Here is a 72089-nt window from a genome sequence, read left to right as displayed (position 1 = left end):
GAGCTTCCAGAACATACCCTCAAACCTATGGGAAGGCTGTAGTCCTCATTTCTTCCTGGAAGCCGGTGCCTGGAACCAACAATACTACAGCACCACCTCCCAGGGCATACCCTCCTCCAAGACCTACCTGGAGCTAAGAGAATTAGACTAAAATATGGCACCGTTTAGTTATAGCATCCTAGGATCGTGGATTTGGAGGAAAGGGACTTAGAGATCACTGAGCCTCATTTGACTGATAAGAAAAGAATTTGCTTGTTTGTTTTCTTGTCTATAAAATTGGGGGAAATAACTCTGTTTCCATTTCTCAGAAGGACAGAAGTGAGATTAAATGAAACACATGAGTCCTTTTTTTCCTTTATTGGTCTTTCTGATCTTGTGGTAGGATCCCTGGGTCAAAGGGTAAGCACCATAATAATTTTTAAGCATAGTTTCAAATGGCTTTACAGAATCACTGAACCAATTCACAGCTTCACCAGTGGTCCATCAATGTGCGGGTTTTCTCACAACTCCTCTAACTTCTGCCATTTTTCTTTTTTGTCAACTTTGCCAATCTCCTGGGTGTGAGGTGGAACCTGAGATTTTCTTTAATTGTCATTTCTTTAATTATCAGTGACTGTAGAAGGAAATGGCAAACCACTCAACATATTTGCCAAGAATACTCCAAATGGATCATAAAGAGCCGGATGTGACTGAAAACAACTTAATAGCAACAAATTATTAGTGACTTGGAGAATGTTTCCATATAGCTATTGTTAGCTTATATTTTTTCCCTTGTGCATTGCTGGTTCATATCCTTTGATTCATTTCCATTTATCAATTAGTGAATGGAATTACTCATAGAATTTTGAATTAGTTTCTTATATATCTTGGAAATGATGTCTATCAGAGAAATTCACTGCAAAGATTTTCCTTCCTAGTTAACATTTCCTTTCTAATATTAGTTGCATTCATTTTGTTTGTACAAAAAACTTTTAGATTTTTTATTTAATTAAAATTATTCATTTTATCTTCTTTGGTTCTTCTTATCCCTTGATTAGTCATGAACTCTTCTCCTTTCCATAGATCCAAAAGGTATAAATACATGTTTGTTGATTTTTAAAGTCAAATTATCCTTTCCTATCTAGAGGCAGAGTAACTGAAGAGAGATTATAACAATAAATTTAATAGTTCAGATTTCTCTAGTCTTTTGAGGTTCAAAAAATGCTTTCTTCAGACCAGTCCTATGAGGTAGGTAGTATGATCCAATTTACAGGTGAGATTCCTGGGAATCAGAGAAGGGAGTGACTTTGTTCAAGATTATACAGTTACAGTCTTTTCAAATCCACAAATTCCAGTTTTCTGGGGTCCCTCCCATCCATCCCCTATGACTAGAGATGAGCTTAGCAGGATATGTTCCTTTACATCTCTCTTCAGTTAATCTAAATGTAAGCAAGATGAAATGGGTAGGAAGTGTGAAAAACCCTGGAGAGCACATTAAAAAAGGCAAGAAGTAGACAATGTACTTCAGAGTCTGGAACGGACTTTAGAAATAGTCCCTGATCTTTATGTATGGACAGATGAGAAAACAAGGCCTCAACTCTCCTCTATCAGTTTTCTAACTGCCAGCCAAGGGTTTTTAAAAGTAAAATTAAAAAAACAAAACAAAACCAGAGGCAGAGGAATTTAGTTTCTCTGACTCCCAAACCAGTGTACTTTCCACTGCACCAAACTGTTTCTCTATGCCCCCCCCCCCCATTTGATCCTCATCAGAACCCTGAGAGAAAACTGCTATTATTTTCCCCATTTCACAGATGAGGAAACTGAGACTGAGAGCATGCGATGTGCCCAAGGTCACACATCTAGTAAATTTCTGTGGAAGGATTAAAACTCAGATCATTTTGATTCCAAATTCAGTGGTCTATCCACTGAGTCACTGCCATTTTACAAATGTAAAAACTGAGGCCCAGATAAAACTCAGAGTGATGAAGTTATTACCCGTCAGAGAAGGGATCTTAATCTAGTTTTTCTTGAATGGCAAGGCCAAATCTCTGCCAAACTGCTCTTAATAACCAGGTGTTGTCTGCCTGTCCTACAGTTTTCTTTCAAGATTTTTTATCAACATCTTTCCCATGAACCTTTAACTTCCTTGGGATTTAGGATCTGCAGGACTGACAACATGGGATAGGTTTAGGAAGCTCTTTCTAGCAGGGCCATGGCAGGCTACAGTAATGTCTTCCTCTTTCCCAGACATCCTCAGCTGCTATAACAGCTGGGTCATGGCAATCCAGTCCACACTTGGCATCATGCCAGGCCATTGTCCAAAGGGGCTCAGGAGAGATGGCAGTCAAGATGGAATGAAGAAAGAGGAAAAATAACACAAGGCAATCTACATCTCAAAGAAAACTACCCGGGTGGATCTGCCACCCCTCTCCTATGCCATTGCCACCAGACCTCCCCTCTTCCAGTACAAATCATAAAACAATGAGCCCTCATGTTCTCTTGTCCAAAGCATGTCCTCATAAATTATTTCATTTGGCCCTCACAAGTGAGATTTATTGTCTCCATTTAACAGATGACCACGAGGATCTGAAAGGTTGAAGTGATTTGTCCAAAATCACAGTGGCAGGGCCTGGACTCATTAAATTCAATTCAATAAGTGTTTATTAAGCACCTACTATGAGTAAGGCAATGGACCAAATACAAAATGAAAAACAATTTAGTTCCTGCCCTCAAGGAGCTTACAGTCTCATAAAGAAGGTGTGGTGTATACATAAATAAATATATTACAAGATGGAGCATGATAAGACTAAGGGGAGTAGTGCTTTAAGAAAATTTGAGGAGAGACCACTGTGGGAGTGATCAGGGAAGAGGGGGAGACACCTGAGCCTCCCTTGGATGGAGAAACTTACAATGGGCAGAGGGAGAGGTGACTCTTGGAGTCGGGGATATCCAGTATGGATTCATGGAGATAGGAGAGGGTATGGCAAAGAGGAGTGATGCCGTATTGTCCAATTTAGTTGGAATTCAGAATGTTCATAGGGAAACAGTGAACCAAGTCTAGAAAAGTGGATTCTTCCTAGATTTTAGATTTTCTAGATATCTCTGAATAGTCACTTCTAAGGAATGATGGTCAAACATTTTTCTCAGCTCTGGACAAAAAGGTAGTGGACCACAATTGTGGAATGGAATATATACTGTCCAATAAGACCAATAGGATGATTTGTTTTGCTTACCTATTTAGTTACAAGGGAAGGATCTAAAGGCGGCTAGGTGGTGCAGTGGATAGAGCACCGGCCCTGGAGTCAGGAAGACCTGAGTTCAAATCCAGCCTCAGACACTTAATAATTACCTGACTGTGTGACCTTGAGCAAGCTACTTAATCCCATTTGTCTTGCAAAAAAAAAAAAACCCTAAAAAAAAACAAGGGAAGGATCTATTAGGGACTGGAAGGGGGGGGGGTGTCATTGGAAGATAACAGTGACATTTTAAAAAAGAGAGTATAAATAAAACATAATAGATAGGTTGGAAACCAGTTGTGAAAGACCTTCAATGCCACTAAGGGGTTTAAATTTTATACTGAAGGCAATAGGGAACCATGGGAGATTTGTGAAGAGGGCAATGACACATTAGGAAGAGCATTCTGGTTGCTGAGTGCACGATAGCTTGGTGGCAAGGTGACAACTGTTCCCAGTAGAGGGGACAATGAACACTTACCCCTCTCATTCCGTGACCTGCATTTCTCAATGCAGCTTAAACTCATGTTCACTTGGTTGTCTGGAATCTGCAGTCTAACCTTTGTTTTTTTTTCTTCTTTTCTAAATTAAGGACCCACATCCACTGAAGTGAGGAAGGAAAAATGAACGAGTGACTTCTCTTCCTGGATAGTCATATGGCAAGGCTTTATAGCAGTATGACCCATTGAATTGAAACCAAAGGACCTGAGTTCAAATCCCAACTCTATTTTTTAAGCCCCCATTTTCTTGTCTGTAAAATGATGACCATGGTGTTAATGTAGTGGTGTTGATGATTATGAGAGTGATCGTAATAGCTAGCATTTATTTAATCTTTTAATATTTGCAACAACATTTGCTTTATGTATGTTATATCATTTGATCAGTGATGAGATTGGGCTCAATTACTTCCATGGTCCTTTCCAGCTCTTGTTTTTTTAGGAACTGCAATCATCCTGTCATTTCCATAAGAAGGAGCAAGGAAAAGACTTTGGCTCCATCAGAAGGCATTTCCGTGTCAGAAACAAGACCATGGATCATAGTTCTAGAGCTGGAAGGGACTTAATAGGTTTTCTAGTCCAATCCTATCATTTTACTAATGGGGAAACTGAGTCCCAGAGAAGGGAAGTGACTTGTCTAAAGACAAACCAAGAGTTAGTGACAAAACTAGGTTGAAACTCATATCTCCTAATGAGCAGTTTATTTTTACGATGCCTTTTTATTCCACCAGAAGAAAGAAAGAAGTAATGGCATGTATACAGGTTAGAATCCAGAGTCCTTTAATAGCTAAATTAGCCATCCCTTTCCTCTTTCTCTTCTTTTTTAGGTCTTTAGGTCTGCCCTCTTTTTTCTTCCCAGTTTGACCCTTAAACTACCTGGAATATCCACTTGGGCAAATTTTAGCTCCCCCAAACTAGGAGCCATCAAGATGTGATGGAAAGATACTATGCATGACTATCAGAAGGCGCCCATCTCTAACAAACATCACCTTAGTTGAGGCTCTCAGCATTTCTCATTTGACTGGAATAATGCATTCAGTGTTAGTGACACAGTTTAGGAAGGTCATAGACAAGCTGGAAAAGATGAGGGGACTGGAAATTGTGGCTATATAAATCCATGCAAGGAAGTGCAGATGTTTACCCTGGAGAAGTGAAGACTTGGGTGAGACATGACAGCTGTCTTGGAGTATTTGAAGGGCTGTCACAAAGAAGAGGGATTCTTCATGTCCTGCCTGGCCCCAGGGAACAGAAATGAGAAGTCCTAGGTTTCAGGGTAAGGTTTCAGCTTAATACAAAGAAAATTTTCTTGTGGATTAGAGAGCACAGCTCTGTCTCTGGAGGTAGTGAGTTCCTCACTGATGGAGATCTTCCCCAAAACTTTGTGGGCTTGAGGGAGGGTGACTGTAAATAGGACCACAGCATTCAGATCTCCCTCATATTACAAATGAGGAAATTGAGGCTCAGAGTTATGTCTTGCATATAGACTCTCTGACTGTAAATAAATTTATTTTTCCACTACATGTTGTATATATCTGGAATATTGTAGAGGCAATTTTATGTTCTGGGAGGAGTTGGATGGATTAGGCTCTGGAGTCCATTGCAACTCTGAGATCAGTGAGTCTATGACTGGTGGTGTCTTTAGGGGCTGAATTGAGATCATATGCTGAAAGAGAACCCAGGAGCAATGAAATTCTCATGTATGGTCAAAGCCAAAGGTCTGCCCAGATTGGCTTCTTGCTGCCAACAGAATGCACTGAGGACCTGCTTGGAGAGGTCTTTATATAATCATGCCCAAGCAAATTGGGGAATCTTGAACTGGTGGTCTGGTTTCTTTGCTTAGTTTTATTACTAATCCGGTGTTTGACTTTGGGTAGGTCACTTCTTTTGGTTAGATCTCAGTTTACCTCTCTACAAGACAAGATGGTTGGACTAAAAGAGATTTAAGACTCCTGCCTTCTCTGATGGTCTCTATTCTATATATCAAGATCTCTTTCAGGTCTAACCTCCCACATGCTGCGTTTTAAGGCCCCCTCTAACTCTGCTAGTCTGTATTTCTTTATACTCCAGCTTTTCTCAGTAGCCATCTATGGCTCTGCCATTCATCAATGTGTCCAGATCTCTTTGGAATCCATTTATATTTTCTGCCTGTACCACCTCTAGGGGGTAATGAGTTCTCTAAGTTTATTATCCTCTGTGTGAAGTTGAATACTCTGTTGTTTGTCCTAAACTTACCTCAAAGAGGGTCCCTTAGATGAGTATTTAGGGATTTGATCAATAAGCCTCAGCCTTTTGCTGCTGAAGAGCTACAGTATTTGTTATCTGTCCCCATATGAAATCTCTTTCAAAAACTTCATGGCTCAAAGAGAGAGGCTTTGAGACTGTCATAGTCCCCGTTCTTTTGGAGTAGGGAAGATAGATCATCCAAGCTCCTCTGTCACTTTAGGTCTTCCAGTGGAAGCTGGTTGACCCTGTGCCAGTCATGTCACCTAAGACATTCCTGGTCATAAAGGTTTTTGGACTGGATGAACTCTGGGGATAAATTTCTAACTTTTAGTGACAGTGAATCTATCCAGCCTGGGGGGTCCTTGGAAGAAAGGGGTATTTCCCAACTGCCATCTCCATGAGAGCTCCCAGGTGAGAGCTGACCCCAGGACCACTTCTGGGTTGAAGCAACTGGTTCCTAAGGCTCCCAAAGACTTGGAAATACTTTCTCTTTCCCAGGAAGTTTCAAAGTCAAGCCTTGGAGGTAATGGAGTAACTATGGTGCTCCATATGCCTCAATGGCGTAATAAAACAGCTGAACCAACCCAATGTGAGCATAGGCTGAACTAAAAGGAAAATAATGATAACCCTACAATCCTCTGCCCTGGTCTAAGTAGGAAGACACAAAGAGAAACAATTTCAAACCAAAGAGAGAAGGGAGACTGTATAAAGAGACTGATATGATTACACCTATGTTTTATAAAATTGCATATTGACGCAAAGACCAATAACCAAGGATGAGACTAGAACAATGACAGAATCCTGTGAGAAACAGCAGGAGTTCCAATCATCAGAATGAGCTAAAGTTAGTGTGAGAAGGTTAGGATAGCAAAAAAAAAATCTATTTTTAAATTCTCTATTGGGTGAAAGAGTAGCATCAAAGAAGAGATGGGATCACGCCTCGAGATGGAAGGTATGATCAAAACAGATGATGGAGAGAAGGAAGATCTGTTCAACTCACTTTTGCTTCTGTGTTCTCTGCCAAGAAGAGAAGAGGCAGAGCAAATATGACTAATGAGATGATAAATGAGATGTCAGGAGGTGGCAAGAAAGCACTGAGTTACCCTTGATTAGTTCATCAGACCACTAGACCTAGACAGCCTTCATCCTTAGGTGCTGATATTGTTGAATAATTATCAGTGATTGTCGCAAGATTGTAAAGAATGGGAAACATACAACATGATTGGAGAAGGCAAATATTTCAGTTTTATTTAAAGGAAAAAAGGACAGAGTATATAGACAATAGGTCAGTGGACTTGAAATTGATTATTGTCAAAATTCTAGGTGGTGCTATTAAAGGGATGGCAAGTAAACTCTCAGAAAGGGAAGTGGTGATCACAAAGCGCCGACATTGCTTCATCAAGAATGAATAGATCGGGGTGGCTAGGTGGCACAGTGGATATAGCACCGACCCTGGAGTCAGGAGTACTTGAGTTCAAATCCGACCTCAGACACTTAATAATTACCTAGCTGTGTGGCCTTGGGCAAACCACTTAACCCCATTGCCTTGCAAAACAAAACAAAACAAAATAAAACAAGCAAAAAGAATGAACAGATCATCAAGACAATTCTGAAGGCCTTATCCTAAAGAATGCCACCTATCCCCAGACAGAGCTGATTGTGTATGAATATAGATTGAAGCACACTCTTTTTTTCCTTCCTTCTTCTTGAGCTTTTTTTTTTAAACTTTTTGCAAGTCGGGGTAGGAGGGGGAAAAATCTGTTTTCTTTTACAACATTACTATTTTGGAAATGTTTTATATGACTATATATTTTTAAGTTATATCAAATAGCTTGCTTTCTCAATGAGAGGGAGGAGTGGGAAGAAGGGAGAGAATTTGAAACTCAAAATTTTAAAAATGACTGTTAAAACTCCTTTTCACATGTAGCTGGGGAAAATGAAATAAAATAAAATTTCAAAAGAAATGAATGGATCTGCCAGAGTAACCTCATTTTACTAGAACAGGAGAATGTTATGATTTACCTCAGTTTTTACAAAATGTATTCTTTTGGTTAAAATGGAGGAATGTTGCTTTAGATGGCAGTACAGTTAGATGGATGAATGATTGAATGATTGGACTCAAAGACTAATCAATAATGTTTCAATGGATAGATTAGAAGGAGGTCTTCAATGGAATTTCTATGGGATCTATGTTTCACATCTTTTAACAATGACTTAAAATGACATGTCTATGTAGTTTTCAGAAAACATAAGGCTGGTCACTTAGTGGATGTCACTTAGAACACTGGGATTAATCTAACAAGATAAAATTTAATAGAGACAAAAGTAGTCTTAACTTTGAGTCCACAAGTATAAGATGGGTGAGATGGTTAAGCTGCAGTTAGTCTGAGGACTATTTGGTGTTGTCAATAGTATTATATGTTATCCTTTCCCCACCCATCTCACAAAAGAAAAAAAAATGCCTAATGCAATCATTGCTTAACAGTCATTAGTTTAACCTCATTGAAGCCATGGTGTCTAGATACAGGGAGGAGATAACACAATAATCCCCTACCCTGATCTCACTATATCACAAGTATTACATTCAGTTCTGAGCATTGCCTTTTGGGAATACCATTGAGAAGCTAGAAAATGTCCAGAAGAGGATGACTAGCATGATGAAGAATCTCAAGATCACATCATGTAAAGATGGGCTGAAGGAACTGGTCATGGTTATCTTGTAGAAAAGCAGATGGAAGGGGAACATGATATCTGTCTTTAAGTATCTGAAGGGTTCAGCCTCCATAGGGAGCAAAAAAAAGAATTAGATTTGTCTTTCTTGGTTTCAGGAGGTAGACTTAGGAGCAGTGGTAGAGAATTTGAGGAGGCAAGTTTCGATGTGATACAAAGGAAAAAGCTACCCAGTAACTGTTGCTAACCAAAATGGAACCAGCTAATTTTAGAGGAGTTGCCCTTTACTTTATGTTTTACAATAGATATTGGATGGACAATTATTGGATTTCTGGTAGAAGGATGATTGTCATTCATGTATGAACTGGAAAAGATGGCCTCTGAGATTCTACAATTCAAAAAAAAACCAAAAACGAACAGGACTGCATTTTGGCCCTACAGTCCCAAAGACAGAACTGATGGTGTCTAAATACAGATGGAGCACAATATTTTTCTTGAGGTCTCTTTTCTTTTTTGCAAGTGGAGGGTGGGGTAGGGACTCAACCTTTTGAAATTATGGCCAGCTTGGTGAAGCCCATGGATTCCTTCTCCAAATAATGTTTTGTTGTCTACATTCATAATTGAAGAAGTGCTATGTTTCAGCTAGGACTTGATAAAAATAAGTCTGTATTTTCACATGCAAGCTCATGGGTCCCCTGAAATCCATCCACAGACCCCAGATTAAGAAGCCCTAGACCAGAGAATGGTGATCCATCAAGCAAGGAGACTTGAAACCAAACTAAATGTTGATCTCTTGAGTAAAGTGGACATGTCTAGTTTAAATAGGAGGAGATTTAGGGAAGGCATGATTACTGTCTTCAGGTATTTTATGGGCTGTCACAAAGAAGAGCAATTAGTCTCATTCGACTTGGCCCCAGAAGGCAGAACTAGGTACAGAGAGTGGAAGTTAAAACGATGGAAGATTTCAAGCTTAATAAAAGAAAAAGAAAAATCAACTTCCCTCCCAATGAAAGCTGTGCAAAATAGACTGGATTCTCTTGGGCAATAGTGGGGTCCTCCATCTTGGGAGGTCTTCTGCCGTAAGACTCCTCCTGGGGAACACTAGGATCAAATTTGACTAGTTAACCTAATGTCAATTCTGACATTTTGTGAGTCAAGGATTCTCTTAGAAATGATATGTTCAGTTCCATGGTCTCTTTCTAGCTCTTGAGGCCTGGGGTAAAAAGGGAACAAATGGAATCTGTCTGTCCCTTTCTCCTTTTGCTACTCCACTCTTTTCCCTTACTTCATTTCCCTGAAAGGAGCTCCTCTCAGCATTGTCCCACATTGACCTGATTAAGTCATGCCCTGGGTATTTCACAGCCAGAGCCCAGCTGAGGGTTTTATACCAGTCCTTGGGTATCCTTGACCTAGGCTTTCCAAGGACCTCCAGGCCTCCTAAGTGAGGGAGAACCTGAGGAGAAGGAACCTGAGACAATAGCATCGGTGAGGCCTCTTTTCTGCTCTATCACCAACCTGACCTGAATCTTTTACAGAGATAAAAATCAGAGCATCTTCATGCAGAAGCCTCAGATGCTCTCTGAACAGTGTGTGGAAATGGGAACATTAGTGCCACCATAGGAGTGCAAAGAGCTGAGAGGAGGGAGCCAGGCACTATGCTGACTGAGTCCCTGTCAGATTTTTCAGATCTTTTCAAAAAAACGTTATCTTTTCTCCCTTGTTTATGCCTCTTAATTTTCCCAGCCCCCTGTGTCTGTCCAGATGCCTGAAGATATTCAGTCTTACTCAGCCTGTGTTCTCCCTACCACTGTTCTCTGCAATTCATCCCACAGAGCAGTCTCTATTCTTCAAATGGTGAACAATGTTTCAGGACCCAGTTGGGTCCTTAACACAGAAAAGTGGCATTTAATGTAGAGATCCCAGTTTGGGCTCTCAGAGATTGGGTAGGGGAAGGGGGAGGGTAGGAAAGACTGAGCCCACAGGGCCTGGTGTTTGGCTTGGTAAAGCCTTCTAGAGATAGTATGGCATAGTGAGATAACATTGCTAAGGTGCTTTGCTTAAGGAATGCTTGTTCCTTCCCATTCCACACTCTGCAATGGGAAGTGTTGGATTCAGTCAGAATGCAGGATTAATTACTGGTGCTGCCAATTACTAGCTGAGTGGCCTTGGACAAGTCACTTAATCTTGCCAAGTTTTTGTTTTCTTATTCATCAGGTGAATTAGAAGACCTTTCTGTTTTGAATGTAAGATCCTATCATTCAGAGTATGTATGACTCCTGGCTCTGGTCATATGACCTCTGTGACGCTCATCACAGAACAGAAAAACGACACCAACACCCAATGGACTTTTCAAGGAACAGGATCATACTAGTAAGAGGGAAGCAATATGAGAATCCATCAAGTTCAGCTCCCTCATGTCACAGATGAGGATGACCAGGAGAAATAACTTCAAAGTCATAGTGGTAGCAATGAGAAGAACTGGGATTTTGGCACCCAGAATTTCCACTATACTTTCTCATTACTGAGATGGTGTCATAATTCCATTTTCTATCTATAAAATGACACTGATCACTTCTGTCCTTTCTACATCAATAAAAAATGTAATAATCCTTGTCCTTCATTCTCAAAGAAGACCATGGCATCAGGGAGGTGATGCCATGACAAGCACATGACTTGGATTTGAGTGAGGGGGTCGATGCTAAGTCACCAACCTCCCTTTCTCCTCCAGAGTCATCTGGGTCCAGTGGCCAGATATAAAACAGGTTGACTGGAGAAGACTCTGGATGGGAGGCAATCAGGGTTAAGTAACTTGCCTGGGGTCACACAGCTAGTTGGTGTTAGTTATCTGAGGTCAGAGTTGAATCTGGTCCTCCTGACTTCAAGGTCAGTACTCTATCCACTGCACCGCCATCACAAGAATAGTCGAATGAGATAATCAATATGACAGGTCAAGCCATAACTAAGATAGGGCAAACAGAGCCTTGGGGTCCCAGAGTAAAGAAAATGTAGACTGCACTTTTACTCCAGAAGGAAGGACCAAGTGAACTTAGCAGCTAGGTAGTGAGAATAATTACTTTAGGAAGCTACTAGATGGTTGCTTATTTCTTTTTTTTAGGTTTTTTTTTAAGGCAATGGGGTTAAGTGACTTGCCCAAGGCCACATAGCTAGGAAATTATTAAGTGTCTGAGACTGGATTTGAACCCAGGTACTCCTGACTCCAGGACCACTGTGCCACCTAGCTGCCCCGGTTGCTTACTTCTTCTAGAAGCAGTTCCTTCTTTTTACATCTTGCCTTGTTCCCTCATTGGGCAATAGCATTTAGGGTCTCTGACCCAGTTGGTACCCTGAGGGCTCTGTCTCCCCATAAGTCCTTATGTTTTCTTCTCAACTGCTTCAAACCTGAATCACAGTGCTATTCATATAAAAGGTTGAAGAAAATGTAAGTGGCTGGTTATGGAGATGATGACAGGATTGAAATCAGAAAGACCTTGGTTCAAATTTCACTTCTGACACTCACTAGCATTGTGCTATGGATAAACCACATAACCTCCATAAGTCTCAGTTTCCTTACTTGTAAAATGAGGGAGTTTGCCTTGGTGGATTCCTAGGCTCCCTTCCATCTATGATACTATGAACCTGTCAAAGTTGCTACTCATTATCCTCAGTTAGAAATTTCCTGGGCAGCCCAGATGTCAACCCAATTGAACATAGATAAAGTCCCCTAAAAGTAAAGTTCAGGGAAGTTGTTAGTCCTGCTTCAGGGATGGAGAAGCTTGGGGAGGGGTGGGAAGAGGAAGAATCAAATGAGAAAATCCCTAGTCAAAATCAAATGTGCTTGTGTGATGATCAACTAAGATGGTGTTGCTCATCTCAGCGTAAAATAATCAAAGACAATCCTAAAGGATTTATGATGGAAATGCCATCCACACACAGAGAAGGACCTATGCAGTCTGAATGCAGACCAAAGCTTACTATTTTCAATTTTAAAAAATTGTTTTGTGTTTTTTGGTTTTTCCATCTCATGGCTTTTTCTTCACTTTTTGATTCTTTTTTTATACCATGATTAATATGGATATAGGTTTAACATACTTATACATGTGTAACCTATATAAGATTGGTCTCTGTCAGGGGAAAGGGGAGGGAAGGAGAAAAATGTGACACTCAAAATCTTACAAAAATGACTCTGGAAAACTACCTTTGCATGTAACTGGAAAAATAAAGAAATAAAATATTCAAAAACAATCAAATATGCTAGAGATGAGTCTGAGGTGAACCTCCTATCTCATCAGGAGATTGCTGTGTAATTCTTAGAAGATAAACCCTTGACTTTATTGATAAGGCCTGGACAAGGTCACACAGGGATGGGGTCTCTAGAATCTAGAGAAAGGGAAGTTAGAGAGCGAGACTATTCAGAGAACGTTTAACATAATAAGGAATTGTAGAGAAGTAGACTTGAACCCTCAGGTTGTGAGGAGTGGGACTGTGGAGTTACTGCAAAATATTCTCCAATTTGTATTTGGAGCTGGAAATAAGCAAGAAGACCTTTAGAAAGATGAATAAATAATATCTTACATACATGCATAATGACTTTTCAAGTGAATGTAGATGCTGTTGGGATTAATAAAATTAAAATTCATTTTAAAATATCACTGAATTCATAGCAGCTTTTTTTGCCCATCCTGTATTTTCTCAGTAAATTAGGCTTGATGTAATGAATGCTAATAGTGTTGCTACTATTGTGGTGGAAGGGGTCCAGTAAATTTTTTTGATGCTAAAAAAGTGTCTCTTATTCTCACAGATTGGGAATTCGTGTTATAAAAAACCATGGCATGACTAGGTTTTAGAATCAAAGAATTTGGTCCCTGAATCCTACTCTTACCACATTTAACAAGGGGTCAGTCATCCATCTTTGGCTCAAAGACTTCCACTGCAGATGGGAACCTGTTATCTCCTGAGGCAGTGGACTCTATTTTTGGTCAATACTGTTAGTAGTTTTTTCTGTATATAAGACACCATTAGGAATGAGGCCCAGAAACTCATTCTAATTCTAAATTCTCCATTTTTTTGCAGAAAAAGAAATGGATCCAAAGAGGGATCTTATAGTAAATGACGGGAGTCTGAATTTGAATTTCGGTTATCTGACTCCAAATCAACGCCTTTTTGAATCATACTATGCTGTAGCAAGGCATTTAACACTTAGCCTTTCCTCTTACTTGGTTTGTAGACAAAATGGGAGACAATTAGGTGAATTTGTGGTTGATTGAATAAATGGATCTAATCAGATGTAATTAATGTCAATTAGGAGGAAAGTCTCTACTGAAGGTCATAAGGCCCTATTCTCTAACATGCTCTCTTCAATATTTTTATCAGTGACTTGGATGAAGACAGAAATGAATTCTATATCATATTTATAAGTCCCCAAATTCTAAGAGATAAGGAATATATTGAACTTCAAACTTAGACTCCAAAAAGATCATGGTCAGTTGTAGTGATCAGCTGAGTTTTAGAAGATGAAAGCTAGGAAGAATCAATGTAAAGTCTTCTATAAAGGCCAAAAAAATCAATTGCACAAGTACATTCTTTGGTAACCATGTCATATTCTTTTGAAAATGACTTGGGAATTTAAGTGGACAGGTAGCTCAGTATGAATCAATGGTGTGACACAGCAGACATGTGATTGATTTGCATTCATAGAAGTCTACAAAAGGAGACTCGCAGGGAGGCTGATTGAAGGGTAAGCCATTATAGCTATCTTTGAGTATTATTAGGACTGTCCCTTGGAAGAGGAATTGATCTTGGCTCCAGAGATCAGAATCAGGAATAAATGAGTCTCTGTCAGGACCCACATGAATTTTCTTTTGTACTGCTCCAAAATGGGTTTCATGAATTCTAGTTGTGTAGATATCATGTTTCCCTCCTGGACTGTAAGATGCATAAGGGAATGGGCTATATTTACTATAGTGCTCTATATGCAGTAGATGTTTAAAAATATTTTTTCTAGGAGGCATATTTCATGATATCATAACTAATAGACCCATAACTCTTGAACTGAAAGAAATCTCGGAGGTCATCAAATCCAACTTTCTTGAACTGAAGCCTAGGGAGGGTCAGAGACTTTTCCAAGAGCACAAAGTGGCAAAGGTGGGATTTGAATTCAGATCCCCAGCTCATAATCTAGTACTCTTCCTTCTGGGCCTTAATGATTTTAGAATAATGAAGGAATGGCTTCTCAGGAATTAGAGTTGTTCGAAAGGAGACAGAATTCTCTTGGGAGGTAGTGAGTTTCCTGACAAATGGCAGCTAGAAGGCCACTCCCTAGGGATATTTTGGAGAAAATCCTAGAGCTAGACCAGGGGTGCTGTTCTTGGGATCCACCAGCTTTAAAAAAATATATCTATATCTATATCTATCTGTGTGAGTATGTACATACATTTCTGTATATATAAACAAGACTATTGCAATATAATTAGTTACCTTTGTAATCTTCTAGGTTTTATTTTATGTACCTGAAAACAGGACCTGAGAAGGGGCTGCTTGAGCACCATGTCACCAGAAAAGCTAAGATCCCCTGCAGGCCTCTGCCATTCTGACTCCTACATGCACGGAGAAGGGTTGGCAAGGTAACCATGGAGGTCTTCTCCTGCTCTGATGTTAATTTAAGGACATTGATTTTTCTAGTATATTACTGAGTCATCCAAAGGAAGCAGATTTGTAGACTTTGGGCAAAATAGTTCAATTCCCCCTCTGACCCTCAGTTTCTTCATTTGCAAAAGAAGATTCCTTCCCATTTTCAGATTTTAGTATTCTGTGACAGCTCCAAGGACTCCCATACTTACAAAGTTGCCTGGTATCACATGGAAGAGAGAAAAAAATAAACCATACTGTTCTCCACTTCCTTCAGTAAACACTTTAGGCTCTAATTCTGTTTACCCTGAGTCCTGGCAGGAGGACACCAAGTTAGGGGATGCCCAGTTTCTGAAAAGATATATCCATCTCCCTAGCCCCATTAAGGTAATGGATACTGAGATACCACCTACAAAAACTTCTTCATTTCACATATGTGGAAACTGAGACTCAGGGAGGTTCAGGAATTTTTCCAGTCTATAAACAGAAGCCCTCTGTAATTCTCCTCAGTGGAAACCAGGCCCCATATTTTCATTACTCTCAAGAAATATGTTTTGCTAGGGCCTGGCCCCTAGACTATAGTTATAGAAAGAACTGTACTATGGTGTTCAAAGAATACTGAATTTGGACTTGGAATCTGTCACTTGTTCTGGCAGGCATATATATATATATATATATATATATATATATATATATATATATATATTTCAATTGGACCTTCATTTTCCCATTTTTAAAATGTGGGAGTTAAACTTAAGGGTCTCCAGGGTTTCTTCTAGTCCCTAACCTCTAGTGCCAATGATCAGAAAACCCCAGAAGGCCCAACCTTCCTCCAGTCCCTGTATAGACTTCAGTTTCTGCCTGTGGTAAGATGGATGAAGAGACTAGGAACCCTAGGGCTAGTCAGGGAAGAGGGGGTGAGTGGACTGGAGTGTGAGCCACTGCTCTTAGCGCTCCCCACATCCTGACAGGGCTACAACACTCTTCCTCTCCTCCCACCCCCAACCTTTCCCCAGGCTGCTGACACCAGTCCTAGCTCAGAGGAGACATCACAGCTTTCATTCATTCCCTTCTCACCTCCCTCATCCCAAGTCAAGGCAGCTGTTAAAAGAGGGAGGAGGTTATTGATACATCCTCGTCATTCCCAAGAGTCCCAGTTTTCTTCCTTCCATCTCTTCTACCTTTCCTATCACCCCATTTGATGTCTAATCTGGCAAGTTTTGCCTCCTGTTACTCACTTAGGGGAGACCCAGTGAATAGTCTCCTAGGATTAAGTTTAGTCTATCTGGCTTCAGGGAGTCAAACTAGGATCCCAGGTATAAAGGACATTGAGGACCTCAAAGGTGATTGAATCCAAATGGCCTCATTTTGAAGACAAAGAAACTGAGGCCGAGAAGGAAAAAAAAGTAGTTGCCCAAGGTCAAAGAGATGGGAAATGGCCACGTCAGAATTTATACACAGATGTTTCCATTCCAAAATCAGCACTTTTCTCACAGCTTTAAATGGGGAGTTGCAGAGAGGCCGTTGGCTCTTTATAGGGCAGAGCAGAAATCCCAGAGGTTTGTAGGACAGTGGAATGGCCTACCTCCACAAGTAGTGAGCTCCCTATCACTGGAAATATTCAGGAGAGGATTCCTTCAGGAGATTCAAGGTCCCTTCCAGTTTTAGGGAAAGCCCTAAGGGCCTTCTGTTACCAAGAGCCACGGAACCATTGACACTGAAATTAGCTATTTTAATGACTATTCCAACTTTTGACCTTTCAGTATGATACAGAGCCATTGGTAACCTTTAGGAATCAAGAATTCTTGGTGTGATTCCAGACATACCTGGGTAACTTGTGACCCACCCCCAGGTATCCTCACCATTTAGACGGAATCATAAAGACAGATTGGTTGAGCTCTTCCCATCTTGTCCAGTGAGGAGCATCCCAGGACAGAAGCCACCCAGGACCAGGTAATGATAATAATAACCACCACAACAGTAAAATAATAATATAATAATAACGTCCATGATAATAACTCAAATTTATCTAGCTCCCTCTGATTTAGAGAAAGCATTTCCATTGGTTATCCAAATCTAAAAATAGTCCTGTGAGGTAGGAGGACAGGTTTCATTTATAGATAGTTAAACTGAGGCTCAGAAAGAGGGAATCAACTCACCCAAGTTTACACAGCAAGGCAGTGGCAGAATTGGGGCTTTAACCCAGGGCTTTTGCCTTCTGAGTTAACAAATACAAAGATTCAACATCCTTGGCTACACCCATGATTTCCCCCATACATTCTTGACTTTGGAGAAACCATAGGGCAACCACTCATCCCTAGCACTGAATGGTGGGCAACTTTTCCTCTCCACACCACTCTGAATCTCCACAGCAGGTATTGGGGGAACCCCCAAGTTGGAATCCAGCCTTATTTCCTAGGTGACCCTCAGACTCCATTCCAGCCTCTGGGATGGGGCTTGACTAGAGAAAAATTTTTTTCTGAGCAAAAGAACCAGACCTGGAGACTGAGGTAGGGATTGGGAGAACCCGAACAACTTTGATCACTTCTCCAGGGGAGGCCCTCTTCACAGGGTAAGAGAAGATGAAGGAGGAAGAGGAAAAAAAAGAGGAGGAAGAGAAGAGATCTGATTGGTCAGAGGGTCTGGACAGATCAGGAAGTCAAAAGTTTGCATTCCAACTATCTATAGGAAATAGTTTTTTTTATTATTTCAAGTTTTCATAAAAATCCATAATTATTGAAACCCAAGTTACAGAGGAAGTTCTTAACTTTTTTATTGATTTATTGAATTTTTTTGTGTTTGTTGGTTTGTTCATTTGTTCATTTGTTTTGTTTTGCAGTGGTCTCTGACCCCAGTCCGTCAGAGTAAGTCCCTACAAACACTGAGTCTGCACACCTGGCCAGATGTTGTCCTTGTATAAAGAGAGCAGATGGTGAAGGTTGGGGCCAGGCCAGGGCTGTGTAGTAGACAGGGGATGAGGGCAGAAGGGGTGAGATGGGGTGGTAAGGATGGGAGAAGTGGAAAGGGGGGAGAGAGAGAGAGGAGAGAGGGGGAGAGAGAGGGAGAAAATGAGAGAGAGAGAGAGAGAGAGAGAGAGAGAGAGAGAGAGAGAGAGAGAGAGAGAGAGATCGCTGTGTTAAGTCTCAAAGTTTCATGTCCTGTGGGTCCTGGGGTGGTCACTTCTTACACCCCTGGGCACCCTTGCCCCGCCCTGTCTCAGATCATTTTCATATTAAACTTGCGAGGTGCATCAGCAGAACTGATGCCAGCGTCCGACTTGCGGGGGACATATTCAATTTCAATGTTGTGCTTTGTGTTGCCTTTTCCTCGGCTCCAGAGAAACAGGAGGACAAGGCAGAAGAGGACCACGCCCAGGAAGGAGATGAAGCCCATGGTGGTGGCAATGATGAGAGTCTTGATGTCAAAAGGAAAAGGCACCGTGGCTCGCGTGCTATTGGCGTCACTCTCATTGGGCAAGTTGGAGATGAAGGCGAAGGTCTTGTTAGGCTGATGGGGCCAGTCGGGTGAGTAGCTCCGCACATGCAGGTGAGCCAGCATGGAGTCATTACCCCCAGCATTGGCTGCAATGCACAGGTAGGTACCGTTGTCCTGGATCTGGGCATAACGCACCTCCAAAGTCCCGTCAGGGAAGACTGTCAGTCGTCCATTGCTCTTGGCAGAGATGAGGTGCTTACGGGGTGATAGCCAAAGGATGGCGGGTGGTGGGTCCCCATCAGCCCGGCAGACAAACTGCACCGTGTGGCCCTCGTCCACAAACACCTGCTGGGGCTTGCGGTCCCGGATCCGAGCACGACGACAGGTGAAGTAATTAGGCAAGAGAACATCGGGGAAGTCTTTGAACTCTTTGCCCTGGACGAATTCTGGAGTGGCACACGTTGGCTGCTGTTTATTGAAGTTGAGCCTCCAACGACGCCGGAAGACCCAGAGGAGGCGGCAGTCACAAGCCAGAGGGTTGTTGTCCAGGATTAGCGTCTCTAGGTTGCCCACTGAGTGGAAAGCAGATTCTTCTAGTGTGGTCAGCTGGTTGCCGGAGACATTGAGGATGCGTAGGTAGTTGAGTCCTCGGAAGGCATAGGGCTCTACCATCATGAGCTGACCACCAACCAACTGGATCTCCTGCAACCGGAGCAAGTCATGGAGCATGGAACCCTCAATGGTGAGGATGGGATTATAGGATAGGTTGAGGAAGCGGAGATAGACCAGATGGCGCACTGAGATGTAGGGGATGGCGGTCAAGTTGCAGTGAGTAATGGACAGCGAGGTCAGATTGAGGCCATAGAGGCAGTTGGATGTCATGGTGTCCAGATATGGCCAATGGGAGATCTCCAGGATCTTGAGCCGGTACAACCTCTTGAATGAGTAATCCCGGATGGCATTGATGTTGAGATGGCGCAGCCTCAGCACGATCAAGCCATGCAGATGGGAGAGCGCCTCCGTGGGGATGGAGGTCAGGTTACATTTCTCCAGGGTGAGCTGTTCCAAGCTGTTGAGGCCACTGAAGGCTCGGTGGGAGATGTAGACGAGGTCATTGTCCCCCACCTCCAGGGACTTGAGGTTATATAGGTCTTGGAACATGTAGTCCAAGAGAATGACGATCTTGTTCTCGCTGATGTCCAGTTTGGTCAGGTTGCTAAGGCCCGTGAAGACACCCAAGGGAATGAGCTTGAGCCGGTTACTGCGGAGCCCCAGAGTCCTGAGGTTGAAGAGATTGTTGAAGGCGCCAGGCTCCACGGCACTGACGATGTTCTCATTGAGCTCCAGCTCTTCTAAGTGAGGGTAGCTGGCAAACTCGTCCTGGTTGAGTGTCTTAATGCGGTTTTTACCCAGGTCCAGGAGCCGAGTCTCTGTGGGGATGCCTTCTGGCACAGCAATGAACCGCTTACGGTGGCAAAGGACAGAGCGCTCCTGGGGCAAGCACTCACAGCGAGGTGGGCAGCCCGTGGCCGAGCCTGACAAGACAGAGCCCAGCACCAGCAGGAGGATTGGCTGCCAGCAGGCCAGGATCGGGGTGTGCATGCTAGCGTCCCCGGTGATCATCCTCTCTCTCACCTGCAGTAGAGGCAAACACAAGACATTGGGCAAAGCATTAGAAAGACTCTAGCAATGGACTGGAGAGACACAAGTTAGAGCAGAAGGGACCTTAGAGACCCTCAAGACCATCCCCCTCCTTTGACAAAGAAGTAAACTGAGGCTTAACAAGATACTGACTTGTCCAAGGTCATACTAGTAATGGGCAACAGTGTGGCACGTGAACCAACAACTTTGGATTCTAAACCAAGTGATATTTCTATTGAATCCCTCAAGGGGAACAAGAGGGAACCATTATAACAGAAGTAATGGATGTTTCTATCATGTTTTCAGGACAACAAAGACCTCATCCTTTGCTATTTTATTAAATTTTCCCAAGCCCTGAGAATGGTCAAACAGATCTGAGTATCCCCATCTTGTAGCTGAGGAAGTAGAAGCTCAGCAAGCAGTGTCTGGTATGTAGTCCTACAGGAACATGTTGTCTTCCTCAGTAGACTGGAAGCTCTTTGTAGGCAATGTGTCATTTATCATGATCCAAGAGGGCAGGGATGGACAAGAGGGAAGAAGAGGAGAGACTTTAAGAATACAGAATTTGGGGGTGGCTAGGTAGCACAGTGGATAGAGCACTGGAGTACCTGAGTTCAAATCCAGCCTCAGACACTTAATAATTAACTAGCTGTGTGACCTTGGGCAAGTCACTTAACCCATTGCCTTGCAAAAACCCTTAAAAAAAAGAATACAGAATTTTAGGGATTATTCAGCTCCCACTAAGAGTGTATTATGGTTCAATTTCCCATTGACTACTCCAATAAGTTTCCCCTGCAATGTGTCAGACACTCTGCTAATGCTGCAGATACAAAGTGAAAATGGAAATGAGCCCTGACCTCAAAGGGCTTCTGTTCTATTGAGGGGAATGTGTGTGAATGTGTATAAAAAAATTTATATATTATATATATGGACATTTATTATAGATGTATATGTGTATATTTGTATGTATATAGATGGATGTATGACATTTACGTATTTAGGAGTTCGAATCCAACTTCAGCCACTTGACACTAGCTGTGTGACCTTGGGCAAGTCACTTAGCTGTGATTGCCTCACATCCAGAGCCATCCCCAGTTGTCCTGATTCATATCTGATCCCTGGATCTAGATGACTCTGGAGGAGAAAGTGAGACTGGTGACCCAGCAAAGCACTTCCCTCACTCAAATCCAATTCATGATTGACATAGCATCACCAACTTGATGTCATGATCTTCTTTGAGAATGAAGGGCAAACATGATGATGATGATGATGATGAGATTTGTGAGATAAATTAGTGGTGAAGCTCCTGACTCCTCATTGGCTCTCATGCTATCCTGTCACAATCTATATTTGTATTCCCAACCACTAACACAATGTCTGACATTTTTAAATGACTATATAAAATTCTTGTTCATTAATTGATGACTAATTTTACCATCCTTCTCATTGGGTTAGGATTTTCTCCTGGATGTCTCAAGGCAGCCCCCATATACCCTACAGAATCACATAATATTGAGTTTTTTCCTCTCAATGGATTTAGAGACTTGATAGGGCATCTCATCCAACTTTATTTTTCACAGATGAGAAAATGGAACCAGAAGACTGGAAAGGACTTGGCCAAGGTCATACAGGTAGCCAATAGGAACTGCTTGAGTGGGAAGCACAGCCACTCCTTGTCCTTCTTTCCTTTGTCCTTTCCATCTTGGTTCCTTTTCCTTCCCCATCTGACTCTCCAATCCTTGGGGACCCTTTATTCTCCCTTTTGCCAGAGTCACACACGCTCCAGTGACCCACCAGCAAAGAAAACATCCTGACAGGCGATCGATAAGTAATTGGGAAAGCAGCTGGGGCCATCTCTGGTGTGAAGCCTGGAAATGGTGAGAGATAAATGGGCCTTTTAGCACTGGGTGGGCAGGCATATCACGCCTGGCCCAAATGAGCTCCAGAACTGGACAGATCCTCCGAGGTCATTCCATCCAATTTTCCCTTGTATAGATAAGGAAACCGAGGTAGAAAATGTGAGCTGATTTGTCCAAGGCAGTCCGGGTAGTAGTGGATTCTAGGATTCCATATCTAGTCTTTTCTGCCTTGAAATTCAGGTCACACTAACGGTGGAAAAATCCCATCCCCATCCCCATCCTCAGAAACATCCCCATCCTCCTCACTTGGCGATTCCTCACAGGTCTAATAACTCGCTTTATACTTTCTTCTGATTCCTGAACAATGTTCTTTTCACCAAACCATTACTGACCTAGGACCATGGAAGACCATCCTCTGTTATCTATACACACACACACACACACACACACACAGATGTATCCCCTCATATATTTTATATCTACATATATAACCTGTCACATATTTTATGTCTACATACATATATATCTTCTCTTATATATTATATATGTACACACATATCCTCTCTTATATATTTTATATGTACCTATATATCCCCTCATATATTTTATATTGACCTATATATCCTCTCATATATTTTCTATCTACACACATATCTTCTCATATATTTTATATGTACCTATATCTCTTCTCTTATATATTTTATATGTACCTATATATCCTCTCATATATTATATATTATATATATATGTAATTGGGAAAGCAGCTGGGGCCATCTCTGGTATCTCTCTCTCTCTCTCTCTCTCTCTCTCTCTCTCTCTTTATATATATATATATATATATATATATATATATATATATCCTCTCATATATTTTATATCTACATATATGCTCTCTTATAAATTTTATATGTACATATATATCCTCTCATATATTATACATACACATATACATGCATATATATAATTAGATAGTTAAATAATATTATTATATTAATGTAGACATATGTTATGATTTTTCATGTGTGTTCATTTATAAAATCCCATTTACATTTCACACAAGAAACACACATGTTTATATGAATGTGCTATATTAATATATATGAAACTGAAAATATTCCTGATAAAATTTCACTTAAAACATGTGTAACTATATAGAACATAAACCAATGTACTTATGTTGGTACATAGAATATGTTTCCTGTTTCAAATATGTAAAAGACACATGTAACTGTATAGTGATATATAAATATATTTTATAAATACATGGAACTATATGTATTCATGTTCCAATTTCCTATACAAAACCTATATGTAACTACATAGACTATGAAATCGTATATGAAAATACACATACAATTTACATATAGAAGGCATGTAACTGTATATAGTATATCAATACATGTAACTATAGATGCTATTCACATTTCATATGTGAAACCTATTTGTAATTGTATAGAGTATAAATATATAGAATTCTCTTCACATTTCATCTGTTTGAAACTTATGTGCATAACCATGCATAATATAACATATATTATATAATGCATATAATAAATGTTTTGTAAAATATGTATAAAGCTATCTATTCCTTTATGCAAGTCATCAATGAAGCATAGATATGTAACAAGATAGTATATAACTATATGGAATCATATGGGATGATGCAGAAAACCCTATTCACATTTCATACATGTGAAACACATGTGATTACATATAAATATTACAGAAAGATATATTCCTGCTCACATTTCACATGCAAAACATGTTTGTAACTATAGATAGTGAATAAATATCTATGTAACTATATACATACATAGTATTTTGTTCACATTTCATATCTAGGAAACATGAATGTTATACATATACACCTATCTATGAATATATTCTTTAAATATATCTTCAATTGTATAAATAAATATACATCTATAAATTCTGTTCCCATTTCAGATATATCTACCTGGTGACTATACTATCATTCCCTACAGCAGCTCTTGTACCCTGAGTAACCACTCAGTACCATATTCTAGGTTTTAGGACTCAGAGACATCATAGAGAGGTTTGCTCAAGTCAAGAAGGTCACATACTAGCTATGTGACCCTGGATAAGTCACTTGACTGCTGTGCCTCAGTTTCCCCATCTATAAATTGGGCTAACCATACCTGAAGGACCTACCTCACAGGGTTTCATGAAATGTGATTAAATTATTCTACAAAAATCCCTTAGCAAACTGGGATTACTTTAGAAATGTCCATTCATATTTCTGCTCTTAGTGCTTAAGGGCACCGGATCCCATACACTACACTTGAGTCATGGAGGGCATCATGGCACTCTAGGCTCTTGACTTATGAGCACAAGAAACAGAATACACCATTCCTGGCTCTGATGCTGAGCAGGACCAATACTTCAAAGTCTGGGGAGTATGGTATTAAGTATATCCCACAGAACCCACCACTGGTGAATGTGGGAGCTCTTAGAATGAGGGCCTTCAGGACAAAGGATGTCTGAGTATGGAGGGTCAGAGGCTCATAGCTTTAGAGTCACAATGGATGTTAAACACCAACAAATCCAACCCCCTCATTTTACAGAAGAGGGCCTGGGGTCCAAAGTGGTCCAATGTATCCAATATTATCAGGTAGCTTCAGGATTTGAACCCAGATATTTTGACTTCAAATCAAGTCCCCTTTCCATTGTCCTATGCTGCCTTTTATGCATCATGTGGTGGTTAAAGAGATCATGTCCCTGGATCCAGAAAGACCTAGGTTCAAGTCCTATCTCATACATTTACTATGTGACCCTGTCTAAGTCAACTCTTTTAGTGCTCTAAGCAGAAGGAGAAGGGAAGAGAAAGGAAGGAACAAGCACTCATTGAGAACCTGTTATATAGTTAGCACCATGCTAAGCATTTTATAAATATTATCTCATTTGATTACCACAACAACTTTGGTAGTAGGTGCTGTTATTATCCTCACTTTACAGTTGAGGAAACTAAGGCAAACATAAGTTAAGTGACTTGCCCAGGTCACAGAGCTTTATGTTGCAAAGATTTCATTCATCTCCATTGGTAGAGGGAACTGAATCATTTGGAAATTCTCTGTACTATTGACCTCAAAAATGGACTCTATTTCTGTCTCTCTCTCCTTCTCTACCTTCTGTCTTTCTCTCTTCTCTGTGTCTCTGTGTCTTTGTGCCTCTCTCTCTCTCTCTCTCTCTCTCTCTCTCTCTTTGTCTCTTTCTCTGTCTGTTTCTCTCTCTCTCTTGATATCTCTTAGAACATAGAGTGTCAGAGCTTGAAGGGACCCTAGAACATAGTCTACTGACTGTTGGAGTGGAAGGCTCTTAAAACAGCCTGAGAGAGCTAGGAGGACCCGAGAGCAGGCCACATAGAATACTGGAATAAAGAACACAGATGGCAGTTGGAAGGGACCTTAGAACACAGACCAACAGAGATGGTACATAGACCATGAAACTGGATGGGATTTTAGAACCTTGAATTTCAGAGCTGAAGCAGAGCCTAGAGTTCCTGTTTCTGATTTGACAGATGAGGAAACTGAGGCTCAGAAAGGAGAACTGACTTCCCCAAAGTTCTATGATGAGGCGGTTCCAAAGCCAAGTATAGAACCAGGTGTGCTGGCGTTCAGCCAGTCAGCCCTTCGTTGCAAACCCTGAAGCTGGCTGTCTTGGGTCCATACAGGCAGCCCTGTGTACCTCCCATCCAAACTGGCCTGGTCTATCAGCAGGCTTAAACAGCCTGGCACTGTTTATAACATCAGTTACTCTTCTAATTGCTGCTGCTCTGGAGGCTGCTTTCTGCATTTCAATCAGAGTTTTCTTTTGGATACTTGCCCCCCTGAAGGGGTTCATTTGAGGGCACAGGTTTTCAAAATTGGACCAATAAATACAAAAGCAGTAAAAATCTCAGAGTTGGAAGAGAGAGTCCAATTGTAGGAGGGGAAACATTGACATTATGGATGGAGTCTTCTTCTGGTTAGAGTTACATTGGATACAAGAAGGATGCTTCTTCCCTATTGGAAGCAGGATGGGGTTTTGGGGAAGTTCTTTTGAGAGTCAATAAAAGAGGCTCCTTGTGGGAGGTGTGGGACAGTGGAAAAACCACAAGAGCTGGGGGTAGAAGGTGGTGGTGGTGGGGAGTCCTGAATCTTCCACTGGCCAATTGAATTATGTAGGTTGAGACTTCAGATTTGACCTCCCTGGGTCTTAGTATTCATATCTTTAAAATGGGTTTGGATGGATGAGAAGACCTCTAATGTCCCTTCAGTCTGGCATCCTAGAGCATTTCTCATGCCCCATCAGTTCCCAAGTCCTCTCAGTGTTATCCCTCCATCCCCCCTCCCCCATTTCTCACATCTGTCTTGGTGTCTCTCTGTGTCTCCTATCGCCATCTTTTTAAAACTTCTTTTTTTAAAAAAATATTTTTATTTAAGGAAATGGGGTAAAGAGTAATTTGCCCAAGGCTGCACAGCTAGGTGATTATTAAGTGTCTGAGGCTGGATTTGAATCATGTCCTCCTGACTCCAGAGCCAGTACTCTATCCACTGTGCCACCTAGCTGCCCCTCCTGTCACCATCTTAATGAAGACCCTCATGAGCACCTGTCTGGAAGACTGAGGTGGCATAGGGGATGGAGGTTTAGACACAGAATTAACAAGATATGAGTTTGTACCCCTCCTTGGACACTCACTAGCTGTGTGACCTTTGACAGGTCACCCATGCCCCCTTCAACTTCAGTGTCCTTATCAATATGGAGATAATAACCAAACCAACCTCATAGGCTGATTGGAAGGTACACATGATATATCATTTCCAAGGGACTTTGCAAACTTTAAATGCTAGTGATGGTTGATTATATCAAGGTAGTCTTTGAACAGGTAATTCTGTATCTACTCTCTCTCCCAATTGCAATCCATCCCTTCCATTGTCGGTTGCCAGACAATGCTTCCTAATGCAAAGTCTGATCAGATTGCTACACCATTCACATATATTCCATAGCTTCCATTGACTGCCAAGGAAAATTCAAATGTCTTTCCCCATAAAATCGGGGAATGTGGTTTTACATGGCCATCTTTTTCACCTAATGCCTGTGTATTAATTTCCTCATAGTGTCTGTGTGTGTGTGTGTGTGTGTGTGTGTGTGTGTGTTAGAGGGGAACCTAGAACATAGATCCTAGAACAGGAAGGGTTCTTAGAAAATAGACTGAGAATGCTAGAAGGCACCTTAAAGCATGGAATGACAATGCAGGGAGGGCTTATGGAGCAAAACAGAATATTAGAGTTGGGTGGACCCTTAGAATGTGGAATGTTAGAGTTAGGAAGTCCCTTAGAACATAGATAGGATGGAACTCAGAATATCAGAAATGGGAGAGACCTTAGAACAAAGGGAGCCTAGAAAAATAGATTATATAGCCAGACATTTTAGAACATAGAATGCCAGAATTTGGAGGGACCTTAAAACAAAGAACTGAGAATGTCAGAGCTGAGGAAGGATCCTCCACAATCTTTCCATCTTTGGTTCACAATAGCTCTCATTCTCTAAATTCCAGCTAAATTGAACTACTCTCCAACCCTTCTTATCCCTGCTATGGCCACTTCACAATTTGGGGATTTGCAAACCCCTTTCCATATCCTGCCTCTGACCAGAGGTCCCCCTCTCTTCTGACACTTGTCTGAGCTGACTTGTCTACCAACTGGCAGCTCCATTCCACATATATGAAGCAGAGCTGGGGGTTGGAATAGGTACAAAGTTTGGAGTAGATACACAGGTAGAGAGAAGGGAGAATTGGGATTTGAATCCAGGCCAGAGGATCCTGGATTTAGAACTGGAAGACCTCTCAGACCATTTTACAGAGGAGGAAACTGAGGCCCAGGGAAGGGAAGCCAGGCAGTGATTTGCTCAAGATCACGGAGGTAAGTAAGCTTCCAAGGTGAGGGCCTGTGTCTCCATGTCCTGTGCTCCTTCCACAGTAGCATCTCAACCCTCAACACTCAATTCCTCTCTTCCCTCTTCTTGGCCTTCCCAGGAGAGCTAATCTCAGCCCTGAGGTTAAGGAGCAAGGTCTTGAGAGAGGGAGGAAGGTCATCTAAGGTGCTGAAGAAGGGAGGAGGGCTGGGAGAGAGGAGAGGGACAATGCAGACTCCTTGTCTACCCCTATTTGTGTTGCCTGCCCATACCTAATTCCCCTTTCTTTCCTCATCCCTCGCTTGTCTGATTTCACATTATTCGCACCCTGGCTGTAGGGCACGAATTCGCTATAGTGTTTCATGGAATAATGCAGCAAGTTCATTCGGGAATCATCCCAGCTGAGGGGCTGAGCTGGCCAGGTGCCCTTGGGAGTGAGAGAAGAAGGGATTTGGGCTGCTTTTACTAAGAGATAAGGATGGTCTGAGACTCCTACTCCTCACCTCAAAAGGATGTGTGTGTGTGTGTGAGTGTGATGTGCATGTGATTGTGTGATATATGTGTGTGATTTATGTGATATGAGTGTGCATGCATGTGATGTGTGTGATGTGGGGGTGTCTTATATGATATGTGTGTGATTGTGCAATGTGAGGGTGTGATGTGTGAGTGTGTGTATGTGTGTGGTGGGTGTGAAGTGAATATGTGTGTGCAATTGTGTGGGTTGTGTTTGTGTATTGTGTGTAAATGCATGTGTATGTGTATATGATTGTGTGATGTGTATGTGAGTCTGTGTGTGCGCGCATGTGTGTGTGTGTGTGTGTGTGTGTGTGTGTGTGTGAGGGTGGCAAGTCCTTACCAGGTTGTTGCCTCTGAGACCTTCAGGATGGATTCAATTCAATTCAATTCAACAAACATTTATTAGGTGCCAGTTCTGTATGAGACTCCCTGTAGAGATTTCAGGGACTCAAATCCACCCTTGCCCGAACTAGCAGCGTGACAGTGGGTAAGTCAAATCACTGCTCCAAACCTTAGTCTTTCCTGTCATAAACTGGGGATTATAATTCTTGTCCCGCCCCACCCCACCCCATTTGTGAAATGAAAGCTTTGACCTAGCAGACCCCCAAAGTCTCTTCATCATAAGACTGATTTTTCCTTGCAGCATCTTTAGGTACTAAAAAAAAGAGACCCTTTTTATCTGCAGACCTCAGAAGACCATAGGGTTAGGGGACCTAAAGCTGGAAGGGATTTTTGAAGCTACTTTTTTCAAACTCCCATTTTACAGATGAACAAAGTAAAGTCAGGACCTTGTCCAAGGTCATACAGACCTGAAGATTGACTCCAAAGCCAAGGATTTTTCTGCCTCTAATTCCTGACTGGTATGGGGAAGGCAGAGGAATAAGGTGCATTCCTCAAGTCTCGAGGACCCCAAACTTTGTTACTTGGATGCAGTGTGACCTTGAAGGAGTCATCGAACCTCCATAGGCCTCTGTTTCCTCACCTGCAAAATGAAATGGTTGCACTAAATAACTGCAAAAGTTCCCTCTAACTCGAAATCTATTTCTTATTTCTCCCAGGGAAAATATACACAAGACCATCCCAACTGTCATTTCATCCTTGAAGCTACAACACAAACCACCCAGGTGCCCTATTTCTCCCATGAAATGAAACATGGACCATCCTGTCACCTTGCCTCTCCCATGAAAATCATGCACCAAATTAATTTGCTCCCTTATTTCTCCAGGAAGAAATACAAGACCTTTTGCTGCTTTGTTTCTCGCATTGAAGTTAAGGATACCTGAACCATCTCACTTCTGTCTTTTTTTTTCCTTTCCTAGGAGCCCTGGAACCAAGGTTGGAAAAAGTCTCTCTATTGAACCCATCTGTACATTAACCTTTCTACTCTATACAAGCAGCAAAGGAAGGAGCCAGACTTTCTGGAGGGGCTGTCCATGAAAGAGGAATAATGATGATGATAAAGTGAATTTTGCTTCATTTTGGGGGTAATCTGTGAAGGTATTAGGAAACCTGATCACTACTGAGATGTTAGGACCTCTGGTCATCACTGAAATAACAAATGCTAAATTGTGAGGCTGGTTGGTTGGCAGATAGCTGCTTTATTATGGGCAAACCTCAGGGCACACCTCTAAATCTGGTCCCACCGAGACCATAAAGAACAAGTCTGGATGTGGTGGATGGGCTGCATGGAACAAAGTGGGAGTGGAACAGGGAGATGAGACTGGTGTAAGTCTTGGCTAGGAGACAGGAAACCAGAAGGCAGAGTCAGTCGATAAAGATTTTTATGGGAATTCAGACTTAAGAGAAGCCAGTAGGAATGAGAAGCAGTGAAGGGATGGGATCAAGTTAAGTATGGGAAGCCAAGCCTGGAATAGAATAGAAATCAATGTAGGGTTGGGGTTGGGACAAATTTGATGGTCAAGGTAGGATTGAGAGCAAGATTAAGTTTGGTGGCCAGATAAATTTGAGGGTCAGTTTAGGGATGGTGGGGTTAGGGGAAGGTATGAGTGACAGTTCAGGGATGGGAAGCATTGAAGAGATGGCAGTTCAGGGCAGTGATGAGGGAAGTATAGAGATAAGTCATTATAGAAATGGGAAGGAGGGTTCATGTAGGGATAGGTCACTTAGGGACAGAAGGGGTTGTGTAAGAGTAGGAAGGTCAATATGCAAATGGGATCAATATAGAGATGAAGATAGCACAGGAACAGGGATCACTGTAGAGATAAGCAGTGTAGAGATGGGAACAAGCTGGACACTAGTCAGTGTAGGGAAGGGCAGCTAGGTGGTGCCCTGGAGTCAGGAGGACCTGAGTTCAAATGTGGCCTCAGACACAATAATGACCTAGCTGTGTGGCCCTGGGCAAGCCACTTAACCCCATTGCCTTGCAAAAAAAAAGCAAAACAAAGCAAAACAGTCAGTGTAGGGATGGGAATCAGAGGAAGCATGGGAACAGGATGGGGATGGGCAGTTAGGATTGAGACAGGAAATAGGATAGATATGATCATTTGTCATTGTTTAGTTGGTCATTTGTCATTGTTTAGTCATGACTGATCTGTGACACCATTGGGGGTTTTCTTGGCAAAGACAATGCAATGGGTCTACCATTTCCTTCTCCAACTCATCTTATAGATGACAAAATTGAGACAGACAGGGTGAAGTGACTTGTCCATAGTCATATAGATGGATCATGAAGAGTCAAAGATGACTGAACAGCAGCAAATCCCATACCTATCCTGTCTCTCTTGTTCAGTCCCAGCTCCCCACTGCTGCTCTGTCCCCATCCTTACCCTGATTCCCATCCCTACATTGACTCCAGTACTTATCTTGTCCCTATTTAAACTCAGTTTCCTGGCTCTAGGCCCACTCTGCAGGTCTGGAGTCAGGAAAACGTATCTTCATGAATTCAAATCTCATGTCAGATACTTACTATTACCCTGGGTGTGAGGAATAGGGGGTTGCTTGGGTTTCACAAGAATGTGAAGGGAGAATTGTTAGATTACATTGCAAAAACTGGGGTCTGCCTATATTGTTGCCTACGGGCAGGTATGTGAGTCAAGACAATAGATTTAGCCTCACCTGCTCAAAAAACCTGAGATTAGGCCAGGTCTGCCCCACCTAGTTCTAAATTAACTAAGAGTCTGTGTCCTTTGCACAAGCTCAAGGAGGTAACAATTCTAGCTCATTAGTCTAATGAGCAGGGTGGGGAAAAGTATGGGGACCAATGTATCCATTGGATTGTGACCCCAACCAATTAGTGGCAAGAAGGGCAGGATCAAAACCTTTCAAACTGCATAAAAGATTTCACATTTCTAGGATTCCTAGCCCCTCTCCCACCTTGAGAGAGGTGTGACCTTTTATTAAGATGGCTTAATAAAAAATCATTCATTCTGGACTAAGCATTCATGAGCCATTTATAACACTGGGTAAGTCACTTAACCCTGTTTGCCTCAGTTTTCTTATCTGTAAAGAGAGCTAGAGAAGAAAATAGTAAACCTCTTGAGTATCTTTGTCAAGAATACCCCAAATGGGGTCCTCAAGAATCAGACACAGATGAAATGACCAAACAATAAAAATAAATGAGATATGGGTGGTCAAGGTAAAACTAGGAACAGGCTGGAGATTGGGGGACAATTTGATTTTTTGGTAGGTGATGCAACTAAAAATCTGTTTCCTGGACCTTCTAGTACACCTGGATAACACCTGGACTGACATACTATCATTCCTTCCCCTCTTGGGGAACTTTCCCTATACCACACACACACACACACAGACACACACGTCTTTAAATAACAATGGGAATGGGAGAGATCACGTCAAAATATTTCTGCTCTGTCTCCCTGCAAGAATTCCCCCATCAGACCCAGACAATTAAGGTGCTAGTTATGAAATTAACCATAATTATGAAAGATATATTTAATAGTTTGCATATTGATGAAGAAACAGAAAGTGAGTTATCCTGAGAACTCAGATTCAGCCTTCCCAGGAAAGAAAGACATCGGATGCGTCTTTCTATGGATGACTTGGGACAGGAGGGATAGAGAGAAATAGGGGTTGGAAGGTGTATGTGTGTGTGGGGGTGTGTGAGAGAGAGGACCCAAAGAAGTAGGGGCAAGAGGGGTAAAGGATAAAGGGAGGAGAAGAGGAAATAGGAAGTTCTGAGAGATAGGAAAGAGAAGGAACAAGGCCAAGAGATCATTAAAGGACAGAATAAGCACATAGAGCCACCTGAGCGCGCGCGCGCACGCACACACACACACACACACACACACACACACACACAGAAAGTGAAGAGAGAAGAGAGAAGGGAGAGAGAAAGACAGAGACAGAAACAGAAAGGCAGAGACAGAGAGGGAGAGGGAGAGGGAGGAAGGGAGGAGGGAGAGAGAGAGAGAGAGAGAGAGGGAGAGGAGAGTGGAAAATGAACAAATATGTTGTCATAGAGGACTAGATTTAAACATAATTTGGACAAAATATATGAGATATTCTTTGCTAAGTTCCTCCTTTGCTACTTCCTCATAGAATGGAGATGGATTCTTAAATGCTACCTTCAAAGTGGAGATTTTTTTTCCTTCTGTCTTTTTTGTCCTTCCTTCCTTCCTGCTTCCCTCCCTTCCTCCCTTCCTTCCCTTCCTTCTTTCTTTTTCTTTTTGGGGTGAGTCACAGCAACTCATTAAACTAACTCTTAAGGATGGAGATCCTGGAATCTATAAGAATAAGGGAGCTTGCTCCCATAGAGAAAGTTATTAACTTTTTGAAGTATCAAAAATAAATGCAATTTATGTGGCTGTAAAGGAATGATGGTGTTCAGGGCTAGGGTAAGGAGGATCTGGGCTTAGCTTTTGTCTCTTAACTTTTCTGAAAACTTGCTCAGATCACAGTCGTAGAGCAGGAAGGTCCTTCTCAGGCCATCTAGTGTGACCCTACCTCTTTACAGGAAACGGAGGCTCTGGGAAGTTCAGTGACTTGTCCAAGGGAACCCAGGGAGCAAATATCAGAGAGGGAACTGAGCAAATGACTCTGATCCCAGAGTGAGTGTTCTTGCCACTGTACTAGCTACCAGCTTAGCTTGGATAGTAGCACCCTAGCACCTCAGTAGCTGGACCTCGATGTTTAGCTGATTAGAATCATAGTATCTTAGCTTGGAATCCTAGACTTCTCTACCAATTGGTTTGTCTTCATGGGGGTGACTGAAGGGATTCAGTCTATTATAAGCATGTCAAGTATAAAGACAAACAGCAAAACATACCGAAGCAAAAGCAGAGATCTGGACTTAGAGCTTTAATGAAGGAAGGGGAAAGACCTACTCTATAAACCTCAGTAGCTCTCGATTACCTCTAGGATAAAATATCAACATTTGAAGTTCTTCCTCATTTGGCCTCATTTTCTCTGACTCCCTTTCATTCTCTCCATGGGGAAACCACACTGGCTTTCTTCCCATAGAGCAACCCACCTTCCATTTCCATGCCTAGAAAATTCTGCCTCTTTGCCTCTACCTCTGGGGGATCCCAGGTTTCTTCAAGATTTGGTTCAAATCACCAACTTCTACATGATGCTCTTTCTGTTCCCTCAGCTTCCCTCTCCACGGTACATTTGGTAGTCTAAGCTCCTTGAAGGTGGAGGAGGTTTGGCTTTCATTTTTGAATCTTCCAACACTGGCACTCAGTCAGCCCTTAATAAATGTTTGCTGATTGTATTAGAATGAGAGAATCTGAGTCTAAATCCCAGGTCTGTCCCTCACTGCATGTTCTACCTTGAGCAAGGTCTTCCGTGCGCCTGATGGGCTCTGAGGTCTTTGCCAATTCTGCCTGGATCATAGGATGAGTGCTGGTAGAGCCTTGAACATTTTAGACTACAACCTTAGAGATTAATCAGCAAAGAGAGAGGCAGGAAGAAATCAAAACAAAGAAATAAATGAGGATGACTTGGAGCAAACTCTTCCCATCCTGTGCCTCAGTTTCCTCCCCTATAAAATGAGGCATGTAGACTCTCTAGCATGTAAAACCTTTTTCAACTTGGACATTCTCTAGAGATAGAGTGACAACCTATTTGCAAGAAATTAGAAAGAGGCAGAGTGGGAGACAAGACAGAGGGAGAGAGCTGGAGGTGGGGAGAGGTGGAGCAGAGTGAAGTCTGAATGAACAGCTTTCCTGGTAGAAATGTTAACCTTGGGTGTTCATTTAAGGGGGAGATTAAGAGGGGATTTCCAGGAGATAGTTATAATTACCGAGGCTTGTTCCTATACCTCCAGGCAGGGGCAGCACATGGTGAGAAGGAAATCATTAAGAAGCTGGGAGGAAAAATAGAAAGAACTAGGCCCAGGAGAATGAGACAGAGATCCCAGGGCATGGAAAGAGGCACTTCAGTGAGTGGACATTCTGGAAGAAGAAGACTTGGGTTCATGTCTTATCTCTTATACGAATTCAGCAAGTCACTTACTGAAGTATACAGTTCAACCAAATGTCTAAGAGTATAAGTTGCAAATCAGATCTATTTTTCTATTATCTATCTTTATTTCTATCCTTTCATCCATCTATATTTCTATCTGTCATCTATCTCAATTTTTATCTATTTATCCATCATCTATCTTATCTATCCAACCATCCATCATGTAACTCAATATCTATCTATCTATCTATCTATCTATCTATCTATCTATCTATCTGTCTATCTATCTATCTATCATCTATCCTTCCTATCTGGGTCAAGCCAAGATCAGGCTGAGGAACTATATGTCATATTATTTCTGAAGCTGTATAATCTTCCTTCCTAATAGCACACACCAAGAAGCCCTGACTGAGCAGATAGGGGTGTGCTCTCTCTTCCAGTCTCTTAATAGCTTCATCAATCACCTTTAGGAGATGCTGGGGTCAAAGTATTCACCTCTGGAAGGGGCTTGGAGCCATCCCTGAGCACTTAGCTGGATTAATCCTCTAGCTACAGGCAGGAAATCCTTGACTGGGACCATACTCCAAGTCTTCCCAGTCCCATAGGTCCTCATAAAACTGCTGCCACAAACTTTGAGTTAATGGGGAGGTCCATGGACATCATGGAACCATAATTGTATGATCCAAGGAGAAATGTCAAGACTTTGGAGCTTAAAAGACCCAGCTTCAGATCCTGGGTTTGTCTCCTGCCATCTGTGTGAACTTCGGCAAATCACTTCCTCTCTCTGGGGAGGTTTCTCTCCTTTAAAATGAGGAGATGGACTAGATTATACCCAAGGCCCCTTCCAGTTCAAAACGCAAGGTCGCCAGCTCAAAATTCTGGATCTCCATGAATTAGAGATGGTTTCATTATGAATAAAACCTAGAAATGTGTTCTTTTATTTTTAGGTTTTTGCAAGGCAAATGGGGTTAAGTGGCTTGCCCAAGGCCACACAGCTAGGTAATTTTATTAAGTGTCTGAGACCGGATTTGAACCCAGGTACTCCTGACTCCAGGGCCGATGCTTTATCCACTGCACCACCTAGCCGCCTCCTAGAAATGTACTCTTAACCATTGACAAAGCACTTTAAAGTTTGCAAAGATGTGGCATTTAGGTTCTTATTTTTATGCAGTGTTCTCTTTCATGAATGGGCCTGCCAGCCATAATATCTCTCACACATCTCCCACCTCTAGGGCATTGCTCGGGCACAGTGTGCCTTATTCCCCACCTTAGCTTCTTGGAATCTAATTTCCCCAAGATGAAGATCAACCTCTACCCCTTATAGGAAGCCTTCCCTGAATGTCACCAGCTGCTCCCTGAAATTACCTTATGTATTTACTTAGCCTATGGACTGATTCAACATGGTTTCTTGATTGGATGTAAGCTCCTAGAGGGCAGGGGATGTTTTGTTTTTGTCTTTGTGCTCCCAGGGTCTAATACAGTAGATACTTAATAAATATTTATTGGTAGAGACACTAGCCCTGTGAGATTGGCAATACAGGCATAGCTGTGCCTGTTTTGAGATGAAGAAACTGAGGCTAAGCAACTTGTCCCTTGTCCCACAGGGAGGTCCAGAAGCAGGATTTAATCCAGGTCTTTCTGACTTTAGCACTCACAGTATCCAGCTGCCTCCATTACTATATTGAAAGGGAATCCAGAAGAAGAGATAAAGAGGTGCAAGTTGGGGAAAGGGGGCCTGGCGATAAGGGGATCATGAAATTTAGAACTGGAAAGGATCCAAGAGGCCATATACCCACCCTCCATTTTACAGATGAGGAAACTAAAACTTTGTGACTTGAGCATAATAGTTACTGAGTCAGTGTCTGAACCCATGACTTCTGGTCCCAAATTCTATCTACCTGCCACTCGATCCCCATGCCTCGGTGTCCCTAATGAGAAAAAGGGGGGGAAAGACATGGTAGAATCAAGTAGGGCTTGAGGGACTCTGGTGGCCCTTCCAGGTGAAGAACGAAAGAGGACTGTCCCACATAGGAGAGGGCTTGGAGAAGGGAGTGATCCTGGCAACAAGTCTCATCAATCAGTTCTCAGTGGAGGAGTCAAAGACCTAGATGATACTGGACCAGTGAGATCTGGAGCCTGGGCTGGGTGCCTTACAGCCTTTACAACAAGGAGAATAGGGTGCTGTGTCCTATGTCCTAAGTGGGAAAGGGAGAGAGACAAAGACATCGAGAGAGAGGGAGGGTGGAGGGAGAGAAAGAGAACAAGAAGGGGGGATGGAGGGGAACGACAGAGACAGAGAAGAGCATAAGGTCTGAAAGATGGATATAAGCTTAGGATGTAAGGCAAGAAGAGAAACCCCTGAAAATTATATCTAGTGAGTCTACAATTGGACTCAGGTCAATCTTGGTCCTGGAACTGGGTGCTATTAATGAGACCACAACCTTTTTCATGAGATTCAAGGTGGATTCTTGGTACTTAATGGACTTGAAGTCAGGGAGACCTGGGTTCAAATCCTACCTTAGGCACTTCCTTAACAGTGAGACCATTGGCAAGTTCTGTAACTAATCTAAAACCTCAGTTTCTTCTTTGGCAAAAGGGTTCCACGCTCTCAGGGTTATTGTGAGAATGAAATGAGATTAAATGAGGGGGTTGGGGTCCATGACCTCTGAGGTCCCTTCCAGTTCTAAATCTATGATCCTATATTAATTCCCTAAAGGAACCATTCAGACAACAGCCGGATCCCATGGTGATGTATGCCAGGCAAATCTTGGCAGCTCCCCTTGTGCTAACCAGGTGCCAGACCCAAGCAGGGGGGCATTGATTAGTCTCTGCTCCATCCCCATTGTCAAGTGGACAATTAATGCAGCTGCTTGGCTTGCTGTGGCTGCCCTGCTCCCATTCATCTTCTGAAAGAGGGAGGATAAGGGTGAAAAAGAGAAATCTGGCACAGCTAGATCCACTTAGTCCTTCAATAGCTCCACTCTCTCCCCCTGAACCTCAAAGCTGTAACCTGGAGTATGATGATGGGGGACGGATGCTTAGCCAGGTGGAGAGATAGTATGGCTTAGTGGGTAGAGCACTGGACTTTGAATGGGGATGGTAGTTTTTAGTTGTGGGCCTCAGGCAAGTTCCATAACGTTTATGAGTCTATTTTTTTCTCATCTGAAAAATGAGGAAGGGGAGGAACAATAAAGTACCTTCATTACTGAGTTCAAATGGGAGGAAGTACATAAAATAATGGCCAGTGGAGCCTCTGCCTCTGGGACTTCCTGATTCTGGAGAGGCCTGGCAGAGGAAGGGGTCATCAGTATAAAGAAGCAATTCTAGGAGGAATATTGAAAGGTACTGAACCAATCTCTTTATTTTACTGAGAAGGAAACTGAGTCTTGCTCAAAGTCCATAGTACTGGTAGAACCAAGTGTAGATCCTCAGTCAGAAGATCCCAGATCTCATTCTATTACATGTCTTTGATTCAGCAGACATTTAGAACACTGTGCTTGTTTCTGGGATATAAAGACATGGTCAAAATAGTCCCTGTCCTCTTTCCCTGGGGGGGGGGGGATTGGCATAAAAATAGAAAGCAAAGGGACCAGAGGGTTCTAAACCCTGCCCACAGGGGTTCTGAACCTCACAAGTGTAGCCCAAACCTGATTAAAATGTAATTGGAAAATATTTGACAAAATAAGCCCCATAGAACATAGATAATGTCAATATGTGGTTCTCTAAGTCCATATGCAGCCAGTAGAGATCTTATGTCTGCATTTGGTACCCCTATTTCCATTTCAGTTTGGCAACTCTGGTCTAGGCCACCTGGGTTTCATCAGCATTGATCCAGACTCGCATGAACAGCTTGTTTCTGATGCTTACAATGCTCAGAGATTTTCCAAATTGGAAGTGTGGTTCCTCAGAGAGAGTTGAGATCCAGGGGCACAGCCACTCTGCCTCCTGGTCCCTGGTAGGTAAGAGAGACTATTCTCACTCAACCCTGGTACATTGTAGGTGCTTCATATGTTGGTTGAGTGACTAGCTGATCAATGGAGAATCAGCAGGAATATACAGGAAAAGGAATGGGAGATGGAAGGAAAGCAAAGAGGAAGGGAGAAAAAGAGAAAAGATGGGCAGATGGGGAAGGGGGAGGGGACAGAGAGAGCCAAGGAAGAAAAAGATGATTAGGAAAGATCTGGGGGAAGACAACAGAAGACTTAGGGAGGGAAGATGAGATAGATCGGGAAACGCTGTGGAGGTGAAAAATAGGAGAAAGAAAAAAAGACAGAAAAGTAGAAAGGTCCAGGTTCAAATGTTGGCTCAGCCACATGTGAATACTGAACTTAGTCCATTGTGAATGAACTCTAGAAATGTATTCTTAAATAATATCAGATATGTGGAAGATAGGGAAAGAGAAACAATGTTATGGATGAGGAGGAGGAGAGAGAAAAGCATAGGATGCAGAAATAAGAGGAAGAAAGAATAAGGTCAAGTGGAATGATAAGGGCTCCTAAAAGACTGAGACCCTCGAGTAGAGGAAAAAGGTAGACACAGACAGTGAAAGAGGGGAAAAGAGAGAAGGGAGGAAGAAGAGAGAAGCAAGGAATAAGAGAATGAAAAGAAAGTAGAAGAAAAATGGAAGAAAAAGATAGAAAGGACAGAGGGAAAAAACTAGAAGGAGCTAGTCTTAAGATGAGAGAAAAGAGGGGTAGGCAAGAAGAGGAGGAGGGAAAAGGTCAGAAGAGATGGACAGAATACTCGTGGCCAGAGAGAGGAAAAATAATTTCTTCAGAATTTGGACTCTCTCTGGTCCTTAGTTTTCCTGAAACTGAGGCTTAGTTCTCACAGAAGGGAACTTGCTAGTTTCAATGGTGGGCTTTACACTCTTTTTTTCTTTGCTGACTAAAGAAGCTGAGATGATCTCCAGGGAAGACAGGAGGTGAGGCAATTCTGGCTTAGCATTTCCCAACTTAAATAAGGCCTGAGAATCCTCAACAGGGGACTAGATGTGTGCAGCCACCCAGCTACCCCATTCTTTATCTTATTAAAAATGTAATATTGATGACAATATTGCCAAATTCTGTTTTTAAATGATGCAGGGGAAGGCATATGGGTCTCAGAAGTAAGAAAATGGTGTTTGAATAGCTGTAAGTCATCAAATCTTTCTGAACCTCAGTTTCCCCACATGTAAAAGCAGATCTTAGATTATGAAAGCTAGAAAGGACTTGAGTGATGATCTCATTCAATTCTTTCATTTTATAGTTAAGGAAACCTAAGCACAGAGTGACACAAGCTGCCCAAACCCGTCCAGATACTATGTAGCTGGGCAAGGATTTGAACTCATCACACCCCCTTCTTGCCTAGTTTACTTCACAGGGCTGCTGAGGGGAATGGACTGCTCCAGAGGTGGCAGGCTCAAGTCAGAATTCTTTTCAGATTGGGGCAGAAGGAGACCCTGCATCTGAGGTCCTTCTCAATCTCTAATTCTGGCTGCAAACTGGGAAGTGCTCCCTTGTTGGGATGTAGGCTCCCTGGGGAAAGAGATGGTTTCATTTGTCACCTTTGTATCCCAGGTGGTAGTTCATACTTAATAAATGTTTATTGCTTGGTGATTGCTATTGGGATTAGCGGTATCCTTACAGAATTGTATATATGCACACACATACTTAGAAACATACTATCTACATATGCATACATGGAAACCTAATGGGTCTGCAAAGCTCCACACAGATGAAGATCCTACCCATCAGCACCATGGACTTTTCCCTGTCCTTCCATATAATCCCACAACCTGTATCTTCTCTCCCTTCCCTTGAGAATCATCTCACCCAATGCTCTACCTTTGCCCCTCATGAAAAGAAAATGGGAAGAATCTTGTCCTGTTTTAAAATTGGCCCAAAGAGTCCGTCCGACTCCTGTCTTTATCCCTGGGCTTTAGGATATAATAAACTTCACTCTAACAGAAAGTTCTGCAAAGCTAACTTATATTCCTCCTGCTACAATTTAATGCTACTGCTCTGGCCCTATTCTCTCCAACAGAACTGGGCAGGAATGAGGCCTGGGAAACTGAAAGACAATGATATTGGCTGGGTTTGGGGTTTTTTTTTGAGACCTGGGAACATTGTCCCGAGGCCACAGGCAGCCTTTAGACCAATCCTAAAAAATTATCTCAGTAGTAAGTGGGGATGCTTGCCATCTGCCAGCTGCCTCTGTGACCCATAATGCATCCTGCTACTGAAGGGTAGTTATAGAGGATGAGGGATGGGTTTGCTTTTCAAGGAGTAAGAGGAGAAGGTTCAGACAGGCAGGAAAGATGTTCTGATGGTGATGTGAGCTCTCCCTAGGTAGCCCAGGCTGCTTGGAGAGGCAGCAGCAGGCTTCCTTTCCCTGGGGAATCATTCAGAGATTGCTTGGATTTCATAGTTCCTTCTGATAAGGATTTTAGGATTCTGTGAAAAACAGCAAACCCTATCATCTGGCCCAAAGCTTTGGGAATGGGGCAGGCAGGCAAGCATCTGCACTGGGTTCAGCCTGGCCAATTCTTTAGCCTTCCCTCCCTCTCTCTTTTCTGCTGTCCCTCCCCTTCTTCTCCCTGATGGAGAGAAAAATCAACCTGGAAGAAAATTGAGGTCATGCCCTTTGTTGTACATATATCTGTGTTTTCCTTCTGCTCTTTGGTTAGAGTTAAGCTTTCCAAGGTCCTTAAGGGGCTTTCTCCCCTCTCTTCCCCTCCCCATCTCTATCTCTCTGTCTGTATATCCCCCCCTGTCTGTCTTTATCTCAGGGTCTCTCCTTTCTCTGACTCTGTTTCTCTCTGTGCCTCTGTCTGTCTCTCTCCTCTCTGTTTCTCTCCAGAGAGACAGATCTTTCTTTTCTGTCTGTCTTCTGTCTCTCTCTCTGTTTCTCTTCTCTTTGTCTCTTTCTCTTCTTTCTTACTTTTTCTCTCCTCTCTCTCTCCCTCCTCCTTTTTTCCTCCTCCTCTCCTCTCTCTCTCCTTCCATCTCTCTACATCCTTCTCTTATCTTGATCTTTTTCTACAGTTCCTCATCTCCATAATCTCTCAATCTCTCTTTGTTCTTATTTTTTTTTGGGGGGGGTGCTCTGTTTTCTTGTTTTCTGTCTTTGTCTCTATCTTTTTGTCCACATCTCATTCCCTAGTTTCTCCTGTCTCTGTTTTTTCAAAAGTCTGTTCAATTATTTTTCTTTTTCTATCTTTCTCTTCTCTATTTCTTTTTCCTGTCTTTCCCTTCTGTTTTTTCTTTTCTTGATCTCTCTTTTTTCCAACGTTTCTTGTGTTTCTGTTTTCCTTCCTCCAGCCTCTCTATGCATCATTCTTTCTTTTCCCATCTCTGTCCCTGTCTTTCTGTCTCTGTATTTCCTTCTCTGCAGTTCCCTTTCTGTGTTTCTGTCTCTCTGTGTCTCTCTTCCTCCTTTCTGTTTCTCCCCTCCCTCAGTTTCCCTCCCTATCTTTGAACTGGCTCTGTGGATAGTTTTCTATTGGAGCCACCCCCCGCCCGCCTGCCCTTAGACTCTGCTCCTGCTCCTCTCCCTGAGGTGCCCTGCTTATCAGATAGAGATGGGGGAGGGAGTGCTGACGCTGCAGTTCTGAAAGGCCCTTCAGGTGAAGCTGACAGCAGTCTGCTCTCCTCTGTGAGCAACCTGCCAGGCAGCCAGCCAGTTCTTTCTCCCCGCCACCCCCCCAGCCTCTCTCTCCCCATTCTGATGCTTTGAACTGAGGGTCTTAGAATAGCTGATCTCAAGGATCCAATCTAACTTGCATTATTTTCTAATTGTGAAGTTAGCTGTGAAGGTAACAGGGATGGCGGTGGTGTGGGGCATCTCACAGGGGCATGGAGACCTGAAACCCCCAGTGGAATGAGCTCCCGCCTGGATTAAATCTGGAACAAGATTTGGGTAAAGCAAGGTGGCAGGAGGTGGTGAGGTGAAGGGGGAGACAAATCCATCGACTAGGAACTAGGATAGCCCTGCATCTGCCATTGACGGACTGAATAAATTCCAGCAAATCTCTTTTCTGAGCCTCAGTTTCCACATCTGTCAAATGAATAGATATAGATTTATTAGAGGCTTTTCCAGCTTTAACATTCTGAGGCTGTGTGTGTGTGTGTGTGTATGTGTGTGTGTGTGTGTGTGTGTGCATGTGTGTGCGTGTGTGTGTGTGTGTGTGTGTGTTAGAAGTGGGCAAACTTAGAAGTCAGAAGTCAACTTAGCCCCAGGGAGACAAGCTCAGGAATAGGGCCGAAAGGGGGAGGAGCAGACCTCCCCTTCATATACATTAGTCCCTTCCCTGCCCAGCTGTGTTTTATGCATTATGAGTTGGCAACCTGACCCAGTCCAACTATCACCCCTATGCCATTTGTGGGATAAATTATGAATTTTAATTGTCTAAACATCTTAGTGTTTAAACCATTCTAAATATAGCTGAGGCAGAGGGAGGGCAGGTCAGAGAGAAAGAGAGCTGCCTGCCTGAAGACTCCCCCAACCCTTTCTACCCCCTCCCTCACCCTTATTCCTCCAGAATCTCCTTGAACCTAGTCATTTGCTCTCTCATTCCCTCATTCTTTCATTCAGCAAGTAACACCCAATTCTTGCTTGGGGCCTGGCCCTCTGTGAGGCACCTTGGGGCAAGGTGAGAATTTGGGGCCAACTTAACATGAATTGAAAGTCCCTGCTCTGGACGGGTACCAGGTCTAATATCTACAACACAGACATTGTGGGATAAATGCATAAGAGAGGAGCTTGGAGTTCCTGGTTAGAAAGTATCTGGACTAGAATCCAGGAGACCCAGGGTCCTAACCTTTTCACTAACTAGTCAAGTTAATTCACCCTTGGCGTATCCATGTCTCTAGTTTTCTGATGCATTAAATGAGAAGTTAACTAAATTTTATCTAAAGTCCTCTCAGTCTCAAAATCTTAAGGAACCTGGGGCCACTCACAAACTCTGCCTTGAACCCAATGGGTAACTGGCCAAGGTACTAATTCCCTCTGAGTATCATTTTCTTCATCTGTAAAATAATACTACTTAAGGATAGAGTACCTTAACTCTGGGTGTGGAGAGATTTCAAGGAACATAGGAACTGAAAAGGAAACAAAATCCATCCTTATTTCAGTGTACCTGGGTTTCTTTGTAACAATGTATTTTCTGCATTTGGGGCCAAAACCCCCCAAAAGGTTAAGAGCCGTTTTAGAGCCTGTTTAGAGGACCTCTGAGGGCACTCCAAATTCGATATTCTATGAACCAATTCTATGAGACAGAAAACCTGGACACTAGCCTTAGTTCTTCTACTAACTTGACAAATTACTCAACTCCTGTGAGCCTCAGTGTTTTCATCTGTAAAATGGGATTGACAGTTCTGACAAGCAATAAATCTAAAAGAAGTATGAAAAATTTGAAAAGAGAGAGAAACCACTTTGGATTAGGGATGGGGAAGGGAGGAATCGGGGAGGTATTCTAGTCGGTCTTGAACCATTGAGGAAAGGTGAGATTTCATCAGATAGTTGGGACCCCAGGCCCACGTCTAGGAGGGAGGGAGGGAGGAGTGGTATAGGCAAAGGCATAAAGACCAGCTCTAGAATGAGAGAGACCTAGTCTCAAGTATCACCTCTGGCACACATTGACCATATGACCTTGAGCAGATCATTTAACTTTTCTCTTTCCCAAGCAAATATCTAAAATTAAGTGGAAGAGCAGGTGCTAATCTGTATTGGCTAGGACATTTCCTTACATGTATATTTATAAATTAACAGGTATGTTTTTTTTAAAGCCTGAAAGTTTAGACTACATTCAAGGAAGAGAGAACATCTCTTAGTTAACCCATCCTCCTGAGAAATGGGATACAAATTCCCTTCTTTCAATCATGAAATAGCTAATGGAGCTCACCCTACCATCTAATTCCTCTAGGGAAACTCTCTATTGTCTCACAGTTCCAAGGGAAGCCCTTCCAGAGACAGCTCTGTCTCTATTTCTCATTCCTTAATGATTATTATTCCCCCATTTCTAGAGGCTTCCCTTCTATTTCTTTTCCCTATCATCCCTCATTGAAAAGTTCTGATGTCAACATCCAACAAAAAGTATGGCTGAGGTTGTATATCTATATAGCTACCCTACCCCTATACTAGTGAGGGAAAAGGGAGAAGAGGAAGGCCTTACCCTCAGGGAGCTTCGAATCTGATTGAGAAGCAAAGATTCACTCTCATGGAATATGTAGAGACCAACTAGAAGGTAGCATTTGGAGGAGCAAGAGTAATTTATTGGGGACTCCAAATATGAATGCAATCACAGGCTGGTCCAGTGGCCTAGTGGTAATTAGGACAAACTTCTTGGAAGAGTTTGGAACAGATGAACTCAATGGTGGAGGAGAGGAGGAAAGAAGGAAGGGGAAAAAATTTAGAAGAGGGAGAAAGAGAAGTCTGTGCTGGAAGCAGGAAAGATTGGAGTGGAAGAGGAGGCATGTCAGGAATAAAGAAAATTCAAAGCAATCAGAGATGGCAAAAATGTAAGAGCTTATTCACTGCAATCCACTCTACAGATAAGGAAAATGAGAAGCCCAGAAGGAAATGACTTTTCCAAGACCACACAGAGCAAATTTGGGACTTGTATCAATTATCTTCTGAGGAATCAAAATTGTAGATCATATGGAAAGATATATAGGGGGTATAAATAGGCTTCAGAATACTAATAATGAATGAGGTGGAAAGAAAATACAATGAAACAAAACAAATGATGTAATCAAAGAGATGTATGATCAGAAAGGGAAGGGGGTTGGTCATATGGGGAGGACAAGGGATTATTAAAGGACATCTCATGTCCTCTACTTACCCTAAGTAGAGCTGAGAAACCAAAGGAAGATGCAGGGACATTATGAGGGAAAGATTTATGAAAGACTATGACCTCAAATTTTCTCATCGAATGTAATGATGTGAATGAGTTTCCATCTTCCCTGGCCTTGAATGACATCACAGAGCCATTAAAATATCAATTTAAAGTATGGTGTGAGGCCTTGGGGTGACCACCCATTCTACTCAGATGTAAGGTCAGGCTAATGAGAAACTGTAGTGTGTAAAGCGTAGGCTGATCAGGATGAGGGGAATAGAGTCACTGAAGGATAGATTAAAAGACTGAGGGGGTAATTAATGTAGAAAAAAAAAAGAAACTCTCGACCTCCTCAGTGTTCCGTACTAAGGTTACTTAGTATTTTAGGGAGCTTATTTGAACTTGACTTCTTCCCTAACACTATTCTGGGGTCAATCCGGAGGTTGGCATGATGACAGTCATGCCATGGTTCTCCATGGACTTGCAGTGTAATGTTTCTCTTGATCTAAACCTGAGGCGATCCCTCAGCTTCCACCTCAAACCTAGAGTTGGCCTGGCATATCCCATCCTGAGATGGGAAATGACTTACCCAGTGTCTTCCAAACTCATATCCAGCCCTCTAGATCCAATTCTTTTTCTACTAAAGAAGGGATGGGGGTGGGGAGAAACCCTAACAAAAGATAAGTTCCTGCATTTTAATTTTTACCTATGTACATTGTATACTATAAATAAAATAAACACTTTGCTCTTTCCTAGGCAATGACTACTAAAACCACTCACTGCTATTAAATAATTAATCCCTGCCAAGAGATCTCTGTGGCCCATTTCTCCAACCTGGTAACACTGTCCAACACAAGGGACTGACCAGTCTCATTATACCCTGCCCTTTGGAGGCCTGTGAAACATTTGGGGTGTCATATTCTTAGAAGGGACTTGACAAGCTGGAGAGCAGGCAGAAGACATGGACTGAGTTGAAGAGTTGGAGACTGTTCCACATTAGAACTGGTTGAAAGGACTGTTTGGCCTGGGGAATGAAAGGCAGATGGAAGAGGGAACCTGGGCAGATAGTTGTCCAGAATATTCAAATGGCTATCAGATGCAATCAATCAATCAACTTATTAAGCATCTGTTTTGTGCCGGACCCTGAGCTATATCCTGCAGATACAATGGCCAAAAAAGAAATTAAGCCCTCCCCTCCAGGAGTTTATATATTCTATCAAGTAGGCACTTTCAACTTGATCACAAAAGCTACAGTTAAAAGAAATGTGGGGGGAAATTAAAGGGGAGGTGGATAGACTTGGGCTTAATACAATGAAAAGCATGTGAGAAGTGACCATCAAGGTTACTGAGTCCATAGAAAGACCATAGGTGATCACAATGCTAAGGAATGGGTCAGGTAAGCAATAGAGGGTAGTTTAGTGGGTAATGTGCTGGGCTTAGACTAATAAAGATCAGAACTATTTTTCTATAAGAAACCATGAATGGTTGGACTTTAGAGAAGCATGGAAAGAATTACATGAACTGATGCTGAGTGATGGAAGCAGAACCAAGAGATCATTGTGCACATTAACAACAATATTCTGAGCTGATTAACTGTGATGGATGCAGCTCCTCTCAGCAGTTCAGAGAGCTAGGATAATTCTGGAGATATGATATGGATAGTGCCATCCACATTCAAAAGAAAAAAATATACACCCCAAAGCCACAGAATCTGAATGGATACTAGGTTCACTTTTTTGTTAAACTACTCATGTTTTTCCTTCCTATTCCATGGTTTCCTTTCTTTTTCCTTTGTTCTAATTCCTCATACACAAAATGACTAATTTGTAAACATGTTAAATGCAAATATACATGCACAACTTTTACCAAACTGTTTGCCACTAAGGGAAGGGAGGATGGTGGAAAAAAGTGTAACTTATAAATATGCAAGTGGATGAATGTTGCAAAACTTCCAAAACATGTAATTGAGGGAAAAAAAGCAATAAAGATCAGTGTTCAAATCCAGCCTCAGATTTACTAGCTGTGTGTCCCTAGGCAAGTCACTTCATCCTGTTTGCCTCAGTTTCCTTATCTGTAAAATTAACTAGAGAAGGAAATGACAAAACATTCTAATATTTCTGCCAAGAAAACTCCAAAAGGGATTATGAAGAGTTGGACATAACAAAGGTTTTTAATAGGTGCTTAATATTTCTTCTTAATATTTCTTCCTTTCTGAGTGCCTCACTGATACTGGGGTACTTGTGTCCAAGGAAGTTAAGTAACCTGTGCACAGTGAGCAGCTCAGTCAGAATCTGAAAGAGTCTTCTGACTCCATCATTGTATTTCCTGACTGACCCCCAAGGCAAAGCTAGGAACAGCAGAGGGAAGGTGCAAAGGAGTGAATTTAGGCTTGACATAAGGAAAAAACTTCCTACTAAGTGAGTTTATCCAGTAGCACTAACGATCTACTTTGGTATCTGAGAATTCAAATTTCACCTCTTATACTTACTAACTGTGTGACTTTACACAATTTGTTCACCCTATCTGAACCTCATTTTCCACATCTGTAAAATAGAGGTTGTAATACTACTAATAGTACTGTAGGCAGCTAGATGTCCCAATAGACTTGGAGTCAGGAAAATGAGCTTGAATCCTAACTCTGACACAATAGTGGTATGCCTGAGTAAATCACAACCTTTTCTTAGCCTTTACTTCTACATTCATAAAATGGAGATAATTATAGTATCTACTTCATAGGATTGTTGTGAAAATCAAGTGAATTAGCATATATAACCTTTAAGACTATATAATTGCTAACTATTATTATCTGTGGGTTAGTGCTGTCCAGTACTGAAGTAGGTTGCTTCAAGGAGATGTGATGCTCATTTCTCAGGGGGGCTGCAGAGAAGATTCCTGTGTTGGGTGAGAGTTGGTTAGCTGAACTTTGAAATACTATTGGCCAACTTCTCTCTCTGGCTACCATTTTACAGACCAGGAATACAAGTGATACTTCCTCCCTCCCTCCCTCCCTCCCTCCCTCCCTCCCTCCCTCCCTCCCTCCCTCCCTCCCTTCCTTCCTTCCTTCCTTCCTCCTTCCTTCCTTCCTTCCTTCCTTCCTTCCTTCCTTCCTTCCTTCCTTCCTTCCTTCCTTCCTTCCTTCCTTCCTTCTTCAGACTTGTCAGTTTGGGGGCTACCTTATCTGTGCCCCACAGGTGCTGAGATTCTGGGATTCAGAATAGTACAGTGGGAAGAGCACTAAATTTTGAATCAGAATCCCAGCTCTAACACTAACAATCTGAATGACCTTAGGTAAGTCACTTCTTTTTTTATACCTTGATGTCTCATGCAAAATGAGGGGCTTGAGCAGGATGATCCCTAAAACTCCTTCAGGCTCAGAACCTATGAACCCATGATTCTGATAAACTCAAGATTATGATCCTGCCTCAGACTCTCCTCCTCCACATTGTAATTCTTGGGCCAAGCAGAGAACCCTTTTACCCCCTCCCCCTCCCAGAGTCAGTGATCAGGTTCACTGCTGAAGGAAGCAGAGGAGGCAATGAAGAGATTAATTCCCTGAAAGAGGAAAAAATAGAAGGGGGAAAAAACCCCCACACACCCTAATAACATGTAATAAGAGGTTGGAGACAGTGAACAATACTCTGGTAATGTAGCCCTGGTGGTAATCAATTTTGGTGTCATATAAAATAGGCATAATTATTACACCAGTGAGGAGCTAAAGTCAATAACCTGCTTCAGGGACTGGGGCTGCCGGCCCGGGAGTAGAAACACAACCAAAGCAACCGCAGCCTTGGCTAGGAGAGAAGACATGGTTTGGGATTGCATTTCTAGCCAACCCCAGCTTTTAGCACCTCTTCTCCTGATGCTGCATCTTTATCAGGAATGCAGGGAAGACATCAAAGAAGATTTCATTGGTGGGGGATAGAGAGAGAGAGAGAGAGAGAGAGAGAGAGAGAGAGAGAGAGAGAGAGAGAGAGAGAGAAGAGGGGGAGAGAGATCAAAGTGATAAAATGGGTCCTTGAAATGTGGAACTTAGAATTTGACTGTCAAAAGACGACTGATACGTGTGTGTGTGTGTGTGTGTGTGTGTGTGTGTGTGTGTGTGTGTGTGTGGTGTAACAACAAAGCTATAACAACTGAAAATGATTTCCAGCCTTCCAAATGGATATTTCTCTTTTCCCATCTGTTTTGGGTAAATTATCTATGGAGGATTTATGGAATCTGAGAATTCTGAGAGGTCTCAGATGGCTAGAATTGGAATTAACCTTAAAGATTATCAAATATCATAGATTTTAAATTGAATCTTAGAGGTCATTGAGTCCAATGCCTTCATTGGACAGATAAAGAAACTGAGACTTGTCAGTTGCCTTCCCAAAGATCACATAACTAGTAAGTGCTGGAATTAGTTATGGTTTGAATGAATAGAGAGCAGAGAAGTAGAAGGCAAGAAGGATGTTTGGTGCCAAGAGGTGGAGCCTAGATTTTACCTCCTGTATGTAGGCAGTGTAGCTTCAGGGGAAGAATACTTTCCATCCCTTAGTGTAGCTTCTCCCTCCCACACTGCAATTCTGTCATGGACTCATAGGCTTATGAGATTTAGAGCATGAAGGAATTTTGGAGGTCCCCCCTTTTTTCCCCACCCACTATTTTATGGAGGTGGAGACTAAGGCTTATAGAGAGTCAGCATGCCCAAGGTTACACAGCTAGAGAGGTATTAGGGCCATGACTTGGAGTTTTCTCCTTCAATGACCATTGCTCCAGCACAAAGAGACCAAGACTCAGAGAAGTGAGCAGTTATCTAGATAGTCAAGGCTAGAGTTAGCCTTTCCACCCAGGCCTCCTGGTCAGAGGTCCAGTGATCTCTCTATAAAATCCTTGCCTCTCTGTTTTTCCTTTCTTTGCCCTAAGTTCCATTTCTTCATATGCAGCTTCAAGTGCCCTCTCCTCAAAAAGACTTTCAGATTACTTAGGCATGATCAAACTGATCTCTTCATATCTCCGAGTCTCCTCCTTTCCTGATTCTGGCCTTTCATTTAACTCTTATACACATCACTTTGTGACCTCTCTTACATTGTTAGCCAACTTTTCACAAATGTGGATCCCCCTTCAGAGACTAAATGATGAGGTCTATATAGAAAGAGTCCGTGTTTTATAAATCTTTGTCAAACTGCCCCACCCCTACCCCCAAATACCTGCTTAGCATAGTATTCTACAGGCAAATCCATATAAAAGTCTCATTTTCACCCCCAAATTAGGGTGACAGAAAGGGTTATTTTTTCAGTGTATAACTTGATATTTGTTTTCCTTCCCAGAGACCTAATTTTAGAAGCATGACATATATTTGGAGAAGGTCTATATTCAGAATAATATAGTAGGTTCTAAACAAGACATAATTTCTCTGGGTCTCAGTTATGGATCTATAAAATGATGATAATATTGACAGTACCTATCTCATAAGAATTTTTCAAGGATTAAATGAAGCCATGTCATTTGTATTGGTAGACAATAATGCCGGTTTTCAGGGAGGGGAGGGGTGGTACCAACCTGGTACTATGATTTAACCACATGAGAAATATTCTAGTGTGGCAACTCCCATCATTAATACTGACTGGTGGCCAGTCCACACTTGGTACCTTAGCAATTTTCTTAGGCACTAAAAAGTTACGTGACTCATCCAGGGTCATGCTGTCATTATATATCAGAACCCAGGACTTCCTTACCTCAAAGCTGACCTGCTATCCACTATGAGATGCTGCCTCTCAGTTACCATTATTATTACTATGTGTTGGTTGAATGAATAATGGAAAGAGTTCTCGATTTGTAGTTAGAAGAACTGAGTCTTGTGTCATTGGATAAGGTGTTTAACACCCCTGGGTCTCCATTTCTTCATCTATAACACAAGGAGTTCGAACTGGGTGAGGGGTCCTGAACTTTTGATGTCATGGATCCCTTTAATAATCTGGCAAGTCCCTCTCTCTCTCTCTCTCTCTCTCTCTCTCTCTCTCTCTCTCTCTCTCTCTTTCCTTATACACACACACACACACACATATATTTGTTTAAAAACTCAGAGATCACCAAGTCAGTAACTGCAGGACTCAATGATATTCTTAATATCCTGATTCATCTCTTAACATTCCATGATCTCTTCCATGATTTGAAGGAGTAAATGAAAGAAATGATTGAAAACAACTGTGAGAAGATGCTAGTGTTTTAGCCACCACAATGAGCAATATGGGGGCAGATGAGCCATCATGGCAGAAAGAATCATTTCTGGGAGCTAGGAGACCTAGGCTGAAGTCTCTGACAGTGGCTCATCAAGGTTGTATCATTCCTGATCTATGATATTATATATCTAGCCTCTTCTTACAAAGTAATATAAGAAAAGTGAAAATGGTTAAAATATACATTTTAAAACTATAGAAACATAAGGTGTAGGTATATTATTATGATGACCATTATAGAGGAAGCTAAGCGCCTTAGTGGATTGAGTACTGGACTTGAAGTTAGGAAGACCTGATTCCAAATCTAGCCTGAGATACTTGCTAGCTGGGTGACCTCGGACAAGTCCGTTTATGTCTCTGGGCCTCATCTGAAAATGAAGGTATTAGACTCAGACCTCCAAACACCTTTTCCAGCTCTAAATACCTTCACCTATGATTAAAATTATAATTTCTTCTTAACCTCCAGATAGAGACTCAGTATACTTTCAAGTTCACCTTTAAACACAACTGTAATTCATCCAGTCAATCTACATTTAGCATTTATTATATGTTAGGCCAAGTACTGAGCAGCAGGGAGACAAAGAAAGGCAAAAGACAGTCTCTTCTCTCAAAGAGCTCAGTCTAATGGGAAACCAACATGCAAAGAACTATGTTTGCAAACAGGCTACATACAGGGAAGATTGGAGGCAATCAGTCCAGGGAAGAAACCCAACTTGCCTTTATTCATCTTCTCTGGAGTCAGAAGGAATGCCACAGAGTGAGTATGCTAAGGCAATGCATTTTATATAGGGCATCCCTGTGGCAAGACTGAGAGATGTGCCCAAGATGGTAATATACTTAGGGGATTTGAAGCTGGATGACTAGTTATATATTCAATAAAGTGGAAAATAAGAGGATTGGGGGGGTGAGAGGAGCTGAGTTTGAAATTTTCCTTTGAAACTTAATACTTATATAGCCTTGGACAAGTCACTTGACTGTTCTAGGCCTCAGTTTCCTCATAACTAAAGATGGGGCAATTGAATCAAGTGACTTTTAAGGTACATTCCAAAAATACTAAACGAATAAGCCTATCCCTAAAATGATTTAAAGGAGTGATATGAACCTGGAGTGAAATATGCTGCTGAAGATCCCAAGGATTTGTCCTTGGTTCTATTTTCACCAGCATTTCCATCAGTGACAGCAGATGAAGGCACAAATGAAATATTTATGAAATTTGTGTGACACACAACAGACGGGGTTAAATGGCTCATTGGATCAGAGAAGAAAAATCTAAGATCTCGGGAGACAAGAATAATGAATTGAAATTAATATGGTAAAACTGAGTGGGGGATAAATGCAAAGACCTACAGCTGGGTTCAAGAAATCAATCACTCAAGGAAAACAAGGAAGAGTTTTAACTAGACAGCAGTTCATGTAAAAAAGGCTTAGAAGATGTAAAGCCAGATCCAGTAAAAGCATGTAATAAGGCCAATAGAGCAAAAGTGATCCCCGGCTGCAATAGGAGAATATGATGAATAGAATTAAGGAGTTGATAGTACAGTTTTATTTGGCCCTAGTCAGAAGATCATGTTTGGTTCTGGATATCCCATTTTAGGAAAAACATTTATAAAATGAAAAGTGTCCAGAGGACAGCAGCCAGGGTGGTCAGGGGACTAGCAGCTATGCCGTACAAGGACTAGTTGAGTGAACCAGGCTTATTTAGACTGGAGAAGATTTATCAGGGACATGAAAACTGTCTTCATGTACTTGAGGGATTGTGTTGGGGACAAGGGATTAGCCTAGTTTTGTTTGCATTCAGGGGGCAGAATGGGAGCAAGGGTTAGAAGGAATAGAGAGACAAAATTCACTTCCATTTAAGGAAAAACATTATACTTAGTTCAATTCAGCAATGAAATATTTTGCCTCTAATGGGTCCTGAGTTTCTCATCCCTGGAGGTTTTTATATAAATGCAAGATGACCATTAGGGTGTCATAGAAGAGGCAGCCATGAGATTGGTAGTTTCTGAGGGTCTCTCTTCCTATAAAGATCCTGAGCATCAATAAAAGTATATTTCTACACTTTGATCTCTCTTTCTTTTTATTCTAGCTTTTCACTGATTCTAGGGGTCTCCTCTTCTCAAAGTATTAGAGTCTGGCTGCTCCCAGTTCTTTGTCTCAATGGCTCTATCCTGCCCACAGAATGAAATTCAGCCTCCTTATCCATGGGAAGTATGTTGAATTTGGAGTTGGAGGACCTGAGTTCAAATAGCATCTCTGCCATTTACTGCCACTGTGACTTTGGGTAAGTCACTTAACTTCTCTTGACCTTAATTTTCCATTGGTAAAATTACAGGATTGAATTACATGACTTTTAAAGTTACTTCTGGCTCTAGGTCTATGGTCCTGATTTCCATGTAGCCAAATTCTACCCAGCTTTCACAGACAACTTCAAATCCTCCATCCTCCATGAAGTCTTCTCTGACCTTTTCAACCCACAATAGGTTATTTGCTTATTGAAAGCACCCAATGAAAATATTTCTCATTACTCTTGTTCATTCACCCCCATCTGCCAGGCCAGCAAGATGGGTAAGACTACAATATAGAGACCCCCTGGTGGCCAAAGATACTCCTTATAGTTCCAGGGGACTACAATTGGATTAGCCCCATGTGCCAGTCAGTAAATGGAGAATTTTCCAGGAGGCTTAAGGAAAATTAAAATAGTGTGTCTCCTCCGTCTCCATCTCAGCCTTTTTGATCTACTGATATGGAACCTGACTGCGGAGGAACGGTATCAAAGGGTTGGGAGGTGGAATCAAAGTTAGGATGAAAATGGGGAAAAGGCAAATTGGATTCCCCCCCCCCACTCCTTTCATTTCCTGATGGCCATGATTCTGGTCACTTTTATATCTTCAAGCAGAAGTTAAAATTTGAAACAAAAACTCTGCCAACCTGGAACTAAAACAATACCATTAAACTCATTCTCTTTTTTTCTAGGCGAACAAAACTTCTTAAAGCTAGAGACTGCGTTGCAGATGTTGCTGGTATTGTTGTTCCAGTGCCTAGGCTATATAATGGGGCAACTAGATGGCACAGTGAATAGAATGCCTGACCTGGAGTCAGGAAGATTTGAATTCTAATTCGGCTTTCTACACTTACTAGCTAGGTGACCCTAGGCAAGTCACTTAACCCTGTTTACCTCAACTTCCCCATCTGTCAAATGAGCTACAGAAGGCGATGGTAAAGCAGTGCGGTATCTCTGCCAAGGATATGCTCATTGGGGTGGAGAAGAGTCAGACACAACTTAAAACCAACAAAATGGCAGACAGACCCTTAACATGTTCATTAAGCTGAATTAATTTTTTTAAAAGTTCTGTAGAGCAGAACAAAAACATTTTTTAGTGCTGTGTTCTAAGAAGGTGGCATGGGAATGTGGAGGCAACACAAGACTTGGAATCGTCAGACCTGGGTGCTGATCCCAGCTCTGCTCTTTGACATGTGACCTTGGACAAGTCATTGTCCTAACTCGAGCTTCAATTTTCTCATCAGTAAAAATGGTGTTGGACTAGGTAACCTCTAAGCTTTCTTCTAGTGCCATACCCTCTGATCCCATGAAAAGTCATCTTGGTGACTGTAGAGGAGAATGGGGAAAGGGTAGGATCTGAATCTGCCCCTGGGATGACAGGAGCTGCAGATTCGTTGCCTCAGACACATTCAGAAGGCAGGAATTCTTCCCTAACTCTGCTGTGGTTGGTAGAGCTCTGGGCCAGGATTGGGGATGAAGTATCCCAGGCTCCAACCCCAAAGAGACTCAGCTTCATTTTTCAAATTGCCAAAACCTTGTCAGTTAGAGTCAGTTCCCAAAGCCCAATGCAGTGGGCAGTGCTAGCTGAGGGAGGAGTTGGGGGGGAGGGGTGTGGAAGGCTCTGTGATCCAGACAAATTCTTATTTCCTCCTGAGCTTTCCGACCTTCCCCTGAGCCATGGGGTTTTCTCCAATGCACTCAAAGTTCCCTTCTAAATACTGTGATTGCATAATCCTTCTCCTTAGACTTATGCATTCGATGAATCAGCTTGCACTCTTCAAACAAAGACTATATTAGCTTTCAGTTGTTCTCTTTGGTTCTTTCTCCTAAGAATTGTCAATGACCCTCTGTCTACACCAGTACTTGATCTCAGCAACCAGTTGGCTGCAGAGAATTTTTATTGAGTGTGAGAATTCCTGGCCCATCACTGGAGCCCACATGTCTTGTCTTAGACCTCATAATAGGGAGACCAATTTCAAGAAAGACTGGTAGATTTGAAATCAAGGTTAATTAGGTGGTCCCAGAGTAGAGAGTGCTGAGCTTGGAGTTGGAAAGACTTTCTTGCTGAGTTCAACTCTGGCTTCAGACATATACTAAGGGAAAATCTCTTAACCCTTTATGCCTCGGTTTCCTCAGTAAAATGAACTGGAGAAGGAAATGGCAAACTCCTTCAATATCTCTGCCCAGAGAACCCCAAATGAAGAATGGGACTGAATTTGAACAAGTCTTCCTGACTCCATCCAGTGCTCCAGTTGGCTGCCTATTTTCAGCACCAACCACAGCTGGTGCATTTTAAGGTGTTTAATAAATGTTGATTGATCTATCCAAAAATAGAAATTAGAAATGCTTAATAGAATGTAAGCTCCCTGAGGGCAGGGTGGTTTCATTTTTGTCTGCTATTTCCAGCATCTACCACAGCTCCTAACACATACCTAAAGAGATGCTTGCTTATTGATTTACCCCTTCCTACCCCAATCCCACTCCCCAAAAGAGAGATTAGAAATAGATAAACTTCATGATGTCAGGGATGATTTAATTTCTGTTTTCGATCCCTAGCTAGGTGGTACAGTAGATAGAGCACCAGGCTTATGATCAAGGAAATCTGAGTTCAAATTCAGTCTCAAACTATGTGATCTTGGGCAAGTCAGTTAATTCTATTTGCCTCAGTTTCCTCATCTGTAAAAGAAGCCAAAGAAGGAAATAGCAAAGCACTTCAGTATCCTTGCCAAGAAAATCCCCACTGGGGTCACGAAGAGTTGGACACAACTGAAAACTAAGCAACAGCAAAACCCTCAGCTCTTGGGGCATAATAAAGGTGTGCTGACTTGACTTGAATCATAGTATTTAATGATCATTACACATTTTATTGGTAGTTTGGGAAAGACTTTGTTATTGTCCCCATGAACTCTGATGAGGGTTATGTCCTAAGAAGGGACAAGGGTGACTAATAAAGCACTTTCGAATAGAAGAGAGCTATAGATGTTGAAAGGCAGTCACCATGAGACACTCCACTGATGAGACATCACCTAATTTTATAGACTCGTACCTGTTAGGCTTGTCCTTACTTTCATACAGTTAAATTCTCAATAATTTGGGGATATATATATTTTTTAAAAAGTTAAAAAAGGATTAGTTTGGGGTTAGGGGATCTGGGTTAGAATGGCTGTTTTGCCACCTACTACCTTTGTGACCTTGGACAAGTAATTTAAATTCTTTGGGTGTTAGTTTTCTTCTCAATAATCAATCAATCAAGAATCTTTCATTTAGGCTTACTAGAAGTATAAAGAATACGCCATCCTATACCTACAATGTGCTAGAATGCTAAGCAGTAGGGGTGCAGATTTACATGCTATTAGAAAACAATGGCTATTGCTCTCATATGACCCCTGAGATCCCTTCAAGCTATGATTCCTTTAAACTTGTGAACTGAAGTTATTCTATCAATAAATAAGGAGCAAAGACTGTGCATCCTGTGTTTTGGGATGGAGGTTATTGGGAGACAGGAAAAGAAAATCTTTTCTGAGTTTTCGAGGAGTTTATAATCTGGGGGTGGAGATACAGCAATTACAGGGAACAGTGAATATACAACTATAGAGAGTGTTTAACAGTTATCACAGAGAGACAGCAGAGCAGCATCCCATAGATGCTTTCAATTCAAGAAGCTGGGAGTTCAAATCCAACTTCTGCCAAAATGTCTATGTGACTTTGGGCAAATCATTCAACTTGTGAGTGCCTCCAAGGAATTGAAACAGAAATTAGAGTAGCCTACATTCAGAGATGGAAGGAAATTCCAAGACCCATGAAACTGAAGCAAACAAAACATTGGTTAACCTAATAGCTCTGGAGGGCACAGCAATGGCTTGCAGTATTTAGGAAGACAGATGAAATGGGAAGGTCTCTGTGAACTGGACTAGTTAGAGAAGATTTCCTAGAGGGGGTGGAATCTGAACTAGACTTTGCAGGATGAATAGGATGTGGTTGGGAGGGAGGAGGAAAGAGGGCATCTCAGGTCAGAGGAAGTATGTGATTAAATGTGTGAAGTGTGTGCGTGTATGGGAGTGAGGTGGGGAACTGGGGTGAGAAAAACCCTAGGAAAGAGGCGAGATGGACTTGGCTACTGAAGAGAGCTTATTTTGGGGTGAAAGGGAAAATGGTGTTGGATAAATTGTGTAGGGCCAGATTTTGGAGGGTCCAGTGGAGGGAGAAGACTTGATTTGGTTGGCAAGAGGAAGTCTTGAGATTATCTCATTTAGAAAGTTATTTCTTGGGAGGGCATTTAGGAAACTAGACAAAATATTTATTGAGGGTTTACTGTCTGCTAATTTGGGAATAAGTGATTAAAACAATCTCTGCCCTCAAGCAGATTACCTTCTAAAGGGGAAAGAAGAGGCATCCAAAAGAGCTGAAGAGGAGGTGGGGAAGACTTGTGGCCAAATAAAGCTAAAATTAGAGCCAGGGAGGTCCCAGCGGTGGAAGCCAAGTTTGGGGGGAAGGAAAGGTATCTTTTTATGATAAATGAGAAAATTTATAGCAAAGAGACAATATGGCTTTTCTAGGACCACTCATTTTCATAAGAAGAGAATGAGCTTCTCACTTCTCTTGAATGCAAAGAAGGGGAACTACCCCCCCCCCACACACACACACCTTATTTTTTCCTCCTTACTTTGAGTGAGGCTTTTTCTTACTAATGGACATGATAGCCACTGTTTTAGGCTGGTGAAACTGTTCATTGGACTCTCCCATTTCCTCATCCTACCAAAGTAGAGAATAAAACCCTCCTTTCACTTCCTGAAACTCATCCCATGGCTGAATTCTGCCAGGGACTTGGAAAGAATCAGGTGTTCAAAACTGATTAGCTATATGACAGAGGTAAATCACTCTCCAAATACCTGAACTCCAAAACAATGGTTGTAGGGAAAGCATTTTGAAAACAAAGAGGGAGGGAGGAGAGAGGAGAGAGGGGAGAGGAGAGAGGGGAGAGAGAGGAGAGAGGAGAGAGAGAGAGAGGAGAGAGAGAGAGAGAGAGAGAGAGAGAGAGAGAGAGAGAGAGAGAGAAGAGAGGGAAGAGGGGAGAGGGGAGAGGAGAGAGGAGAGAGAGAGAGAGAGAGAGAGAGAGAGAGAGAGAGAGAGAGAGAGAGAGAGAGAGAGAAGATAGGGGGAGAGGGGAGAGAGAGAGAGAGAGAGAGAGAGAGAGAGAGAGAGAGAGAGAGAGAGAGAGAGAGGAGAGAGGAGAGGGGAGAGGGGAGAGGGGAGAGGGGAGGGGGAGAGAGGGGAGAGGGGAGAGGGGAGAGGGGAGAGGGGAGAGGGGAGAGAGAGGAGAGAGGAGAGAGGAGAGAGGGAGAGAGGGAGAGAGAGAGAGAGATGCTGTTAGGTGGTGCAGTAGATAGAGCACCATCCCTGGAGTCAGGAGGACCTGAGTTCAAATCTTTTCTCAAACATTTAATAACTACCTAAACTACCTAGCTGTGTGACCCTGGGCAAGTCACTTAACCTCAGTACCTTGCAAAAACCAAAACAACAATAGCAGCAACTTGAAAATGTGTGTGTGTATACACACACACACACACACACACACACACACATATGAATCTTTATTACTTATCATTATTACTATTTCTGTCCTGAAAACGTTGACCCTTTCACTCCCCTAGTTCTCTTAAGAAATACACAGACCATCTAACTGCTGCATTACTCCGGCAGAAACATCAGAGATCACGCTCCCACTTCCTCATTTCTCCGCTAAGGCCATCCCCACTGCCTTATTTCTCTAGTGGAAACAAAACAGATCCTTCCTCTTCCTCAATTATCTGCGGAGAAGGCGCCGTTCCTTCATTTAATCACTCCATTAGATACAGCACACAAACCATCCCGTACCACATTTCTTTGCTGAAAAGGAGGCCATCCCACTGACTGGTTTCTCTACCCATAAGCATTAACTATCTAGGAAGACCCCTAGAGGGCAGTAGCAGATTAGCTGCAGCTGGCATGCCTAACAGGTGCTAGGGAAGGGAATAAAGATTTGTGGGATCTCTGGCAGGAGGAAGGTAGAGTGAATTGCCCCGTTTCACAAAAGGCTGTATTTTGGAATGACACCCTGGGGTTGGAGTGGACAGAAGGAGTGCTGGAAGAAGGGAGCCCATCCTTCATCGGCTGCCATTATTTCTCTTCACCTCTGTCCTTAGGAAGGGGGACAAAGGTGCCCTCCATGGGCAGGGAGCCCAAGCACTAGGCTTAGACTCAAAGTTTCTTCAGTTGTTCTTCCCGAGACAGTGTGGTTCCCTTACCTGAAAGACAGTCGCCCCCTTCTCTAGCCAAGGCCTAAAAGACTTCAGGGCTTGCCCGGAAGTGACTCCTTTCCCCAATCCTTGAATATAATTTAGTGTGAGCCAACCATTCTGTACTGGTGATGCTTAGCCCCTGATCTGGAGAGTGCTCCACTGCCGGGGTGTGTGTGTGTGTGTGCGTGTGTGTGTGTGTGTGTGTGTGTGTGTGTGTGTGTGTGTGTGTGTGTGCGTGTGTGTGTGTGTGTGTGTGTGTGTGTGTGTGTGCAGGTTGTTGGGAGGTGCTGGGTGCCTCTTAAGCCCAACCCACGAGGAGCAAACAATGCACCCTTGTAAGCCCTTCTTTGCTCAGGCAAGGCCTAAGCCATCTCTCTCACTGTCTCATGTTCTTCCTCTTTCCTGGCTTAGAAGAGCCCCCCCCCCCCCAGTTCTGCCCCTGGCTGGCAGAGTAAAGATGTGCCAGTGAGCAATACAGGTCCACCGTCTCCTAGCACTGCCAACGCTTGCCTGACCCTCCCTGGCAGGGGTCAGAAGCTCACACACACACACACACAACACACGTCTCTGAACCCTTGAATTCATCCAGCTCCTGGACCCTCCCTCCCCCCAACACACACACGTGCCCTTTTCACCAGAAACCAAGAACAAAGCCACCCAGGGAAGGTCTACTGACCCACCCCATTCCCTGCCCTTGGGGAATGGGGGGAGGCTTCAATGCTCACCCCATTCCACTGCCCTGAAGAACTAGGCAGACAGAACCATTCCTATTGGTGAAAGGCTAATGGGGGGGTCCCTAGAAAATGCGGGGAAGAGATAGGGGTCAGAGGTGGCAAAAGGTCATCGGAGTCAAAAGGGGTGGCCTCACCACCCCGGGAAGTCCTGGCTCCAGGCAGAGTTCATTGCTCTGGATGGGACCCGAGGAATGGGAAAAATCAGGCGGCTCAGAGGCAGGGCTGGTGGCACCCAGAACAAGGAGCCTGCCGTGGGTGGCATGTTCCGTCTCCCAGTGCCAGGGAGCTTGTGGTTGTGGCTAGGACTGAAACAGTCCCAGGAAGCCCCAGGTCCTCCCCTCCCTCCCACTGAGGTTCAGGTTTGACCTCAGCCCCTCACAGTCTCATTCTAGCTTCTGGGAGATGAGGAAGGGCGCCTGGGGGAGCCTTAGGCACCCCGAAGCTCAAGGCGCCTCTGGATGTCTCTAACAGATGACCAGAACTGGATGTGGAAAGAGGCACTGGCAGGGGAGAGGCACCTCCTGGTCACGGCAGGGAAGGCTCCCTCTCTCCCCCAGCGGTGGACTGAGGGACTGGGGAGAACAATGAGAAGAATCCCGCAGCCTTCGAGCCCCCAGGGAGCAGGGCCGGGACCGCCCCGAGTGGGGAAAGCCACTTTCTTCCCTCCGGCCCTGGCGGGGGATTTCCTCCTCCCGTCCTACCCCCCCCCCCCCCCCCCCGCTGGGGCTGGGCTTTCGGGAGCTACTGCTCAGCCTCTCCGTCCTGAGTGGCCCCAGAATCAACCCTGCCTGTTGGGGGGCGCCCAGTGCCCGCTTCGGGAAAGCTAGGCATTGGGGAAAGGGGCAGCCGAGACGGCGCAAATGAGGGAAGGCACGCCGGCCTCCTCGAGCGCGGGGCGGCACACGCTGGGATGGGCTCAGGCTGGAAACCGGGGCAGACAGATGTTGGGACAAGAAGTCCTCGCCGGAAGGCCAGAAGCTGCGGGGGGGGGGGGGCAGTCGCTGCCGCCCTGCCAGGGGCCGGGGAGCCCTCCACAGTCCCCGAGCTGTCTGCCTTTCCTGCCAGCCTCTGCTTTCTCCAGCCTCATTTCCGTTCTTCCTCCTTCCCACCCATCCCCTGATTCTCACACCTCTCTCCCAAACTTCTGGGCAGGAGCAGGCAGGGGCCGGGGGCCGGGGGCCGGGGAGACCAGGGAGGCAGTGGATACCTGGGCCGGGCCGGTTCTTCTCTGCCCCGGAGGATGCTGCCTCGGGGGCAGCTCGTTGGGCCGGGGGGGGGGGGCATTAAGGGAGAGACCTCGGTTCCCTTCGCGCTTGCTCCGGCCTGATAGCAGCCCTGGCCGTCAGCAGAGGCCACCAGAGAGGCAGAGGGAGCCGGGAAGGAGCTGCGCCTCCGGAATGGGTGGGTGGGTGGCTCCGGCAGGCTTGGTGGGGAGGGAGGAAGTGTCCCGAGCCCTCCCGGGAAGCCCTGTTTCCGAGGCCAGCCCTCAGCAGCCTCCAGAGGGGCACGGTGAGGGCCCAGGGCAGGGCTGCAGGGAGGGGGCGGGCGGCCGGGACCAAGTTCCGAAGAGACGAGAGGCGCCCCTGGGGAGGGGAGGGGAGGGGAGAGGGGAGGAGAGGGGAGGAGAGGGGAGGGGAAGGGAGGGGAGGGAGCCACCTGGGGGGGGGGAGGAGGGCTGGAGCCGGGCAGGAGATTAGGCATTCAGGTGCCCCGGCATCGGCCCGGGCTCCAGTCCCCATTCCTGGGGCTCCGGCCGAGGCTGAAAGAGGCCACAGAACCGGTTCGCTTCCTCAGCTCCAAGTCTCTCACTGAGATTTTTAAATCAAATTCTTTTTTTTGGGGGGTGGTGGTGGAAGGGAAAGGAGGCCAGGACGGGGCTGAAGGTTCCCAGGAGAGCCCCAGGGCCCCTGGCTCCTACCGCCTGCCGGCCACCCCCCCCCCCCCCCCGGCCCTGCCAGTCCCCACCCCATTCAGCCAAAACAGCCTCGACCCAGCCAGGGGACAGTGCCTCCAGCGTCCTCTCCCCGGGGCGCGGGCCCCTCTCCGGCGCGGGGGGGGAATGCGCCCTTCCCTTCTGCCGCGCCCCCGGCTCCCAGCTCCCAGTAGCGGGCCAGAGGGGGAGTACGGCCAGGCACGGGGGTGCAGCCCGCCTTGTGGGGAGCACGGGGAGAAGGGGCAGGCGGCGGGGGCGCAGCCCCGCTCTGCCCTGCTCCGCCGGGCCAGCTCGGGGGGGAGCGGGGGGCGCTGCCCACCCGGATTGGGCTATTTGGAGGGGCACGGCAGCGTCGGGCCTTGGCAAAGGTCGGTGCTGGGAGGCGGGGAGTGCCCCGGGCCCCCTCCGGCGGGCTGCCCTCCGGGAGGGCCGCCCCCCCCTCCGGCGCTCCCCGCTCTCTCGTGCCGCTTGCCTCGGGTTAGCTCTCCGGCTGTGGGGCGCCCGCCCGTCCTCCAGCCCGGGGCTGGGCTGGGACCCGGGGCCGGCCAGCGCTCACCTGCATCTCTTGCTCGCCGTCCGTCCGCCAGCCTCGGTCACCAATCGCATGTCTCCCCCCAGCCCCAGCCCCCTCCTCCTCCTCCTCCTCCTCCTCCTCCTCCTCCTCCTCCTCCTCTTTCGCCTCCTCCTTCTTCGCCTCCTCCTCCTCCTCCTCCTCCTTCTCCGCCGCCGCCTCTTCCCGCGAGTCCACCCTCGGCGGGGCCGCCTGCGGCCAGCACCGAGCGCAGCGGGGCCGTGCCCCGGGGTGGTGGGCGCTTCAGCCGCGCCCTGGAGCTCGGGGGGCTCGGGGGGCGCCTCCGGCGGCGGGGCTGGGGCTCGGCCGGGCGGCGGGGAGGCGGAGGCCGGGCTTCAGCGAGCCCTGCGGGGCCGCCCTTGCTGCTGCGGCCGCCGACGTCGCCCCCGCTCCGGCTCCCGCTCCGGCTCTGCTTCCCGCTGCGGCTCCGGCTCCGGCTCCGGCTCCCGCCCGAGGCCGCGCGCTCCGCCTAGAGCGACCCCGATCCCGATCCCCGCCCGGGCTGGGGCGGCCGCCGGCGGGCGGCGGCGGGACGCATCCTGGCCGGCCCGGAGCCGGCCCCCCGCGGCCCGACGGAGCGCCCCGGGGCCGGGGGGGGGCCCGGCTGCGCTGCCGCTCCCTCCCGGCCTCCGGCTCCGGCTCGGGGCTCCCGCGGCTCCCGCTCCGGCCGCAGCCTCCCGCAGCTCCGCTCCCCGCAGCTCCCGCGGCTCCCGCGGCCGCCGCCTGGCCGCGCCTGCTCCAGCCGTCCGCGCTCTGCCCGGCTCTGCCAGCCTGCCAGGGCTCTAGTGGAGAGCGGGAGGGAGGGACACGGAGGGAGGGGGCTGGGCGGGGGAGGGGGGCGCGGCTGCCAAGCCACCGGGAGGGGGGGCAGAGGAGAGCCTCGCCGGGCACCTCCCTCTCCCCCTTGGCCTAGGCATCCATCTGCCGAGGGTGGGGGCGCGCGAAATGGCTCAGACACTGCCCCCAGCCCCCACCCGGAGGGACTGGATCGGAGGAGCGATTCCCAGCTGGGAGGGGCCCTAATGAAGAAGTATCCAGCTCAAGTCGCCCGTTTTTTCCAGCTGGGGAAACTAAGACTTAAGCAAAGTGTTTCTGAAATCGGTGTCAGAGGCTGGATTAGAACGCACGGCCTCGGATCCTAAATCCAGTGTTCTATCCGTCACGTCAGGGACCTTCCAAATTCTCTAAGACTGTGGTGTGTGTGTGTGTGTGTGTGTGTGTGTGTGTGTGTGTGTGTGTGTGTGGGTGGGGGGTGGTGGTGGTCCCCAGGGCTGACCAGATAGCCAGCCAGCACCCAGACACCATCGCAAAGACTTCACATTTTCTCTGAATCCTTGCCTACCTCCTGGCAGGGCAGCTCCACCAATGCCCCTCCCTGGCTAAACTTCCAGACATTTCCGGGCATGGAGTCCCCAGACTCAGTTACCCTTGGAAAGTGTGTTGTGAGAAAGAGTCCCTTATTAGAGCTACATTTGGAAGGGGATTCTCTCTCTCTCTCTCTCTCTCTCTCTCTCTCTCTCTCTCTCTCTCTCTCTCTCTGTGTCTATCTCATGCTGATGCCGAGGGCAGTGAGGCTAGAGTCCTACGAGGGTAGGTCTCAGGCTTCTCAGAGGCTATGGGATACTGAATCTTTCCTTCCTTCCTCCCTCTCCCCCCATGGAGAGACCTCTTCTGTTGTCTGCACTTTACTGGATTATCTAGTTTAAACCCATCAATTTACAGTTGGGGAAATAGAGACCGGGGTCTCCTTGCAAGGTTTTGTCTCCTACCTTCCTCAACTTCCTCAAGTCCTTTTTAGGGATCTCCTTATACTTCAGATTCTAAACTTTGCCTTTCTTCTGATAAGGAATCCTGTAGTGAAGGAGAAAAAAAACTTGTAGGGAAAGGACGGAGGGTTTGGAAAACCCTGGATGGATTGCTGGAGGGTGGGCCCTGGGGAGACCCAACTAAAGCTTGAGCTAGAGGGCACCCTTCAGCTGCCTGCTAATGGCATACCTCAAAACCCAATAGTGGGTAGTTTGCCTGACCCTGGTGACTCAAAAGCCCTGAGGAGGGCAGTACAGAGCCTCTTTGGGTGGCTGGGAGCTCTCACTTTTCTATCAGGAGACCAGCAGAGGGACTCAATGAGCCTGGAAAAAACTGGTAAATTGGGGTGGGGAAATCCAGAATCACAGAACCATCTCCCCTAATCCATCGCCCTCATTCTGGAGATAAAGAAACTGAGTCCTAGACTTTAGAATGAGGGATAGTCGGATGCTCTAAGTGGAAGGGAATTTGAAAATCCACCTCTTCCTCCCCCTCCCCCGTTAAAGGTGAAGTCAATGAGGCCCAGAGATGGAAGTTGATTGACCTAAAGTCCCACACAGAGCAGATCAATCAATCAAACAAATGCATCTTTTGGAATACCCTTTCTGACACCAAACCCAGGACTCTTTCAGGCCACAATGCTGCCTAGGGCTAGGTGCCAAGTGGGAGTAGAGGCACACTCAGAAGAGATCATTATTGGGCTCACAATGTCCAATGGAAAGTACTGACCTCAAAGATCACTCCGCCAGAAAATGATCTAGCTCACACCATCTTCAAGTTTTTGGAAGGATTTCCCTGAAAATCATGCTGTCCCCTCTTTGGGATGTCAACTTAGACTTCCCATTGGATCACCAGATACTCCGCTTGCTAACTGAGTCAGATAGGAGAGTCTCTCCTCAACCTTTCCTCCTTTAGCCTAAACTTCTAGGCAACATGGGCCATTAACTCCACTAGAAGCTACCTGGATTGACAAAGTTTGAAGATCTGAGTTTGAAACGCCATCCTGTTCCTTACTGTATGACTCTAGGCACCTCCCTGTCCCTTTCTGGGTCTCAGTTTCTCCCTTTGTTAAAATGAGAGGGTTGGAATAAATGATCTTTAAGATCCCTCTCACTTTGAAGTTCCATGATCCCTTGCTCCCTCTTTTCTCCCTTATGGTTTTTTTTTCTCTTAAAACAAGGACAGACTCTCAACCTTCCCCATCCTTTCCCTTCTTCCCTCCTTGCTAGGAAAAGTGCAAGATGTTGCTTATCTCCTTGAAACCAGATGTGCTGAGAACAACTGGATGCTTGGAACATCTGGAATCCATTAACACTGCACTCTGGACTTCCCAAGGGACAGCTCCCCACCCACCCAAGGGTTAAATTTGCTTGCTTTTTTTTTTAAATAGTAAGGCATCTGCAGAAATGGAATTTTCTCCTTTTTAAAGCCACATTTCATGGGCACTTGCCAATTCAACTAAGAACTTTCTCCCAATTGCTCTGTGAGATAAGCAATGCAACAGTTATTTCTTATTTTACTGATGAGGAAACTGAGGTACAAAGTGGCTGAGGCAGGACATGAAGCCAGGTCCAAGGCAACGTTTTCCCCACTTGTTCCTGCTCGTCCATAGTTCTGAGATAAGCAGAGTCTAGGAAGCTATTGTCCCATTTTAAAGAGGAGGAAGCTGAGGCTCAGAGAAGTGAAATGCCATGTATAAGTCATACAATTAACAAAGCAAGGACTCTGATCCAGGTCTCTGGATCAACAATCCATGGCTCCTTTCCATTCTACCTTTCTGCACCACAAGGTTCTAATGATTACAGTAAGACATAAAAAGCCAGATGGCCAAGTGGAAAGAGCCCTGGACCTGGAATCAGTAAGAACAGAATTCAGATCTGACCTCGTATATTTGCTAGCTGGATGATGCTAGGCAAAACCCTTAACCTCTGTCTTAGGTTTCTTGCCTCAGTTTCTTCATCTGTAAAATGGGGGTATGGAGTTGTAAGAAGTTGTATGAGGATTAAATGAGATATTTGTTAAAATACTTCACAAACTGTGAAGCTATGAAAATGCCAGCTGTTATTATTAAATTTACAGCTGAAAGAGACCTTAGAGATCATCTCATACAACCCCTTTGGGTTACAAATGAGTAATAATCTAAGATTTGTAGAAAGGAAGGGATTTGCTTCTGCTGACAGAGATAATAAATGGAAGGCAGGATTTGATCTCAGGTTTTCTGACTGCAGGTCCAGCATTCTTGCCTTGAAAACTGTAGACTCAGCTCTCACCCCTGCAACTATGGGGGAATGAATAGAGGATACTTAATTTCTCTGCTGCTCTAATATCTAGGGGATGATAGGGTGAGTTGGAGATCCACCAGGCAAATACTTTTAGTAGATGGGAAAATATCCTGCACTGGACTGGTCATACTATGTGCATTCTCTCTCTCTCTCTCTCTCTCTCTCTCTCTCTCTCTCTCTCTCTCACACACACACACACACACACACACACACACACACACACACACCCTCCTCTCTAAGAATTAAACAAGAATGCTTTCTTCCAGTCCACCCAACTTCAGATTCCATGATCTCAATGATCAGGGTTCCCAGCTGTGGGACCTGTTCTTAACCAGAATACCTGGCAAGCCATGGGTGCAATTCATTTGCTCAAATACTAAGACATTAATTTCTCAACCTTTCTAGTTTCCCTTGGCACCTTAACTCTCGTGCCAAGAAGTGAGGCCCCATAGTGCTGTTTGTGAGTTTGTTCCTAAGTCTCCCCTCCCCCACTCCTCCCACCACCCAAGACAGGAATAGACATGGGTTCTGCGTAACTCCGCTCAGCCAGAAACCCTGGGCTGCCCAGCCTGGCTCTTTGGGAGAGGAGGGGTGTGTGGGGAGCTGCTATTCCCAGTGGCAGGACTGACGCACGATGTGGCCATGGGCGTCTCTCCACCCCCAAGTCGCCCTTTCCCTGTTCCATTCCTCAGTTTCCCATCTGTGCAATGGGGGTGACTATGGTGTGGCCTTTTGAAAGAGCTGGGGGAGATGAAAAGTGTGTGTGTGTGTGTGTGTGTGTGTGTGTGTGTGTGTGTGTGAGAGAGAGAGAGAGAGAGAGAGAGAGAGAGAGAGAGAGAGAGAGAGAAGGGGTTACTTTTTCCTTTTATGAGAATCTGGTCTCAGTGGAACATTTTTTAGTTAGCATCACAGGCCGAATTGTGGCCAGGTATAAACCACACTGCTGCCTTATTTCTCCAACGGAATTGATGCATAAACCAGCCTACTGTCCTACTTTTCTGAAAGAGACAATGCACAGACCACTCTGCTGACTTATTTGTCCAATGAAAACAATATGCAGACAAACATGCTTCTCCATCCCTGTGCACCCCAATTCCAGTCAATTCAATGAGCATTTACCTATTTGCTGCCAGTCATGGTGCTGTGATTCTAGGAATACAAGTCCAGGGCTGGGGAGAAGGGCAACCGAGCCAATCGCTTTACCCCACTGAGTCTCATACCTTAATCAAGTGGAAGCACACCTCTAGTGAATCAATCATAGGTGTGAACTAGGTGAGAACAAGCCTGAACACCGCCATTGAATCAATGCAAAGGGTTTCCACTAGGTTTGACAGGAAATCTGTTCAGATTAGTTGAGGGATTTGGTCATGCCCTGTGGGCTTTACACAAAACCAGGAAACTACTCAGGAAGTCTTGAACGTAGCCTTTGAGACAGAACTGTTTGGGAGGAGAGAACACCTCACCTCCTTCTCTCTTCTCTTCCTCTTGTTCAGAGGAAGACCTTTCAAATGTCAAAGGGTTGACTTTGTCGTCATCATCCTAGTTCTGGTAGCATCCCAGAAATACCTGATCTGGTGGCTGCCTTAGGAGCTGAGGACAAACTAGATCACTGAGAAGTAGCATTACAACTCTACAAGGAGATCAGCAGAGAGTGATAGCTTAAAGAGGGCGACATTCATGAGAAACTCATGAAGGAAAGAAAGGACTTCCATCAGTTTCTCTACCTCATATGCTTTAAGCTTGAGCCCAATACCCATTGGATTCTATGTATCAGAGATAGACAGAGAGTGAGAGATACACAACACACAGACAGAGACACACAGAGAGAGACAGTGTTAGAGACAGAAACAAAGGCACAGAGAGATGGAGACAGAGAGACAGAGAGAGAGACAGAAAGACAGAGAGAGAGAAACAGAGAGACGAGAGAGAGAGAGAGAGAGAGAGAGAGAGAGAGAGAGAGAGAGAGAGAGAGAGAAGAGAGAATTATTTTGTATCACTTTTTTGTACTAGGCTATCTTAGGAGATATTTTCAAAAAAGTTAATTCCAGCTGAATATTAACTGATAACCATGGGGGAAACACACTGAGAGGGCCTTATAAGCTATAGTTTTAGAAAATAAGCTCTCCTTTGAACCCCTTTGAGTTGACTCTAGAAGTAAGATGGAGATAAGAGGAAGTGATGGTGATCCAACCAGTTGGTGTTGAGGGAGTACCTCCGGGAAATGTACTACCCAAGGCAAAAATGAAACTTTGCCTGCCTTAAAGGAGCTTACATCTTCCAATGGAAACAATACATAACCAATCCAATGATCTTATTTCTTCAATTGAAAAATACAGATAACACCCTACTACCTTATTTCTCTAGTGAAAATAAGATACAGCTAGATCATCTTAGTACCTTCTTTCCATTATGGAAGCTACACATATGTTTAACTTTTCCCAAAGAAAACAATTTATAGACTTATCTTTTTGTCTTTCCCCCCCTATTAGTTTATGTATTAAGGATGAATTTCAATCATGAATTTCCTGTACTCTTATTCTGTTCAGGGTTCAGCCTTGTTTATTCCACTGGGTTAATAGGTTTATGCATCTTAGAGCCAGATAATTGGCCTACATTCATCCAGGAGACCATATCTAAGGATCCAGTCTTTGCAGGGAAGAAAGGTTAAGAGGTACATGCTTTCTTCCCTTCCCAGTCTTTGGAAATTCAAACAATTGTCCTAAGATTTCATGTGGACATTCTTAGGATCTCTCTTCTTTGCTTCCAATAGACCTAACAGTTGTCTCTGAACATCTCAGGTTGTATGGTAGAAATAGAAGGGGGAGGTCTCCTGCCCTCAGGGAGTTTCCAAGCCATTTTTAAAGAAAATACTCACATACATGTAAATATAACTCATATCACTGGGCTTTGAGTGTCAAGATCAGATAAGGGAGGGCTTCATAGGAGGAACAGAGTATGGGTTGGGTTGGTCAGCCAAGGAAAATTGAAGACTTAATATGGGCCTTGAAGGTATGGAGAGCGGGGAAATAATAGAAATTAGAACTGGAAAGTTCTTTATAGGTCATCTATTCTGAAGCCACCAATTTATAGGTGAGGAAATTGAGCCCCAGGGGACAGATTAGCAAGTAGTCAAATTGGGATTTGGGTTTTTCATTCTGTAGCCTTATTTCTTTGGGGAAAGCAGATATAGATTTTTTTAATTGGTATAATTTCAACTTCCCAATGATATTGTCTATTACCAGACTCATTCCTATTTTGATAGGAATAGTAAAAAAACACCAAAAAAAAAGTCCCCCTAAACAATACAAATAAGTAAAACCTAAAAACATATTGACCATGGCTGGTGATGCATACCTCATTCCATACCTAAAATCTTCTACCTCTCTGAAAGGAGAACTTTCTCATTATTTATGTCCTTCCTACAATGTGGCAGCAGAATTGATCATAGGATGCATAAGATCTGATCCAGGTAGAGACCAGAAGACAGACACACTTTCCTCTTTAGCCTGGACACCGTAACTCTATTAGTACAAGCTCAGACAGAATTATATTTTTCTCTCCACCATAAAATATTGATATCATGTTTTGGGGCTTGCAAAGCACCAAACACTCCTCCCATATTATTATATGAACCATTGTCTAACCAGGCATTGTCTTCTCCCCAACTCCCACGGTGAGTTGAATTAAGATAGTGAGGCAGGAATTATAGGGAGAAGTTAGGGCAAGCTCCTATGAAGTCCTCCTAATCTGACCAGAGCACAAAAAGCCCAGTGATGTGAATTATCTTTAGGCGTGTGTAAAGAAGTGAGGAGGCCAATATGACTAATATAGAGGGTCCATATAGGGAAGTGATGAATAGTAATGCTGCAATGCTCTGATCCCAAGTCTGGATGTTTTTCTGGGCCACAGTATTGTTTCCTTACACTGGAAACCAGAACTGAAGTCCAAAATGAGATCCTAATAGGCTAGGACAGTGGCTTGAATCTAAGAAGATAAAAATTAAATTGAGATAACTAATCTCTTAGACTAAAACAACTGCACAAATAGGGGGAAGACAATGCCTGATTAGACAATGGTTCATATAAAAATATGGGAGGAGTGTTTGGTGCTTTGCAAGCCTAATAATATGACATCAATGTTTTATGATGGAGAGAAAAATATAATTCTATCTGAGCTTGCACTAATAGAGTCACGGT

At 43.9% G+C, this 72089-nt stretch overlaps 1 protein-coding gene across 1 annotated transcript; it reads right to left on the bottom strand.

Moving 5' to 3' along the window:
• Positions 1-17900: 17900 nt before the first annotated feature.
• Positions 17901-63838, bottom strand: LINGO1 (leucine rich repeat and Ig domain containing 1). The gene is made up of 3 exons (XM_074236313.1): positions 63791-63838; positions 29400-29572; positions 17901-20296 (listed from the first exon to the last, which is right to left on the bottom strand). Exons 2-3 carry the CDS (start codon positions 29478-29480, stop codon positions 18443-18445), a joined length of 1935 nt encoding a protein of 644 aa, XP_074092414.1. The 5' UTR covers positions 29481-29572; positions 63791-63838; the 3' UTR covers positions 17901-18442.
• Between the last annotated feature and the right edge of the window lie 8251 nt (positions 63839-72089).

This window comes from Macrotis lagotis, chromosome 4, assembly GCF_037893015.1.
Source record: "Macrotis lagotis isolate mMagLag1 chromosome 4, bilby.v1.9.chrom.fasta, whole genome shotgun sequence".
Taxonomy (NCBI): Eukaryota; Metazoa; Chordata; class Mammalia; order Peramelemorphia; family Peramelidae; genus Macrotis; species Macrotis lagotis.
This window is presented reverse-complemented; position numbering and strand designations above follow the sequence as displayed.

What these genes read in the sequence shown, in the direction of transcription:
- LINGO1 (XM_074236313.1), bottom strand. Translation starts at nt 29,480, where the DNA reads ATGCACCTTATTCCTCTGCCTTCCCCATACCAGTCAGGAATTAGAGGC. An exon ending in GCTTTGGAGTCAATCTTCAG is followed by an intron (nt 20,297 to 29,399) that starts GTCTGTATGACC and finishes CCTCTACTGCAG; the next exon opens with GTGAGAGAGAGGATGATCAC.